This window comes from Euprymna scolopes, chromosome 17 (genome assembly GCF_053919585.1).
Source record: "Euprymna scolopes isolate OS-2025 chromosome 17, ASM5391958v1, whole genome shotgun sequence".
Lineage (NCBI taxonomy): Eukaryota > Metazoa > Mollusca > Cephalopoda > Sepiida > Sepiolidae > Euprymna > Euprymna scolopes.
The window spans coordinates 28052586-28124674 of NC_136498.1; positions in this window are offsets into that span (position 1 = coordinate 28052586).

A 72089-nucleotide genomic window follows, 5' to 3' on the forward strand; every position below is an offset into this window, starting at 1 on the left:
CAGCCAGTTTTTCCAGAAGCAGGGAAATTAATTTGGAATATAAAGGTCTTTGTTTATATATATATATAAACAACTGATGATCCCTTGAAAAATATAAAAATATAAAAATAAAAAAATTGTTATTATAGTAAATTCGAGAGAGTTGATGCAGTGATTGCAGGTGATTAAATGACTTACTGACTAAGTGTTTTTTTTGTTTTTTTTTAACGAATGATAAAAAGTAATTTTTTGTGTAGTTTCAAATGTTAAAAAACTTCAAAGACTATATATATATATATATATATATATATATATATATATATATATATATATATATATATATATATATATATATACTAGTAGGTCGCCCGGTGTTACCCAGTCGTAAAATTAAGATCGGTCAAAAAATGGCAGAAAAACCATTTTGTTGTTTTTTTTAAACGAATTAAAATCTATTAAAAATCTAAGATCTAAGTACTTTAGAATGATATATGAATGTATGGTCCATAAATAACAGAGATATCATCTTTTAAATTTGGTCACCGCTCCATAAAAATTCACATTTTTGTAAAAAGGTCAAGGTCATATCTCAGAAACCCCTTGACCTTGAGATGTGTAACAAGTGCCATTTAATTCTTTTCATGGAGATCTATAAGTGTAGCAAATTTGAAAAAAAATCCGTGTCGGGCATGGTTTGTGCCCCCCCCCCAAAAAAAAATTTGTCGATTTGACATGGAATGAGTCATTTGTATCGCTTAGAAGTTATATAGTCAGTTCGTTTGTGCCCCCCCAATAAATTTGTCGATTTGACATGGAATAAGCCATATATATACACTGCGTGTCAAATTATTAACGAGATAACATTTTTCTACCAGTTTCAGAAACTTACCGGTAGTTTCGTATTAAAAGCGTCGGAAACGTTAGCAATGCCGAGCTGCGCGTACTGTGAAATTTTCGTACTGTTCCACGCAATGTAAACAATTCGCCATGTATGAGGTGTGTCAAATTATTAACAAGGCAGTTTGTTTCGTCAACAAAATGGGTCGTAAAGGTGGTTTGAGTAGTTTTGAAAAGAGTACTATAACAGAACATCTAGCAAAAGGTAAAACTACCTTCGAAATGTACAAAATGATAGGAAGGTACCATCAAACTCTGAAGAACTTTGTCAAGGACCCTACAAAGGTACGTAAGAGGGTTGATAAAGGTAAATCTAGAGTTGTTTCCCGCCGTTCTCTATTCCAAATTAAACGTGAAGTTGTTAAGAACCTTGGGCAGACAAGTCGAGAAGTTTTGACCAAACCGGATTGAAGAATGTCTCAAAAAGTACTCGATTTCGCCTTCTGAAAGAAGTGGCAAAGTCTGTTAAGCCTGTGAAAAAGCCTCCATTAAAACAACATCACATACAAAAGCGATTGAAATGGGCAGAGGACAAGATGAATATGGATTTTTCCAAAGTTTTCTTTACGGGTGAAGTGCATGTCACTCTTGATAGCCCAGATGGCTGGAGCAAGGGATGGGTCCTAGATGGACGACATCGTCATTAGCGTTTAAGGCACCAAGAAGGTGGTGGTGGGATAATGATTTAGGCTGGGATTATCGGAGGTACCCATGTCCCATGGAGAGTACCAGAAGGCGTAAAAATGATGTCAAATGCTTACGTAGCTTTTCTGAAGGAGCACTTTGTAACCATGGCTGAAGAAGCAAAGGTTGACGTTCAGAAGAACTATTATTTTTATGCAGGATAATGCTCCCTCGCATGCAGCAAACACAAGCAAAGAGTATTTACAGCAACTGGGGTCTCTGGGCTACGGAAGATGGAGTTGCCTGCTAATTCAACAGATTTGGACCCAATTGAGAACCTTTGGAGTATCTTGAAGCGACGCCTCTATGCAACTGGACGCCAATTTAAGAGCAAAGATGAGTTGTTGGATGCTCTCCAAAAGGTATCGCAAGGAATGACTATTGACGAAATCACAAATTTGACGAATTCTGTGGACCAAGGTCTTTTACAAGTCATTCATAAAAAAGGATCGCATATCCTCTACTAATTATGTCAACGTAGAAATTGCCATGTAGTTGTTCTAAGGATTTTTTCCTAGTTCATTTAATGTTTGAAAATTATTTCAATAAACAAGTTATGGGTATATTGTATTTTTTCTCAACCTCGTTAATAACTTGACACACTAGAATCAACAGATATTCCTATCTTTTGCCATAGTTTCGCTAATACTGCTTTAAATACTTTTATTTTCGGACAGGAGAAGCTGAATAGTATTGTAAGCACTTTCTAAAAGTTTCATGGATTTTTATTCACTCGTTCCTTAAATATTAAAAAAAAAGTAAACTCGTTAATAATTTGATACGCAGTGTATATTTGTTGCCTACATAACCCCCGCAGTTAAGCAAAGATTGAGCTGGCCACTACCAAATGAATAACCATTTTGGGAATGCTAGGCACACTATGTGTTGGAGACGACTTCTACATCTAGTACCACGCTTGGCCGTCTTGACCCTGTCTTGCCATCACGACCAAGTGTTTCTGGACGACAAAGTAAGGTAGATACAAAAGTCCCCGCAAGTCAAGCGCAAGTCAAGCGCAAGTCACAGCAAAAAGGAAAAAGGGGAGATAACAACTGTTAATACAGACACCTGTGTTGAGGCCTTTATGGTCTGAGTTAATATCAAGTAACAACAAATTGCTGAAAGAAATTATCGTATTTTTAGCAAAATCCGTAGTTATTTAATGATTAAAAAAAATTTTCTTTTTAGTATCGAGTCTTCAAGGCATTTCCTATTTAATGGTATATTAGCAATATTGAGCTACATAAAAGAAAATTATTAATTTACTTTTCAAAGATTTAAAAGTAGTGTCTTTTGTAAAAATAATGAAAATATATAATTTTCTTGCTAATATGAAAGATAATAATTATTAATAGATTCAACGATTTCGACACTTGAAAATACAAAAGATGAAAAATTAAAGACATTGAAAGTTCATATTTTCAATCTTAAAATCCAATACGTGCACAAGTGTTTTCTTTTGTTTTATTTACAATCCTCACCCTCCACACAATACAATTTTTTTCCATTTCGGCTGATAATTTTAAGCTTATTTGTAACAAGAAATAAAGAAAGGGGTTTTGTAGGAATATATATATATATATATATATATATATATATATATATATATATATATATATATATGTATATATATATGTATATATATACATATGTATATATATGTATATATGTATATATACATGAATATATATATATATATAAATTTAAAGATTAGAACAATAGTCTAAAGAGCTGAGTGTATTTTAATGTAACAGTGAAATTACTAGTTTAATTAAAATACAGGAAATAGAAAGAGCTCGTTGTAATTTAGATATATAATAAGCTCGATAGTTAAATGTCCTAGAGCTAATTCAATATTAAGTAATGTGATTTATAATTTAAAATTTAAAAATCAAATTTTAATTAAATTAAAAATCAGTTTCATAAGAAGGAACAACAACAAAATCAATTATCTGTACGATCGTTTCGGAAAACAATGCTTTTTATTGTGGTATACATCAAGTTATGTAGAATAATTATATATAATTTAATACGCTAACGGAAACAATTTATTGCACGAGCGTCCCCCCTTTTAAAATTCATCATTCAATAAGATAAAAAGCTATAGCAAACATCTAAATGACTACTTTAACCACAGTTCCTGATTTCAAAAAAAGAAAAATTAAAAGGTAAATATCTCTATATATTTTTAAAGCAAATTTATTATGTAAATTCAAAAATATATATTTTTCTCTACTTATTTCTATCTCTAACCCATATTAATTTAAATTCAATAAAAACCCTCCTAAATTTGCTGATGAGGAGACCTTGCTTACCAAAAAACTATATATAATTATTCTACATAACTTGATGTATACCACAATAAAAAGCATTGTTTTCCGAAACGATTGTACAGATAATTGATTTTTTGTTGTTCCTTCTTATGAAACTGATTTTTAATTTAATTAAAATTTGATTTTTAAATTTTAATTATAAATCACATTACTTAATATATATATATATATATATATATATATATATATATATATATATTTATATATATATATATATATATTAGAGATTTGGCGATTCCAATATGATTTCGATACAAATTACGGATTCCGATTCTGATTGTTGCTTAATCTCTATATATTTAACCAAAAAGTTGGGGGGTTTTCACGATTACTGTAAAAACACATGTTAAATGTGCAGATATTTTCTAAAACGTAAGGATAAACTTGCGATGGATGATCGATTTGTTTTACTAATAGGTTAAAATCAAGAGATATTAACTATTATAATATTACTATCCGCGGAAGAATATATTTCTGTAAAGAAAATCAAGTAAAAAAGCCAATTAAAAGAATCATTGTCGGAAAATAGGCACCAATTCTTTTCTTCCTGATTTCGATTCCGATCAATCGTCCCAACATTAATATATAAATACATACAGGGTGACCCCAAAAAACGTGATATCTCCATTATTTATTCACCGATTGCCCTTATTTTACAGGACATGGTAGAATCAACGACCGTGAGTACACCAAGACCCCAGTGGGAGCTGGGACAAAGAATACACTGTGTTAAATTTCATTCAGACATAACACTAAGAAACGGGGCCTAATTTGAGTTGGGACCCGTTTTTTTTATTCCCCTAGTATATATATATATATATATATATATATATATATATATATATATATATATATATATCGATTATTAAAAAAAAAGAAGTATCATTATATACTCCATTCTTCCCTTAATTATCGGTGAATATTTCGTATTGATTTGATAATTACTTGATTTTAGGTAGATTTTTAAGGAGAGACTCCGTCCAAAAATTCTTACCCCTTCTTTCCGTTTTGGCCGTGGCTAATTTTAATTAATGCAGAATTCTTATTTAATATAAACAAATCTACCGTAGGCATGAAAATAATTTAAAAGTCCTTTAAAAAATAAAGTAAAAAATCGAAAACTTAGACATGTACATGCAAGTATAATTTTTTTAATCAGCAGTTCACTTTTTGTAATAATAAAAAAAAAGTTCGAGCTGAGATCGAAACCAAATCTTACAGAAAGTAAGTTAAGTACAGTGACCATTATGTCAGCTTAACATATATACATACATACTTTAAATTGTAAAATACATACTAATCTTATATATAAACGGATATATATTTTTTTGACTCTCTGTCTGTCTGTCTGTCTGTCTATCTGTCTGTCTATCTCCAGATTTTAAAACTCTATCTCCTTCCAAACTAAAAGTCGCAGAGCGGCGCTAGGGACCATAAATGATTGAATTTTGTACGGGCCATTCTTTTATGGGCCGGTTAAAACTGGTTTTACGAAGTGAAATTTTGGTAAAAATTAAAAAAAATCATTTAACATTTTGTACATTCATCTACATTTATTTTTAATTTTTAATTTTTGATCGGTTTGTATGCGTGTGTCACTTTGTTACAGTGTTAACGTAACCCGCTTTGAACGCTACAGTTTCGGTTTCGATTCTGGATGATGACACCTAAATACATATTTTTTTTTTTTTTTTAATTTTGAGATCACGACTCTTTAATATTATATACGAAATCTGGACAAATTGCATGCTTAAATAAGCTCAATGAAAACGCTTAAACACTTTCATGCATATATATATATATATATATATATATATATATATATATATATATATATATATATATATATACTAGTAGTTTACATTCCAAAGCCAAAAATATCCATACATATATGTGTGTATATATTTTTCCTCATAATATTTTTTTCTTACACTTGTTTCGTTGAATAACGTTTATCATATAAAAATTATTGGTTACATATGTGCATACATGTTTCAATGGAACCTCAATTCAGAGAGACCACTTCTTAAATTTAGATTTCACTGAAACATGTATGCACATGTGTAACCAATAATGTTTGTATAATAAACATGCTATATAGTTGCTCTTTCCTCCATCGAGCACTCTTTAATAAACACGATAGTTTCAGTGAATTTACAGCTAGGAAACCAACCAATACAACCATTATATATATGAATGAAGGTAAAAATAGCACTGGTAAAAAATGGCACGGTAAAAATGGTACCGGAAAAAATGGCAACAGTGAATTAATAGGTAAAAATGGCACTTGAACGACGGAAATTGGGATCATTGGAGAAGTACAGGTTAACAGGTAATTCCTCTAGTTTAAAATATAGCTAAGTTTACCCACCCCCAAATAAATAAATATTTTCATAGGTAGAGGTGGGGGCTAACCTTCCATTTTTTTTAAATACGGGCTAATCAAGATCAACAATGCTTGAGCGATTCTTTTAGCGAGCCGGCGTGAAAAGTTTTTTGTGAAAGTAGAGATAAGGATTATAACACTTAATTGCTATCCACTCTCTTTCTTTCATCATAATTTATAAACTTAGCCAATCCAAATTCAAAGTTTCAAACGGTGTTTGATCAGATTCTGTCCCTGATATTAAACTTCATCAGTAATATAACTTCCGGCGAGAGTTTCAATTTCCTAAGTTTATTTATTTATTAGATTGTTTGGTGAAAGTACAGAATAGTTAACGAAAAAATTCCCTTCTTCAGGTTCTGCCGATTATTTAGAAAACCATTCTTAACTTAGAGGCTCGATAATGGCTTAAATTAATATAAAACAAAATACTTGAAGAAACTAATCTAATGAGCGTTACCATAAAATGTATTGGGTAAATTTCTACCAGTAATTTGTTTCATTTTTATTTTAAAGTCATTATCGAGACTCCAAAGATATAACCCTATCGTGTTGGTCATTTTTTTTCTTGTTCTTACGTAACGCTCGACACTTTTAATTTGTAAATCAATATTGCCAATGTATCGTATCCAAAGATTTTAATTAACTCATTGTGAGATTTTCAGTCATATTTTTCATTTCTGCCAGCAATAAAAAAACAAAATTGTGTCAGATAACATAAATAAACGACGGCATTCCAATTATAGTGCTGGGAAACCTCATTATAGGTCATCTCACTCTCAGTGCAGGCCAATATGTCTCCTGTGCGTCATGAGTAACTTACTGGAATCTGTGTTAAATAGAGAAGTAGTCAACCACATCAGCAAAAATAACCTTTTCAGTGACAAGCAATATGGTTTCCGTTCTGCTATATCTACAGCAGAAGTGCTAAAAGTTATATCTCATAGGATGACAACGAATCTATTGACAAATGCTGCCTTTCTAGGGCTCTCGACACATCAAAGGCCTTTGATAGGTTATGGCATAACGCTCTACTTAAACTACGTTATAGCTGGAAATGCCTTCTCAATTATTAAATGATTTTCTCTGATAGGTTTATAAGAGTAGTGGTTGACAGGCAAAAATTAGAAACTCATAGTATGGAGTCCCTCAGGGATTCATCCTGAGTCCAACTCTTTTCCTGATCTACATCAATGATCTCTCAATACACATCCTAAGATCATTCGTAGACTTTACGCTGACGATACTACCATCTATGGCAACACTTCAAAAGCCGTAAATTCTCAAGTTCTCATCTAATCTTGATCACGTGGTACAATGTGGAAAGAGGTGGCTGGTTACTTTTAATACATCTAAAACCAAGCTTCTATCTTTCCATCACCAACGCCCTGATCCCTGTCTTGCATCAATTGAAATGAGTAGCTCTCATCTTGGGTCTGACTTTTACTTCTGATCTGAAATGGAACACGTAGATCAAATCCGTTGCCAAGGTCGCTGGAAAAATGGTGGGATCATTCTCGCGGTCTAGTAGCTATCTCACGGCTGATTCAATTCTCTACTTGTATAAGAGTCAAGTACTCCAGAAGCTGCTATATCTTATCTTTTCTTGACAGAGTTCAAAATAAACTTTGTAGCCCATTGGGGGTGCCATTTTCTCTTCCCTGCAACCTCTTTCCGACAGAAGAGACGTCTCTGCTTTATCGTTATTTTCATGGCAAGTGCTCGTTTGAGATCCAATCTATGGTCCCCCTTTAAAACTTTCACGAAAAACACTCGTCTAACTGAAACCACTATGAATAACTTCTCCCACTCTTTATCTGTGCCTAAATCCAAACGTAGATTCCTTGAACAAAGCTTCTTTCTTAGAACTGCACGCCTGTGAAAATCTCTTCCGTTTCTCTGCTTTTCAGCTGATTACAATAAGATCGTCTCCAAGTCCAACGTAAACAAGTTTTTTATTAGTCGTCTTCTTAATTAATCTAATTTACTAAGCTTTCACTACTAACGATTACTACGATATTGTCCTATTGAAAACTACACTCCTTAACTCTTATCTTCGAGTGGCTTCTGGCTTTTGTAATAATAATAATAATAATAATAATAATAATAATAATAATAATAATAATAATAATAATAATAACAACAACAACTAAAATAATCTTATTTCAAATCAGAAATTAGGTTAAAAACATTTCTGCTCCCGATAGTTCCAAAAGTTTCGATTTTTCCGATTCCCGATTCCGATTAATCATTTCAATCTTTTCATTGCAGACGTCTTTAGATATCAGAAAGCTTTCTACTATAATAATTTCTTCTTGCGAATTACTCGGCTTTGGAATTTCCCCCCTCTCTCCTAATTCTCTGAGCATAAATGTAACATAAACGTACATAAGTTTGAATGTAATTAACATCTTACTGCTCAACTCTCTAGATAATGCCCTTGTAGACATAGTCTCAAATAGTAACCCCATTATATTTAGGTGGCAATGTGCCTCGTTTGGGGTAAATTAGTTCAGTAATTTGATTTTCTTTCTAATTGTTATTAAATCGTCTTCATACTGTATCATTGTGTTTAATTGTAGGTGTTTTATGTATAACGTATTTGTTACATGTCCACAATCGGGACCCACACGTTGTATGCAGACAGTCGCAGGAGAAAAAAGACAAATAAAGAATTCGACTCAGTGAAACACCAGACATTTATTTACATGTAATTTCCAGAATAACGCCTTTTTCTTGTTCAGAAATCTTCTTATACTAAAAAAAAAAAAAAAAAATAAAGTTGTCAATCTAATCGGTCCCACTTTATCAACTAAGCTCCACCCCCCGCCCCATCGACGCAATGTTGCATCACTGCGCCTGTTTTACAAATATTCTAATGGAATGTGTTCTGATGAACTCGTTTCACTTGTACCCCCTCGACGTACATATCCCCGACAAACCCGCTTAGCAATAAGATCTCACCCCTTCACTGTTGTTGTCCTTAAATGCCAGAAAGCTTTTTATTCTAATAGTTTCTCCCCTCGAACAGCTAGACTTTGGAATTCCCTTCCTGTTGCCTGCTTCCCTGGTTGTACTGATTTGCAGAAATATAAATGTAACATAAACAGATATCTTGTTAATCTTTCCTAGACATGGCTCCAAATAGTAGCCTCTTACGTCCAAGTGGCGACATGCTTTGTAAGGATAAGAAAAGAAAAGATAAAAGAAAGAAGAATGTGCTTAACAAAACTCTGCCGTGTCGAATATGTGGTGCTCTCTCTTTGTCCGGCTATGTTTAGAACGCGTCTTTTTCTGTCGCTCTCAGGCCACTTCTGTAACACGCCTCTCTCTCTCTCTCTCTCTCTCTCTCTCTCTCTCTCTCTCTCTCTCTCTCTCTCTCTTTCCTTCTCGGTCAAGTTTTTTTTATTTTGTAATCTTTTTCTTTCCTTTTTGCTCGCTGTGACACATTGCGCACAGCTCGGTCATTTTTATATAGCTACTGTTGTCATACGAGCGTCCACGCTTCGTTACACATGTTTCTTTCTTTCTTTTTTTTTTTTTTGCTATTAATCGAATATAACAAAAAGTTTATCATTCGCGCACTAAAGTTACGAAATAAATAAAATAAAAAAAAAACAGACAGATATACAACAAATAACCTTTATCAAATGCTTAAAAAACTAACTTTATAACGATGTGTATGGATTTGAATTTCTAAAATTCTTTGCAATCTTCGTTATTTTAAAATTTGTTGGGTGACTTTCATTTAATCTTAATTTAATCCTTAACACGCTTTAGTCAACAGGGGAAAAGGTCATTTCTGTTGACTTTGGTGCAGAGGGAAAACATCTCCCGGCTGAGGGCTGTGTCTGGGCAATCTGATGGCGCTCTTTCGACATGAAATAGCGAAGGGGTCTATTTACGAAGCGCTGTGATACAATCGACACCCCCTTCCCCTAAGTGTTGGGAAGTCGGGAGGAAAAGAAAAAAGTATGACAAAAGAAAGGGAGAATGCGTTTATCAACAGAACAATGGATAGGAAGTTGTTCACCAGAGTGCACAAAAGAAAGCTAGTGTGGGATTTGTTAATCAAGGTGTGTCAGACAAAGGATTGGACCCAACGGGTTAGTTTTAGGATTGACAATGAGTTTTCCGACGGGTGGGAGCGATTTTCAGACAGTATTGAGTTTGCGACGGTTGACAACAGTTAGATTCGAGGACAGTTACGCAGTTAAACAACAGTAAAACACAAGTCGTGTCTTGGTGCAGATTGGAAAATGAATAGCTCAACCAACTGAGGAACACAACTTCGACAGACCATTTAGATGTGGTCTTTAGCGTTCAGTAGGTCGACGGCGTTACACACACACACACACACACACACACACACACACACACACACACACACACACACACACACACACACACACACAGAGTGCAACTGATATTTGCAGAAAGTGTATCGTTTATTTTTTTTATGTTTTACTTGTGGGCCCCTGCGCGTACCCTCTTGACAGCTGCCAAGATCAAAGACGACAACACGGCCAGAAGAAAAGACAACGGCATACAACGTTGGAGTTGGCGTTTGTTGGAGGGCGAGATAACACATGATTTTATCATACATTCGCTCAATCTAGCTATTCATCTCGAACAGCGTAAATCGCAAAATAGGTGGATAGCTCGCGACCATAAACATGCATATCGGGGTTATGCTTTTACTGCCTTTGTAATGTATTTTTATATGCTGATAAATTTCTATGAAATGTTGAATATCAACAATTATGAATTCTTTTTGTGCGTTGTATACAGAAAAACGTTTTACTGAGCAGAAATATTAGCTACTTTCGTCAAACATGAAATACTTTAAATACATTGAGTGCAATTATTATTATTATTATTATTATTATTATTATTATTATTATTATTATTATTGTTTTTGTCGTTATTATTATTATTGTTATTGTTATTTTTATTATTATTATTATTGTTATTTTTATTATTATTATTGTTGTTGTTATTATTATTTTTATTATTATTATTATTGTTATTTTTATTATTATTGTTGTTGTTTTTGTTGTTATTATTATTATTATTGTTATTATTATTGTTGTTCCTGTTTATTATTATTATTATTATTATTATTGTCATTTTTATTATTATTGTTGTTGTTTTTATTGTTATTATTATTATTTTATTATTATAATTATTATATTTATTATTGTTGTTGTTTTTGTTGTGGTTATTATTATTATAATTGTTGTTTTTGTTGTTGTTATTATTATTATTTTTATTATTATTATCGTTGTTGTTTTTGTTTTTGTTGTTATTATTATTGTTGTTGTTGTTTTTGTTGTTGTTGTTATTATTATTATTTTTATTATTATTATTGTTGTTTTTGTTGTTGTTATTATTATTATTATTATTGTTGTTATTATTATTGTTGTTGTTGTTTTTGTTGTTGTTATTATTATTTTATTATTATTATTGTTTTTGTTGTTGTTGTTATTATTATTTTCATTATTATTATTATTGTTGTTTTTGTTTATTATTATTATTATTATTATTATTATTATTATTATTATTATTATTATTATTATTATTATTATTCATATCTATATCTTCGACCGTTATCATCCTGAATATCTCTTAGAATGAAAATGTAATATTAAAAAAAAACAACAAAAAAAAACAAACAAAACAAACAAACACAAGTATTTAACATAGATAAGTTAGATATCTCCAACCATTACTTGGTCGGTGCATCCCACCAGCACTAGCACTTCTACCACCACCACCATCAGATCACAATACTAACAAGTTAGTTATCATCCGCGAGTACCTGGCCGGTGCAGACACAATAATTCCACAGAATTAGAAATATATTTAATTAACAAATGTTTTGATAAAGCTGATAATTTTCTGGATAGCGCACCCACCACCTCCAACCCAACAAAAACAGATCACAAATGTCTGGTCGGTGCAGATCCCAATACGAATACTAATTCAGTAAAAGGAAAAATATATTTATACATTGGGCACTGTTTTCATAGACATGTCAATAAACTCATATTTGCTGTGGATTATTGGTTTTTCAGTCGGAAAAATATTTTTTTTGCTATCCAGATAATTGACAGCTTTATGAAAACATAATTGTTGATTAAGTATATTTATTTATTTATTTATTATTATTATTATTATTATTATTATTAATGTTATTGTTATTATTATTATCAGTAGTAGTAGTAGTAGTAGTAGTAGTAGTAGCCGTTGTTCTCACACGCGGCATCAGAGATTGCTCACTGGAGTCTGGGTAACAACAAATATTCCCAGATTTCTAGTACCATCCACGTCTTTTGATAATTTTTGCCAATGAATTTGCATCATAGCAACAGCCGTTTGCTATTGACTTGTTGCTGGCAATGACTATTGGTAATCACTGTAATTTGGGTGGCAATATGCCTCCCCAAAATCCAGTCCTCTTCGCATTCATCCAGTGGAGGTCTGAGTAGTGATTTCTCTCCTCGGTCTTACTATCTTCGACCTGCCGAACTATTTGGTGTGGTCGCAGTCGATCTCGTCATTACAAGTTTTTTCTAGGGCGGGGATAATTAACTTGCCATTTCGTAGTGTTGGTTTTTTTGTTGTTGTTTCTTGTAGCGTTCATCTTTTTGTTTTACTTTTGTTGGAGTTTGTGTATCACCGTTTAGCGTTTGTAATTCATGTGCATTTGTATTCAACGGTGTTCTTTAAGATTTCGACCATTTCCATTATTACTATCCGTTTATCTTATCAGTCTTCCCTCTGATTCCAATTTCTCCTATTCTTTTTTTTTTGTGGTTTTCGGGATTGCTCTTATTGTTCCTACGATTATTAATGTTTTCTTGATCTTCTTTATGTTACATGTCACTTCCAACTTTTGGCTAGTTTCGTTTATTTCCGTCTCTTGCATGTTTACGCTGTGGACTTTTTTTTTTACACAGTGGTCACCACTTATCAAGGCCCGGAAGCCACTCAGGGATAAGGGTTATTGTAAGTACATTACGTTAGTGTGGATATTTGATAAAGTGTTTACTTAAGGGGGCGGTTCATTAGGAATTTGTTAACGTTGGACTTGAACACATCCAAGTTGTAGTCAGGTGGGAAACAGGCAAACCGAACAGAGTTACACAGGAGTGCAGTTCTAAGAAAGAAGCTTTGTTCATGGAATCCACATTTTGATTTAGGCACAGATAAAGAGTGGGGGAAATTTTTCACAGTGGATTCAGCTAGACGGGTGTTTTTCGTGAAAGATTGGCGAGGGGGGACCAGAGATTGGAGCTCAGACGAGCACATGCCATGGAAATAACGAACAAGGATAGGCTCGCAACGTCTCTTCTGTGGGAGAGAGGTTGCAGGGTAGAGAAAAGGGCATCCCCTACTAAGCCACGAAGTCTATTTTGTACTCTGTCAAGGCAGGATAGGCTGTTTTTAGCAGCTCCTGCCCAGATATGGCAACAGTATTCCATCCTTGGACGTACTTGGGTTTTGTACAGATAGAGAATTGCATCAGTAGTGAGATATCTTCTGGAGCAGTAGAAGGATCCCACCATCTTTCCAATGACCTTGGCAACAGACTTGATGTACGTGTTCCATTTCAGATCAAGAGTAAAGGTCAAACCCAGAAGCTTGTCAAAACACGGGACCTCTCCCAGACGAGAGCCATCCATCTCAATTGATGCCAGATGGGGATCAGAGCGTTGATGATGCAAGGATAGGAGTTTGGTTTTGGATGCATTAAATGTAACCAGCCACGTCTTCCCCCACTGAACCACGCGCTCGAGATCAGAGGAGAGAGAATCAGAGAGAACTTTGTCATTCACAGCCTTTGATGTGTTGCCGTAGATGGTCGTGTCATCAGCATAGATGTCAACGAATGATTTAAGTATGTGTTTAGGGAGCTCATTGATGTAGATCAGGAAGAGAGTTGGGCCCAGGATTGATACGATCTGGTAACACTTTTCCTTCTTGTGAACGATTATAGCATCTGGTCTTCTTGCTTGGAGAAGGTCATCTGTTTGTACGTCCGTGTCCCATAGGATTTTGTGATATTCCTTTTCAAGTACTTCTGGCAATTTGTGCATGTATCATTTGTCTGGATGTTCAAGATACAGTTGTCTGCATAATCCTCAGTGTACTGCCTTCCACACTTGATCGTGTCTGTTCTAGTATTCTTTGGGTGCCAGTTTGCTGCATCTACTTATTATGTCGTTTATCGTCCCATTTCTTTATCCACAGATTCGTCATTTGCTTGTTTTCTTGCGTGTAATCGATCTTTGCTTTGATGTAGTTAATTTTATCACGTTGTACGGCTGTTAGGGATTCTGTTCATCTGTTTAGGTTTCCTTTTTGAAGTCATGTCCAAGTGTTTTCGTTGGTCTCATCTTTTTTCATCCTTATGAATCGTCTATGTAGCTGTTTCTCTTCATATTCCGCTTTTTAAAAAAAAACTTTGGAAGGATGAGATGTAGGTAAAATATTTTTCCCATGTTTTTCCATATAAGGAAAATGGGCCCCACACTGTTCATTGTTAAAGTGTTTTTTATTCAATATGTCTGACGAAAGGCTGTTTTTGTGAAAATTCTCAAACGACATAATGTTTGAATTTCTCCGAATAGTCTTGAAACAATTGTAACTAACGATGAAATACACTATTTGGTGCTATCAATCTGTTCCTTGATGTATTGATTTTGTGAACACAATATATATATATATATATATATATATATATATATATATATATACAAGCAAAAGTACCCGTCGTTGACTGGGCTTAAAAACAGCCTACAGAAAATGGATTTTGATTTATGAAAGTATGATAGGTTATGAAAAGGAAGGGTTGCAAAGAGATAGCTTCGAATTTGGGGGTATCAAAACAAAAGCAAAATATGATGAAAGTAAAAAGAAAATAGAAAAACGCCATAATTTATTATATCATACCTGTTCACACTGAAACACTTATCACAATATTCTGTGGATCTATATTAAAAAAACCTTGTTAAACTTTGTGACATATTTCCATTCAGTGGAGGTCAGGCGCGAACGAACACCCCATAATTTTATTATATCATATTTTTTCAAACTGAAACATAATTATCAAAGTATACTTACGCAAATAGATATGAAAAGTATTTATTAAAGTTTGTGCCTATTTCCATTCTATGGAGGTCAGGCGCGAACGCAGCCCCCAGAATTTTAATCTACCATTCCTGTTTAAGTTAAAACATACTTATCAAAGTATTATAATGTATATCTATATCAAAAACACTTGTAAACGTTTTTTTTTTATTTTTAAATATTTTATTTCCATACTTTGTAGACCAGGCGCTTATGTAGACCCCACAATTTTAATGAATCATCATTATGCCAGATCAAACATACCCATTCCTGTGTCTCGATACCTCTTCTATCATTATATGTGATCAGTTTTCTATAATAGTCAACAATGTAGGAGCCTATCTGGGTACCAGACACACACAGACATTCAGCTTTATATATATATATATATATATATATATATATATATATATATATATTCACAAGAATTAAAGCATCAATATATAAAATGAGTACATCATATTGTGTATTATACGTTACAATCATTTTATAATTACTTGGAAAATTTTAAATATTTTATCATTAAAAAATATTCCAAATTAGCTACTCTTCAGACAGCAAGATACATTATATACATATGTTGTTTATTAAGAAGGGACTTCGATTAAAAGGTTAATTAAAATGTTATTAATTAAAAGTATGTTCATCCCATACAGTTTTATGTTCATCCTTTCAAATCTTATCAATATCTAAGTATTATATTTAATTTTTTTTTATCTTTCCTCTTTATTAGCATCCGTAAAATCTTTACGTTCTAAGGGAGATAACTCTAGTTTGTAAATTCTCATCAATTAATCAATTAATCGAAATTCCATACATTAATATTTTAATATTTTAACTTTAGTATTTATTAATCACCTTTGTTTAATTTTAAACTTATAATTTTTACATTATCTTTTTATAAAAATCTCAGATTAATTTTTCACTTAGTTTTCCTAAACTTTTTATTTTGATAAAATTTATTTTAATTCATCCCAATCTTTGTGTTATACTGCGGATAATATATTTTTCATACACTTAGGATGATTAGATGTATAATCTATATATATCATAGTATTTGTTTTTATTTGTGATACGTTTCATAAGTATTTTAAGTGAAATTTATAGTTATATCTAAAAATTCACTAGTTTACAATTGCAGTGTAGTGTAAAAATTGTTGAATTTTCTTTCTATTTTTTTCTATAATTCGATCGCTCGAATTAACTAAAAATAATGCGTCATCTCTATATAGCCGTCCATTTAGGCCCGCTATTTTTTATGCATTTCCTTTAGTATTTACAGACCTACCAGATCAGTTACCTACGCAGAGCCCGGAAATCAAAATGGTTTTCTCAGTACTTTGTTGTCCATAATTCATTATCATATTTAATTAAGGTTTTCCTCGCTAGTTTTATAATCTCTATTTCTAATTTAGTCACACTTTCCGCTAATTTTAGTGCTTTCTAAAATAATCCAGGAATTATAGGAGAACACACACATATATATATATATATATATATATATATATATATATATATATATATCCAAAGCCAAACCACATCACAGCCCACAAGAGCCATTACAGCCAACGAACCGGAAGTCCAAGACTCGAGATTCGACAGCATTTGGGCTCATCAGTTAGGCATATCTGAACCCTAGATTCGAAACCCGAGGCTCGTCCGTGCGAGGCAAGCACTCTGCCAACTGAGCAAACACCCCGCACACAAGAAATACTATTGACTAACACAGATCAAGCAAAGCGCGGCGAAATCTGACTGTAGAAATTGCCTAATTCACAGACAACAGACGCGGTCATCCAACCAAATAATAACCCCAAGCTCATGTCTCACAAGTAGGAAGTTTCAATTCGCAAGGACGATGCAATCAAGCAATGCAAACCTAGCGAGCAATTAGTAATAGAATTTTTCAGAATGTGAGAGATTATATAATTATTTCCACAGCCAAACAATGTCGCAGCTCAAAAGAGCCATGACAGCCAATATATATATATATATATATATATATATATTTATATATATATATATATATATATATATATATATTGGTGGGCGGAGTGTTTAATCATATACTATTAAAAATACGTGTACGTTATAATCAAATTGTCACACCGGTTTCCGTTCAATTAACGAACTTAAACAACGTTGAGCCTGTTCAGTACAAAAAGGGGTGACCATTGTCCTATTCCAGGTGCTTTATGTGCTCTCTGCTTATCTCGGCGTTGTTTCTAGTCATATTCATGGATTTATGGAAGCATAAACATATCCGTTTCAACTATGAAAATTAAATGGGAATTAACTCTCTCTCTCTCTCTCTCTCTCTCTCTCTCTCTCTCTCTCTCAGTTGAAATAATTAAACTTATTTCCGTTTTTAAAAGCAATTGCTTTCGGCTAATAATAAATGAAAATAAATTATATTAAATATGAAAATTAAATTAAAAATAAATTAAATTAATCAACTTTAATATTTCTAATTAAAATAATTAAAACTATTTTATTACAACAAACAAATTAATAACATGGAGCTAATTGTTTAGATTCTTTTACATGCAATAATCATGCTGGAATGAAAACGTGTGAACGTCCGTTCAATTAATTTGTGAAACATTAAAATTAATTTGTTAAACATTAAAATTAATTTGTGAAACATTAAAATTAATTTGTGAAACATTAAAATTAATTTGTGAAACATAAAAATTAATTTGTGAAACATTAAAATTAATTTGTGAAACATTAAAATTAATTTGTGAAACATTAAAATTAATTTGTGAAACATAAAAATTAATTTGTGAAACATTAAATTTAATTTGTGAAACATTAAAATTAATTTGTGAAACATTAAAATTAATTTGTGAAACATTAAAATTACTTGTGAAACATTAAAATTAATTTGTGAAACATTAAAATTAATTTGTGAAACATCAAAATTAATTTGTGAAACATTAAAATTAATTTGTGAAACATTAAAATTAATTTGTGAAACATTAAAATTAATTTGTGAAACATTAAAATTAATTTGTGAAACATTAAAATTAATTTGTGAAACATCAAAATTAATTTGTGAAACATTAAAATTAATTTGTGAAACATCAAAATTAATTTGTGAAACATCAAAATTAATTTGTGAAACATTAAAATTAATTTGTGAAACATCAAAATTAATTAAAGTGTGCCTTTTCATCTGTAATCAAACAGATAGTTCGACTTTATTATAATCTATAAATGTGAGAATATATGTGTGAGGACAACTCTCAATCTATATACTCAACAACTTTTGTATCTACAGACTTGAAATTTGGTACATGGGGTCTTTGGTACACGTGGAAATCTTTTTAATCGGTTTTCATCCTGAAAAAAAAAAACACCTGCTAAGGAGTCAAAACTGAAAAATTGGTATTTGGGGGGGGGGGTCTTCGGATTTTTGTGTGTTTGTCAATCAATTTGAATCGTTCACATAGCAGCTTCCTTATGCTAACAATAAGAAGGTTTGTTATATATAGGTCGTGGAATCTAGTTAACTCTACATATTCTTTTAAACATTCATTTTAATTAATTCCATATTAGTTTTTCGGTTTTCTTATGGGCTGATCAGCTTCCTTATGTTAACAATATGAAGGTCTAAAAATACGCTGACTTTCTTTAAATTTGGTTTTCGAAAAAACGTACAGTGCACATGTTTCAGTTTCTGTCCGTTTTTTTACTTCAGTTTTTTAAGGAATTTAATGTTATATTAAATCGCAGGAAACGCAAGGTATATCTGCTAGTGTGTGTGTGTATATATATATATATATATATATATATATATATATAAATAATATATATGTGTATGTGTGTGTATTCGTTATATATATATATATATATATATATATATATATATAACGAAAGAGAGAGAGAGAGAGAGAGAGAGAGAGAGAGAGAGAGAGAGAATTTGGGTTGTTTGGTGTATTAATATTCATATTAAAACCCTTTTTTTCTATTTATTTTAAAAGAAAATTTAAATTTGTTATATATGGGTAGTGGAATCTAGTTAATTCTACACATTCTTTTAATATATGTATGCGTATATATATATATATATATATTTTTAAATTTCGCCTACCAACCTACTCTGCCATTTTTTTTTCATTTATTAAACTTAATACATAGAGTATTCGAACCCATGCGGAAATAAGGGCAAAAATGTGAAAATTAAAAATGAAATATTCCCAGGTGAAGGTCGAACGACCGCATTACGATTATGCACGCGTAACGTAATAGCTATTAGTTCATGTTTTTTTTGTTTTTTTTTTTAGCCTTGCAGACCGCATACCTTCATAGGTCAGGCATTAACGTCAAAGGAAAAAGTAAATCGTAAGCTAAACGTTTTTGTTTCGATTCTCGGTGGTTGCGCATGAATCATTTCCTTTTTTTAAACTTGTTTTTTAATAATTACTATATATCAGGGCCAATATAATATAATAATAAATACGAAATCTGCTCTTATCAAAATATATAAAAACGTAGTTTACGCTTGGGCAATACCAGGCGGCCTTCTAGTATATATATATATATATATATATATATATATATATATATATATATATATATATATATATATATCAGTATCTTCTATCAAACTTTGCCTTCATTAAGGTAGAAATTAATAGATCCATATTTTCCTAGTCATCACGTGGCCTTGTTCGTAGATTGTTTTTATAGGGTGACAGAAATTGCATCAGTTCCGTCTTTAGACCGACGTGTTGTTTCGTGTTGGCGCAGAACGTAATTCTGCGCGACATGCACATGGTCTCGTTTCTGTTATCGTTGCTTTTGTTATTGCTGCTGTTGTTTCATAAGCGACCCCGTTTATGGCCCCGAAAGCGAACCACTTCCACTAACAAGTATGAACTAAAATAACGCCCCCTTCCTCGGCCCGATAAATACCTTATAGCTTATTCTTTAAATTTTATACCGCTCTATTGTTCTTTGCCCACGTCTCTCGCTTACTCTTAAACGCTCCCTCTTTCTCTCTACATCTCTCTCTCACACACACACACACACACACACACACACACACACACACACACACACACACACACACACACACACACACACACACATGCGCGTGTGTTCTCTACTGGCGTCAAAAGAATCGTACACAAGCGTGCACGTATGATTATGTGTACATATGTAGGTATTTGTGTATGCTTATATATTTGTATATCGTCACCCAAGTTAAGCAACGTTAGACCTGGCTAGTATCAGATGAGTGACCATGTGGGAATTCTAGACATCGTATGTGCTCTCCGCTTATTTCGGCATTGTTTCGAGTCGCCCTGAACATACACTTGCCACTCGTATTTAACAACGCCGAGTCAAGAGAGATAATGTTGGTTATTGCGCAACCCTTGCCATAAAAATTCCACGCGCAGGCACCCTTACAGTAGGTATCCATAGTCTGTCAAAATTAAAGAAAGGTACCATATATGTATATAATTGAATCTTTAAATAATTAATCGATCATTATCAATCTAGGAATGCAGTGGGCTATATTTTGTTTTATTTAGATTTATAGAGAGTATCCTTAATGGGGAGTTATGCAGCAAGGTGTTTACTCACATTTTATTTAGACTTCTATATTTAGAGAAAAAGAGACAGAATTCAAAAGGTAAGCAACTCGGAGAAAGAAGTTTTTAGAATGGAAAGATTTTTTGGTATCTAATGATCTTTATAACTATAGGGCGAGATTTTACTAGTAGTGCTGGTTAGAAGAAATTATTTACGTTGAAGAGTGCAGAAACTCAGTATATTAGAGAATATTCCGTAAAAAAAAAAAAATTAAAAAAACAGGGATACCACATTGTGGCGATGAGACAGATCTGGAGCTTAGTAGACAGTGTAGTACGTATCATACGAGGTACTTTCAATAAGTTTCCAGACTTTTTTTGTACAGGCATTTAAAATTGTCGTAGACTCTTGAAAATTCAGTATGTTATTGCTATGCATCTTATGAGATGACTGGCCAAGTTTTATAATTTCAGGTTCAAATAAACATCTACACCAGGAATTGGAATACACACTACTAAAGCCCGATTGTAAGAGCTGATGAATTTCAACAATGCAATTTGAACGTAAGGACACTTTAGAAGAACGATATGCAATAAAATTCTGTTTTAAACTTGGAAAAAATGCCACAGAGACGTATGAAATGCTTTTGGATCATCTTGCGTGAATCGAGCATCAGTTTTTATTTTGTGTGACATAAGAGATTCAGGGAAGAAAGGAGGACATTTTAATGTTAATGTGAGCATTGTATACACAATTACTCGCGAGGAACTGAAGATGCGGAAGATTCACGTGAAGTTTGTTTGAAGGGCACACCGTACTTGTAACAGACTATTTGATAAATATGGGCATCAAGACAATTCCTCATCCTCCCTATAGTTCAGACCTTGCTCCCTGTGACTTTTGGTTATTAGCTAAACTCAAGGAAAACATTAGAGGCTTTCGTTATGAGACAAGTGAGGAAATGAAAGAGGCTGCGACGAGGGTCATTGACACGCTCACACAAGAGGACTTCCATGAAGATTTCCAGAAGTTCTTGGAAAGGTACACCACGTGCATTGCAGCTGAAGGAGATTACTTCGAAGAGGGGTAGATTATCAGTAAAAGTGTCCATACGAAAAAACAAAACAGCCGGAAACTTATTGAAGGCACCTTGAAGTTTTAAGACAGTTCTGATTCTTAAGATGCACTTCCATTGTCATTCTCGGTAAATTTTCCATGAGAATATGCTTCAAGATATTATGATATAATCAAACGTTCGTATTATTTGGATTAATCGGACTACTGTTCTCATCTTGAGTGTAATTTTCACAAAGTAACCTCCGATCTTCTTCAGATGTATCTTGTCGAACTCGGGAATGTTTCGGTCGAACTCAGGAATTTGGACGGAATTTCGAGCGGAATCCTTTATTTACTTCACAGGGGTAACATGTTCTTGTTTCGTCAGCCATGACTGGGTAGAAGTCTTAAGTAATTCGTAATTGTATTTTTCGGTCGCCCACATTGAGGTTGAACCTTCAACCTTCAAGAGAATATCACTTTTTACAATAGATTTTTTCAAGTACTCTAACCACTGCGCCACGGATCATTACGGACCGAAACGTTGTAAAAATCATATTAAAGATGAGAACAGTAGTCCGATTAATCAAAATAATACGAATAACGAATCCTCATCTCAAAAAATTCAGAAACGTAATTTAACGCTGTTTTCTATAGGGAACACACAAATACCACACAAACACATATACAAAACGGCATCGAGTTTTATATATTAATCATAATTAGGGCTATGAAAACAGCATATTATTTTTATTGTTTTGACTCTCGAGTATATATCCGACATAGTTAGACACAGTTAATTAACCGGGAACCACATCACTGTCTATAAAAGCATATAAGATATCAACGGATACACACTCGAGAGTCAAAACAATGAAAAGAATATGCTGTTGTCCTAGCCCTAATAATGATAAATTTAGTAATACATTAGTGTTAATATCTATTATTAGTTTATTATTCATTTGCTATCTAAAACATTTTTCTATACACTTTAATCAGCCGGGTTACCTGGCATTGCTCGAAGCAAAATTTTAACATATTTCTATCAAAACTTCCATGTCTACCTCTCTTTAATCATCCCTCTATCTTTCTTTCTTGCAACCTCCCCGTTTTCCTCTTTCCTTCATCCCCGTTTCTCCTCCACACATGCCTGTCTCTGGACAGATAATTCACCTTCATATAGATTTCTCGAGAAATAAGCTAGCACAAGAGAAGTAACTCCTTAAATTAAACATATCAACGTTACATCCCTTTAATAAATAAACTGGCCGAAAAACTGACACGAAATAATTTGTGTTAATTTAGCATCAAAGAATTAATATTTATTTTCGAAATTTTAGATATTATTTATCCAGAGGAATACTGATTAACAATATATTAACTTTGTGTGTGCTTGTCTTGTAGTTTTTGATATTTAGCTAGACATCCAAATAAACTTGCAGACATTGTTTTTTTTATATAATAGATGACATAAAATACATATGACAATGGTCATTACATCTTCAATTTTAATTCATCTATTACATAGCTGACGACATGTTTGGCTTTACTTATGTAACTGAACAAAGCTCAGAAATATATATCGCATAATGAGTGACACCTTAAAAAACGAGCAATGAGCTAAATGCAGAAGTTGATGAAATCGCGTCGCTTACGTTTTTTTCCCATTTATGAAAACTTTCATAATCGTTTTATATCATATATAAAGTTTACATAAAAACATTCTTTACTTTTCAATAATTTTTTTAATATCTTTTAATTAATTTTTTTTTTTAAATTGAAAAGTTTTATGACAATATATTAATTTATTTTATAAACGGCTCCGTTCAGTCTCGAAAGGCAATTTACCTCCTGTAAGTCTGGCGTCGCATGTAATTGTGAGGCAATGGTTGCACAATCTACATCCATACCTCTCCTAAATCGGCACTGCTTGAGTCCAATTGAGACGACTGCAAACAATGGTGAGATAAGCAGAGAGCACATAAAGCCTCTGGAATCACCAATTGGTCCTCCATCTTAGTACGGATCAGCGTCAACGTTGCTTAACTTTGGTGATCTAACGGGAACCGGTGTGGCAATGTGATTATGCGGTGTACATTAAATATATATAAGAAAAAGTTAACACAATTTTTTAAGTAAACTTTTAAGATATATATATTTTATATAAAACATTTCTACAAAAATAAAAACAAATTTATATATATATATATATATATATATATATATATATATATATTGCTTATACCATATTTCATTTCAAATAATACCTTTCCGAAATAAAGAAAGCTATTTCCAAGTAAAAACTAGTTTTTTTTTTAGGTAGAGTTTTAAAATTAAACTGGAATTTATGTAAATATTAATCAGAAGGGATTTTTTCTCGGTATACACGGGCAAGACTTGTTAGGATTTCCGCGAAACAAAACGCAGAAGTCAACAAGAAAGGAGTACGCTTTCACATAACCAACATTCTTATAAAACTAGCCCTGGTGTGTGTTGACAAAAAAAAAAGAGTGGTAGTAGGCAAGTAGGCAAACAGGCTCGAACCCGTAGGCGAAGGAGGAAAAGAACGTGAAAAAAACAAACGTGACGTCTTTGTGGTTGCGCCTATCGCCAAACCGGAAGTGACGTAGGTTTAAATTAAGGCTAGTCAATCGAAAAGAGGGGATGATTTTCGAAAATATCGGCGAAAAAAGCCCCCCCCTCTGTATAAAAGTGCTCTGTTCAGGGTGAAGTAATTTATGTTTTTAGATAATTTTTCGATATTTGTTGTCCGAAGTATCGGCTTTAAAACATTATCAATCTCGTGAACATCCGTTGCCTCTGTCAAAAGTTTTTAGCATACATACATACATACATACATACATACATACATACATTTAAACAGACAGGTAAGATTTATATTATAGATGATAGCATTAGCGTTTTATCTACAGACGATCAAGTACCTGAATTACGAAGATGATTAGGACACTGGTTATAATGGTTTAAACATTACTCGGTAAGATAACAAACTGACCATTATGATGTATTTGGATTGTTCGGATTACTTTTATCAATTTTGATGTTATTGTGACGACGGTTTATTATCCGCAAGGACCGTGGCGAAGTGGATAATATACTTGGTAAAATCCAGTTGTAAAAGATACACTATTCTGGAGGTTGAAGGTTCAATTCTCAATACAATTTCGAATTACTTAGGGCTACCCAGTCGTGTCTGATGGAGCGACAGCATGTTATCCGTGTGGATTAAATTAAAAGTTCCGTTCGAAATTCCGTGCAGACTCCGAGTTCGACAAAAAAATTCCCGAGTTCAACGAGATGCATCTGAGGAAGGTCGAACTTTTAGCGACCTAAACGTCGTGAAAATAACACTCAAGATGAGAACGGTAGTACGAAAAATGCAAATTATACGAATTAATCCTCATCTCAAAAATTCAGAACCGTTCATTATGAATTTTGAAACGCTAGGCGTACGTACGCGTTGGAATGCGGATTATATTTAGTTTGATTTAGTAGTATTGTAATCAATTTAAGACATTAATTAATAACCCTAGAACAGAACGTGTCATGGTTGTATGCATTTGTTATGACTAGGGCTAGGACAACAGCATATTCTTTTAATTGTTTTTACTCTTAAGTGTGTATCCGTTGATATCTTATATCCTTTTATACAGATTGATGTGGTTCTCTGTTGATTAACTGTGTCTAACTGTGTCGGATATATACTCGAGAGTCAAAACAATTAAAAGAATATGCTGTTGTCATAGCTCTAGTTATGACACTACTTACTAAATAAGTTAACATCATCAATGAAATAGAAACCTGTTTCCTAGTCTAAATACATGCTGTATTCGTTCGTATTAGATTGCCGAAGCTAAGCAATGTTGAACCCGGTCAGTACCAAATGGGTAACCATTAGGGAATACTAGGCGCTGTATGTTAAAAACGGCGAAACTTTCCTGCAACAAAAAAAAATTAAATCAAAAAAAAAATGCAAAAACTAACATCGTTATCTCTCACTACTGGGATATATATGCTACTAATGTACGTTAATTTTCCATAGAAACTGACACTTTTGGAGGAAGACGGCTCGACCGACCTTGAATAAATGGCACATTATTCGATGTCAGCAAGTGAAAATACACGAAGAGCGGATAAAGAGGGGTTTATTTCATCATCAAACCCATTACCGAGGTCGCTGAAAAAATCATTCTATCGCTCCAGAAGATATCTCACTTCCGACACAATACGCTACCTATATAAGAAACAAAAGCATCTTAAGATGAAGTACTGTTACCTGATCTGAGGAGGACCTGCTTAGAGTAACTTTCCCTGCCTTAATAAGGTTTAAGTCTGGCTTCGAAACTAGTGGGCGATTTCTTTTTCACATAGCTACTACTTCTTTTGCACATACTCACCTAGCTCCGGTCCTTCAGGCCTGGGCAACAAGTGTCAAGCAAAGACCATATGTGGGGGCAACCCCACATATAAGACCTTGGTTAATGTAGGGGCAACCCTTCATACCAATTGTCACTATCCAGCCCCCCTACTCCCCGGGGAGTTGGTCCCCATTTCCCATTCACTCCTCACTTTAAAAATCGGCCTTGTGCCTAATTTGCTCGGTGGGGGAGCAAATAAATAGCCTTACCCGGCATCAGGTAATGCCCGGACCTTTTTGGCCTGGGATCAAAGATAAAAAATGTAGTATCTGTTCCGTCAGATGCTGCACTAAAGACCATATGAGGGGGCAACCCCACATATCGGGCCATTGCTCTTGTAGCAATCAGTTTTGGTCAATGTAGGGAAAATCCTTCATACCAATTGTCACTATCCAGTTCCCTCTACTCTCGACGTTAAAAAACGGCCTTGTGCCTAATTTGCTCAGTGGGGAAGCAAATAACTAACCACTACTTCTTTTTCACAGAAAAGACGTCGCGAGTCTATCTCTGTTCTAGCGTTATTTTTATTGCAGGAGTTCGACTAAGCCTCAATCTATAGACTTCCCTGTAAAACATTCACCACAAACACTCGTCTAGTTACCACCATTGCTAACACTCTCTATCTGTGCCTGAAATAGGGTAAAAAAAACTTCCATGAGCAAAGTTAAGTTTCTTTTCTAGAACTACTCGTCTGTGGAACACAATATGGCAGAGCTGCTTTCCAACTCAGTATAACATCGTTTTCAAGTCTTATGTAAACACGTTCTTGTTGAGACGCCCTTTTAAATAATCAAATGATATACATCTTCCACCATTACTGATCATTACGATATAGTCTTGCCGGCCACCTGATAATTATTAATCCTTTTCCTCGAGTGACCTTCTGGCCATAAGAAGTATTCACCTACTAATAAAAAAGTAGCTACTAAGAGTACATTACAAAGGTCATTTATTTTTCTCTTACTCCAAAGAACTAGAAAACTTCTTGCCCCTACCAATATCTCTATAATGTTATAATGTCAGAATTGAATTTCAAATCTAGTGGAGAGAGGGTGCTATCTCTCTCTCTCCCTCTCTTTCTCTCTTTGTATTCTATCTTTATTTCCATGGAATGGGATCACTACTAAGAGCGAAGCAAATAGGAGAGATAATGGAGTGTAACAGCGCGGATGTGTGGATGTAAATGCATGAGAAGTCATGTCAACGGCGTGGAAAAAAATGTCTATAAAAAAGAGAAAGAGAAAGATCTCGAGAGACGAGATAACGTTCGAGATCTCGTGAGAAACGTGGAAAACATTCTACATTACATGACGTCACGGCTGTGCCAATGAGAAAACAAATGTTGTTGCTACAAAGAACAAGCGAGTTCGAGTTATTTCCTATTCTTGATCTTTCTGTCTGAAACTTAACACACCGTGTGTTGGTCCGCGGACAACGCAACAGGAGGTCGAGGAAATCATTATAAATGTGCTTACTAGACTGAAATGAAGGCATTAAAATCTTTTGATTTAGTTTTCAGCCCATATCAACATCTTGGGATGATTAAAATATGCACACCACTCTTTGTCTATATATCTCCGTATATAATGTATATAAATATATTAGTCTGTATATATATATATATATATATATATATATATATATATATATATGTATGTATATATATATGTATGTATATATATACACACATACAAAAAGGGGAATACACACACACACACATATATGTGCGTGTGTATATATATATATATATATATATATATATATATATATATATATATATATATATATAAAAACGTGTGTGTGGGAGTAATGTAATAGTTACCAGAATTCAGTATTGACTGTGAGTCTGGCGTATCAGGTTCAATTCCCGCCGGAGCTATTGACTCACTTTACTAAATCCACTTTTCTTTTTCCCTTCCGAGGAGTTCACAACCAAGGTTGGGGAGGGGTTTTGTTCAAACAAAAAGAAAATGCTAATTCAATTATGCAATATGAGTTTCTCTTCTACCTACCCAGATAAGTTTTGTGCGTCTCTCTCTTTCTCTCTTTCTCTCTCTCTCTCTCTCTCAATCTCTCCCTCTCTCTCATACTCTATTTTCATTTCCATGTAAGGTGATCACTATTAGTTGGGTAACGTAATTAGAGGGATGAATGAGTGTAACAAAAATTGGGTAGATTCCTATCAGTATGATTTGTCGAATTTTAAACTATTTTTGATGCTCTGAAGACAGCGTTTCATCAGCTCTCACATTTGGATATATAAAATTAAAAGAGAGATTTTCTGATTAAGTGAATATAGCAAAGTAAAGCCTCTTTTAAGTTCAATTATAAGTAAAATTAAAGTGATTCTTTACGCATGCACAAAAAAATATTTTACGGTAAAGTCGGCTAAATTTTAGCGTTTTCTTAGCGATGATAGCTCAAACGGTAACGACTAAGGCTGCGGCTCGGTATGTTTGGGTTTCGATTCTAGCTGATGGAATCCAAGTCTTAATAATAATAAATACGAAATGTTCATGCAATTAAATATCATTTTAGTACTGGGCAATGCTGGCGGTCTGTAAGTATATATATATATATATATATATATATATATATATATATATATATATATATATATACGAAAGTATAAATTTATGCGTAAACTTTAAGTATTTACTTCAACAGTGCTCAATACGTAGGAAGAGCTAGTTAGTATATTCTGTGTAGCTTAATCGCCATATATATTTTATTCCTGAAGAATCCTAGAGTGGATGAAACAGGGAATATTCTCTGTAGCTTAATCACCATATATATTTTATAACTTACTACACACATACACACACACACACACACACACACACACACACACATATATATATATATATATATATATATATATATATATATATATATATATATATATATATGACAAAAGTCTATATTCAAAATTTTGTGTAGCTTAATCGCCATATATATTTTATTCCTGAAGAATCCTAGAGTGGATGAAACAGGGAATATTCTCTGTAGCTTAATCACCATATATATTTTATAACTTACTACACACACACACACACACACACACACACATATATATATATATATATATGACAAAAGTCTATATTCAAAATTTTAAGATGTTATCCATAATATTAACATTTATTGGAAAATTTTATCCAGATGAAGAAGCTCAAGATTCGGGGCAGATCATAGGTACAATGTGCCTTCAATAAGTTCCCATACGTTTTTCGTATACGTACTTTTATTGATAGTACATACCTGAAACTCTAGTCACCTTCGAAGTGATCTCCTCCGGTTGCAATATACTTGTTGTACCATTTCAACAACTTTTAAAAGGCCCTATAAAAGTTCTCTTGTGTAAGCGTAACAATGACCATCGTCACAACCTCTTTCACCTCCTCAATTAGTTCATGACAGCCTCCAAGGTTTTCCTTGAGCTTAGGAAATAACCAAAACTCACTGATAGCAAGCTCTGGACTATAAAAAGGGTGATGTACTGTCGATGTCCATATTGGTCAAATAGTCAAGGATGGGGTTGTGGACTGGTGCATTTGCAAAAATCTTCCGCATCTTCAATTCCTTGCCAATAATTGTGTACAGTTCCCACACTGACATCAAACTGTGCACTTATTGTCTCTATAGACACATGACGGTCCTTGTCCATGATATTCTTTATTTGGTCAATTAACTCCTCCCACACCTCTCATCATCCCTCACAGGCTTCTTACCTTCCTTGAATCTCTTATGTCACTTAAAAACTGATGCTCGATTCATGCAAGATGGACCAAAACCAGTCTGTAGCATTCCATACATTTCCAAGTTTAAAAAATAATTTTATTTCATATCGTTATAATAAAGTGTCCTCATTGCATTTTTGAAATTCATCAGTTGTGACAATCATGCTTTAGTAGAGTGTATTCAAATTCCTGCTGTAGCTGTTCATTTGAACCTGAAATTATAAAACTTGTTGTAGCTGTTCATTTGAACCTGAAATGATAAAACTTGGTCAGTCATACACTAAGCCGTATAGTAATAAGATGCTGAATTTTCAAGAGTCTACGATAATTTTAAATGCCTGTACAAAACATGTCTAGAAACTTATTGAAGGCACTTCGTATATGAAAAGTTAAAATTTTGCAAGATATAATTTATAACATTTACTTTTGGAACAAAGGATACAAAATGAATTAAAATAGAATAGTGATGGAATGGATTCTTTCAGATAGATGTTAAGTATGAAATGTATTTTAACGAATGACGGGTAAAATGAAACACGTTGATTTAGATAAATCAACAACACTATTGACCGATCTCTCTGCTCACCTATATTCTGGCAGGTAAGCGCAGCCATTTCTATATACTTTCCAAATATATATTTCGTTTTCAGAGAGCAGAGAGGAAGTGGTAGTACCAAGAATTAGTTAATTATTTTCAGCGTTAGTGAAACAGGAATTTTAGGTTGCTTTTATGGCCGTTTTTTTTTTTTTTTTTACATCAGTAACAATATTGGAATGGTTCTGAATCTTTGTGGATGGATTCTCCATTATTTGTAAAGTGATACATAGTGTATTTTTATTATTCAAACATTATTGGCTACATAGGTGCAGAGTCTTCAGGCCATTTTTTTTTTCTTATGAAACCAAAAGTTAAATAGTCATTCTCCTATATATTTTTAAAAAGCACAATAAGGAAAAAAGAAAGAAAGAACAAAGCAGATACGATAGAAAAGGGGGCGGAGGGGTAAGAGGAGGTGGGATCAGTGCTTAAAATCTACGAGGCCAAATATCTTGTACTAAATACCATTTATAATTATTCCTTTTACCATTTTATCCCAAGCTGTAGATTTTAGGGGTGGTTATTGTCAAATTTCGCCATTTATTGGAATCTTTAACCCCTCTCCCTTACATCATGAACTCACCAATTTATTACTATAAACGTACGTGTGAACGTACTTCTGCTTTATCCGTATAATCTCCATGTGTACCCCTCATAATGTACACAAATAAAATCTATGTATAAAAGAAACACTATTTAAATTTTGGTTTCATAAGAAAAGAAATATGACCTGAAGACGCTACGTATTCACATATGTAACCAATATTTTCTTTTATGAATAAAGACGCTATAATTATGATATGCTTGACATTGAGTCTTTTATGATAAATTCAGGCGTTTCAGTGGATTTACATCTAGGAAACAACGATACAATCAGAGCCCATATTCTTGGCAATGCTCTCAATGTATCTATTCCAGTTCATGTTTCCTGTAAATGTTAGGCCGAGGAGTTTAAAGGGAGTACTTTCTGGTAATGTGTTCTTTACCATTCCTATTTGTGGTAGAGAGGGTTTCTTGTAATTATTGAAGGAAACAAGCTTAGTATTGGCAGCATTGAATGTTACCATCCATTTTTCCCCATTCCACAACAGATTGGAAGTCACCCTCTAGTGTTTCTGCCATTCCCTTAGATATGTGTTCATTTGTTTTCCCTTCATGCCTGATTTGCGGACTGTTATTCTCATTTTCACAGTTGTTGCTTCACGACTTTTCGGCTAAGTATTCCTCTGGCCTTCAGAAATCCAGAGGAATAATTGGCCGAACGTAGTGAAAATACAACTATAAAGATGAGGATAACAGTCTGAAATAAATAAATAAATATACAAATTACTTATTTCAAAAGGATTCCAATAAAAAGAAATAATATATAAGATAATCAATAGTCTTAATTTTACTACGTAAGCATTAATTCCGTTCTTCGACACAATTAAAGACGGACAATTATCTCTCCTCTCCGTGATGACAGGTGGCGAAACAATCTGTCTTATAAAAAGAGACACGCATTCTCTTTGTTCCTCTTTTTGATCCAGGACCTGCTGAAGATAACATCAATCAAACTGTCTCTTTTCTAGTCTAGACATGACGGTGGTTTAACGAACACATTACATGCAATACGCGCTCTCACACATAAACATAATAAGCTGATACATAAGACACTTCTATATTCTTTCTCTCTCTCTCTCTCACACACGCATACGTATACATTTTTTGTCCTTCCACAGATATGAATAGGAAATTATGTTTAATATTCCCCTGCTTCTATAATCAAATCAAAAATTCTTCACCATCCCAAGGAATCATCTACCAAAGATCCACGACAGTTCCTAGACTTTCAGAGTGCGCTAAAGTTTCCATCTCCGTTAATATAAGCTTCTCGTTATAGGTACGCTACTCTTTCCCACCACGGAAGTTGCGACAAAATGTCCGAAGAATGTCTGAGTAGACCCTCGGTATTCCTTGGCCGGGACACCGCATCAAATAGCCAATAAACTAAGCCTTTCTTAAAGAGAGCAAATAAAGCTTGGAAGGGTGAACCTCCTACAACTGCACAAAATGATACCTTGACATAAGAAAAGTACGGTCTCCAGGTCTAAAATGATCCTGACTCTGTCCAGCTAATTGTTCAGGACTGGTCTTTAACTTGTTTATTTTATATATAGCTTGCCGTGGATAGTCTAGCTACAATTCTCACGCCTTTCTAAATTGAATTTCTAACACTTGTCGGTATATGACCACCTACTGTGTCGACGTCGTCGGTCTTTCGTAGTGTAGACTGAGGCATTGAAACGCACCAAGTACACCAGTCCGGGTGTACCCAACAGTTGCTGGTCAGAAATGTAATACTTTTTGTGTATGCATAGATCTTCAAAGTCGTTCAGCGCAAGGTGAAATAACACTAACAAGAACAATAACCATCAACAAAGTAAGACAAAAGAAATAAAATAAAGAAAGAAACAGTGAAAAACTAGAGAATGTATAGAACGAAGTAAACGAAAGTAGAACGAGAATAAATAGTGAAAAGAGGGGAAAAAGAAACACGAAGAAGAAAAGGTTGTTTTGTTTTATAGCATATCAACTACTTCCGGTTTTGTAAACCTGTGATTTTGGAGAAATAATGTTTTATGCTTCAAGTTCTTTATATTTTCAAATATTTATTCATGCTTCTTATTTTAGTGTCTTTACGGCATATTTACCCCATCGGATAGAATCATTTTGGCAAAAAAGTTTTTTTTTTATGATTCATTTACTTATATCTTCAATTATTTATACATGGTGCTTGGTTTGGTTGTTTTGTTTTAAGGCATATCAACTCGTTTCGGGTTATGTAAGTCCAAATGCAGCAATGTTAGAAAAATCTTTTTATATTCAAGTTGTTTACATCTTCAAATATTTATTTATGATTTTATTGTTTTGTTGTTTTGTTGAGGAAATTTGTCGTTTTCGTTTATTTTGCATAAAGATGATTGAGGGAAAAGAAAGAAAAGCACAATATCAATGTTTAGTGCTTTTAAGTCACGAAGCCGATACCTTCAGACTGTCTGATCTAGTAGCGCTAGGGTCGAAAGATACTTTTTATGACAGACTTATTATTGTAATTAGTAAAGTTGGTACGGGCGAAGTACTTTCAATAAATTTGAAAAACTTATTATTGTAATTAGTAAAGTTGGTACGGGCGAAGTACTTTCAATAAATTTGAAAAACTTATTATTGTAATTAGTAAAGTTGGTACGGGCGAAGTACTTTCAATAAATTTGAAAAACTTGTTATGCTTCAAATTGTTTTTATTCATGGAGACTAGTTTGGTTGTTTTGTAGGGAAATTTTGTTTTCTTTCATTTGTGACTTTGCAGAGCATGTTTGAGTTTTACAAAAGGAAAAGAAAAACACAATAAAATCAATTTATGGTGCATTTTTAGGTCAGGTAGATGATATCTTCTGACAGCTGTTTGAATAGCACTAGAAAATAGTAGTTAGCTTGGTTTCTATACTAATTGCTCTTGTCGTATCAAAGGCTTTTGATAGGGTATGATATAAAGGTTTACTTCACAAGATTTCCGAGATAGTTGGAAATATCCTCTCAACTATTCAGTCCTTTCGCTCTGATAGCTTTATAAGAGTAATCGTCGATTGGCAGAAATCAGAAGCTCATAGTATCAACGCTGGCGTCCCTCAAGGTTACATCCTGGGTCAAACTCTCTTCCTGATCTTCAATGATCTCCCCAAATCACATTCTTAGATCATTCGTAGACATTTAATGTAAGCAGACGACAATACCATCTACGAAAATGGAAACGGCACTAACCCTGTGCGGATTTAACCGATTTCCTCCAAAGGAGGAAGTTCCGTGGGAGTATGAAATCCACAAGCGGTACCCAGTCGCATGTATATCCTCGTTAGAGAGATGACGACGTTTAGGTTTTTGCAACTCTTACAGGAAGGTGTCGACGTCCTCCTACATACAGCGACTGGAATTACCAAATTGGTTAACCATATGGTACTGACCAGGCTCGGCGTTGCTTAACTTCGATGAGCTTACGAAAACAGGTGTGTCAACTTCATTGTGCTGTATATAAGTTTTATATACTGCCATCTGTGGCAGCACCTGTATGTACTGGCTGAGTTCCTTAAAGATAAACTCAAATTCTGCTGATCAAGTGAGGGGGGACTTTCTCCAAATCAGCGACCGGTGTGTCTTCAACTGGTTGATTATCAATCGTTGACTACAGCTTCGAACAACCATATCCACGGTGAAGCATATTTAATGAAATTTACCTCGATATATATATATATATATATATATATATATATATATATATATATATATATATATATATATATAATTTAAAGGAGATTAGAACAATAGTCTAAAGAGCTGAGTGTATTTTAATGTAACAGTGAAATTACTAGTTTAATTAAAATACAGGAAATAGAAAGAGCTCGTTGTAATTTAGATATATAATAAGCTCGATAGTTAAATGTCCTAGAGCTAATTCAATATTAAGTAATGTGATTGATAATTTAAAATTTAAAAATCAAATTATAATTAAATTAAAAATCCGTTTCATAAGAAGGAACAACAACAAAATCAATTATCTGTACGATCGTTTCGGAAAACAATGCTTTTTATTGTGGTATACATCAAGTTACGTACAATAATTACATATAGTTTTTTAATAAGCAAGGTCTCCTCGTCAGCAAATTTTGAAGGGTTTTTATTGAATTTATATATATATACAAGTAACTTTGTGTGTGTGAGTGCCTTCCTCATAGGTGCCGAAAAAGCTCAATCTATCTCTTACAAATTTCACACAAAGGTAATTTATATTTCTGACAGTGTTCTTAGATATGTTTTGTATACAAATTTATTCGATAAATATCGAAAATCCGATCTTAAAAATAGATAAAAAGAATTTTTACAGGGATATATTTTACGTTACACCGGTGTAACCTTGGCCGTAAAATATTCCTCTGTATATCTTTTTTGTTTTTATCTATAAGAGAAGAAAGACTATTTTTAAGATCGTCAAGCGCAAATATCAGCTGACCTGATATTGTAAACCAACACAGACGGAATTTGATGAACGATATTATTATTTATTTATTTATGCGAATAAGTCCACCGGGCAAATTATTCCCCGTAAGAAATAATAATCAATAGAGGATTGATTCTATAATTATACAGAGGCAATCTGCATAAATTAAAATATCATGTTTAAGCGTATTGTACGACTGGATGTTGCCTGGGCGTACAATACGCTTTAAACATGATATATATATATATATGTGTGTGTGTGTGTGTGTGTGTGTGTGTGTGTGTGTGTGTGTGTGTGTGTGTTACCAAGATCTATGACTTACTTGTAGTTTCATTAAATACTTTGGCAAACAAAATCCGATCCCGCATTTTGCTAAATCCTACCCTCTGATGAGAAGGAAAGTATTTCTTCCAAACTCCGCGGATTAAGGACTATCCACTTATTTTGCGCTTCCTTTTTTACAATTGAATATGTTTTTAACTCTTTTTCAAAGAGTTTTTTTTAACATGTTTTATTAACTACTTGTTCTTATATATATATATATATATATATATATATATATATATATATATATATATATATATATATATATATACCATTCTAAAAAGCAAACAATGTTTAGTCGAATAGCGGAACACCACTAATCAACTCCTCAGAGATGAATGGATGTTTCAATAAAAAAAAACTGCTAGAAGGTTTTTATATGTCTAGCGCAAACGGAAATCTCACAATTGGTATGAATGAATTAAACGTAAAACGCATTTTCTTGTTATAAATGCCAATTACTTACATAGATCTAACAAAATATATATGGATTCTTTTTTTATAAATGTTAACCGCGAACAAAGACCTCATAATATTCTTGATATGAATACTTTAAAAATAAGACGTCAAGCAGTTATTTATATGAATATACTTTGCAATAGTATTTATATGAATTAATTAAAAGTGAAACGGCAAGCAGGAACGTAGACCTAACTGCATTATAGGTATGAATGAATAAGTATTATTGATATGATTAAATTGTGAGTAAAACTATTTTCCTTTTTTCTTTCTTGGTCTTAGGGCCAGGATCGGGGTGTAGTATCTGTTCTGATGCTAAACTTGAGTTGGATTAATTGGTCGTTGGTCAATGGAGAGAAGTTCCTTTATACTGAGACAATTACTATTTTTGGATACTGCCAGAGTGCCCCCTTTTTGCCCGTTTTAGGGAAGCTGGTTTTTCCCCTACATGGAAACGACCTTGTGTCACATTTGTTTTCGTGGGGAAGAAAATCTATTCCCATATTTTATAAATATTAAGCGTGAACGCAGATCCCACAATATTATTGGTGTAAATTAATTAAAAGTAAAAATATTTATTGAAAAAAATACACAGTGAATACTATTCTTTTTCATTAATTTAAATATGTATTGTCACAAAATAATTTATAGTTCCTTAACCTTTTGCTTACGATAAAGGTATGCGATATTTATATTCATAGACAATAAAAGTTTTAATAATTTGAGGAAATCATGAGTAAGACGTCCCTAGAGTAAAGGTGGCATTATGGTGAGTGATGCTTCTAGACATTTTTCAGTAGTTTTGATCACGGATGACCACCGACACCTATTTTTCTGCCCTTTTGAATAATAGCATTATGCCTAATTTGTTCCAATTAAATATGTTCTATTTGGTGCAAATACATATTTCAAAGGTAGTATTTGTTTTCCAACACTTCAGCGTCATTCAGCGCCGGAAGTTTTCATATAATTATCTCCCTTGGAAAAATTTAAAACACGGACAGACATAAAAACAAACAAAGAAACAAACTGGGGAACTTTCGCTTATATTATAAATAGATTAGACCCACTGGGCATGGTTGGACGCAGACCTCATATTATTATTAACATGAATAAATTAAAATATTATTGCTATAAAAAAAGTAAATGTAAAACGCATTTCATATTTGTAACTACCAAGTGTAAACACATAACTTGCAATATTATTGGTATCAGTAAATTAAAATATGATTGACAAAAATTGATTAAAAGTAAAATGTGTTTCTCATGGCAAGCTCGACGTAGACCCAATGATAATTATTTAGTTTAAAAAGTGTATACGTTGAAGCATTGTATATATTTACATATTTTTCTTTCTTTATTTAAAAAATGTATATCCACACACACACACACACATACACACACGCACACACACACATACACACACGCACACACACACTGACACACACACATACACACGCGCACGCACGCACACACATACACGCGCGCTCGCGCACACACACACAAAAACATTATTTTTTATGGCTCCTTTGCCTTTTGATTAGGATCAAAGTATAATATATGTCTTTGCACAACATCAGATCCATTTGACGCTGGCAGATGTGATTATATTTCTTTAAAAAATATTGAAAATATGGCAGACATACGATCAAACAAATAGAACGGAATACCGCTTGTATTATAAGAGTTGTGGAACAAACAGTTGATACCTATAATACTGTTATGTGTTGGTTTACATCGGTGATCTTTGAACCCAACTGATTCCTGACGTGAAACATTATTAGTACTTATTACGTTCCCAGATATCATATTTAACGATGACAGACCCTTAATTTAAGTCAATTTAAGTCACGGGTCATCTCCCTTGTTTGCCATACTGAATTAGTCGCAAAACTCTTCTACGTTAAAACATACGACAACAATTGATGATTAGATAAATTTTATTTTTACTCGTAATTATTTTTCTATTAGACTATTTTTCGTATATTTTTTTAAATTTATACTAATTTTGCCATGACACATAAGTACATAACGTTTTCACCTGAAATGCGCTTGTTTAAGAGATGACCAATGAAAGCAAACACCTACTGTTGTTTACCTAAGATGTAAATAACATCGGTGACACGTCGATTTAGTATGGAGCGCAAAATTTGATATCATCACAATATCGAAAACTTTCGGGGCATTCAGCGCATCATCTTTATGATTTTTGTGTCGATCGGTCCAACAAAGGATTGAATAACGATTAATAAATATTCATATATATATATATATATATATATATATATATATATATATATATATATATATATATATATATATATATATATATATACATTAAATAATATTGAAGAACAAATTGAAAAAACAATAGAAATATTTTATACTGAAGCTCGAAAATGAAACCCGATCGTAGACTATATACCTGATATATATATATATATATATATATATATATATATATATATATATATATATATATACCGAGAGAGAGAGAGAGAGAGAGAGAGAGAGAGAGAGAGAGAGAGAGAAAGGGAGAGAGAGAGCGAGTGATGAACAAAATTCAATAACATTTTTAAGAAAGAATGAGAGGAGGAATTTGCTTGCATAATTAACAACATATTCTTTCGCTCAACCTCTCTCGGTTGCTCAGTAGAAACCTCCTCTCTCTCTCTCTCTCTCTCTCTCTCTTCTGTCTCTCTCCTTCTTTCACACACACATGCTCTTTTTATATATATCTCTTATTTGCGTACCCATCCTTTCGCTCTCTCGCGTACTTTTCCTCTGTCTAGAGAACTGTCTGTCTGTCTCTCTCTCTTTCTCTTTTTCTCACTCGCAATGATCTGTTTCTGTCTCTCTTTCATTCGACCTCTATATCTCTCGAGCACATTTTCTTGCTCTCTATTTGTCTCTCCTTCACGCATATTCTCTCTCTCTTCATGTATGTATATCTATACATAGATATATGTGTGTATATATATATATATATATATATATATGTGTGTGTGTGTGTGTGTGTGTGTGTGTGTGTGTGTGAATTTAGTTTACAAACAAATGGCTACACATAAGCATACATGTTTCAGCGAAAACCCAGTAAGGGAATCACTTCGTCAGGCCAAGGACAACTCTGGCTGTTTCAACTCAAACATTGCCTATTTATAACTAGGACTACATCATATTAAGTGTAAAGGGGGAGACAGGACCTAAAGAGAAAGTATATACATTAAAATGTGATCATCCATTATGTTAATTATATTAATTTATTTATTTTCTTTATTATTTTCTTTAATTTATAGTGCGTCAAGAGTTTCAAGTAGAGTTTCAATATTATCAGTAAATTCCTAGTTCAGTATGTAAGTTGTGTAGAATAGGAACCCAAGTTTAAAAAAAGGGAACGGCTGTATTCAATTGTAATATGTACATCATAAGTATAATTATTTATTAACATTAATATTAATCAGTTAAAATATATAGTTATGTGAATAATTCATTAGGCCACTAACGTTTAAAATAAAATAAATAGTTTACATTTTTTGAAAAAGTTTACGATGTAATGGATAATTAACGAAATAATGTCAGTTATATTATTCATTGTAAATGCTAACGTTTAAAAAAAAAACTTACGTATAAAATAAATGGTTAACGTGTAAATAAATTAGTGTCCGTATAATATTACTTTTGTAAATTCTAACGTTTCAAAAACTACGTATAAAAATAGGTGATTAAAGTATAAAAATAAAATAAATTAGGCTCGATGAGGTGACCATTAAAACCTACGTTAAACGATTATGAAAAGTATAATTATGGTAAGATAACTACATTACGATTAAAGATAAATAAAATAAAAAATAAAAATAAAAAATATCTTTAGTTAAAAATTTAACTTATTAGGTATAGGGTATGATTATTTGATGTATCAATGTAACAGTGAAATTACTAGTTTAATTAAAATACAGTAATATATATCTATATATATATATATATATATATATATATATATAATATTAACACGGTAGTGTTTGAATGTGTTGCAGTTTTAGTCATTTATAACTGTTTTAAAGCTTTACAGATCACTCATTTTATTTTATCAAATTTCAAACAATTATTACAGTTAAAGATCACCTCAGCTATATTGTGAAAAAAAAAATTTAATTTTCGTTCAGTAAAACAAAAGTTATGTTGAATCAACTGGTGTTAAAAATCGTCAAAATTCGTAAGGAGGTGAACGACGTTTTTTATGTCTGATTTCTATAGCAATTACGTCGATTCAGCGACTAGTGTTGCTACTAATTCACCACTCTCGCGAAAAGAGAAGTAACAAGTGAAACAGAGAATGAAAGCAGACGTGTGCCGTACATTGTTTTACATATGTGTATCATGTATCATATGTTTATGGGGGGGCATAAAACTAAGACAGAAATTAAACAAAAAAAAGTGAAATTACTAGAAGCCTGGAAAAATCATGGATTACAATAGAAAAATGGTTAAGCTTAAACATGGAAATGAAAAGGACAAGAGTAAAAAATATATATAATACGCTATTATTTTCGGGATTTTTTTTTTTTTCATTATAATTAATAGAGCACTGTGCTGGAATCCTTTTTTCCAAAAAATATAACTCTGTTTATATATATATATATATATATATATATATATATATATATATATATATATATATATATATAAACAGAGTTATATTTTATATATATATATATATATATATATATATACCATATGTATTTATAAAGAAATCAGATAAACTTTTATCAGGAGATATGGGACACATTCATCATGTCTGTTGCCAAGATCGCTGGAAAAATGATTAGATCATTCTATCGCTCCAGTATGTATTTCACTGTTGATGCCATTCTCTAATTGTATACGTCTTTAAATAAATGGAGCACTGTTTCCATATCTGGGAAAAAAGCTGCTAGGTGCCCCCTATCTTTCCTTGATAGAGTTTAAAACTGGCTTCCATATCTAGTAGCTGATGCTCTTTCCTCTTTCCTGCCACCTCTTTCCCATAGAAGAGACGTTGCGAGCTTTTCTCTGCTCTATCGTTATTTCATGTTAGGTGTTTGCCTGAGCTCCAATATATGGTTCTCCTTTGCGAAACTTAAAAAAAAAACCCTCGACTAGCTACAGCTAGTATCAACAATTTCATACATTCTCTATCTGTACCTAAATCTAAACGCAGCTTCTATGAAGAAAGCTTCTTTCCTAGAACTGCCTGCTGTGGAACACTTTTTCTCGAGTTCACAAGATATACTTTAAGAAGGTCGGAAGTTATGTCGACCGGATCGCTGTGAAAATAACTCTCAAGATGAGAGTATTTTTCCAATGCATTTTGGTCTTCCTCTCCTTTTTCAATCAGGGTCTCCATCAGTAATTTTGAGTGTATATCCAAGCCATCCTAGGCGTCGTTTACAGATTATTAACGATATTACCTGTGTAAGGGAGTCTGTAGTAATCGCTCAGTCCGGTTGTTCAAAATGCCTTTATCAAGTCTATATAATGTTTACATGTACTTCTGCTGCTGGAATAAAGTATATACACACACTGACAGTGAAGTAAAAATAACAACACAGTTGATCTACAAAAATATATGATTGCTTTTTTATTTCACTCCAACAATCAGCTTTTCTGTGACAAATTGGTATTCTTGTTAACAAAATATTAAATTGCCAAATATGGTTAACACCGTCCCACACTATGTTTATTCACTACTTTTAATTTCTGCTATACTTTCCATTAAGATACTTCGTTCGAAATTGCCATCACTACTATTTCATCTATAACTAGCCGGAGTGCCCGGCGTTGCCCGGGTGTTTATCGATGTAAAAGAAAAAAGTCTTCGTAGGGAGGTAGACTCAAATCCGAAGCCTTGAGGCAAATAGCCTGATAACTTACCACGACGCTACGAGGGCAGAGAAGTGACAATGGTTGAAATTAAACGTTTAAAAAAACAGGTGCTTAAACGAACGTGAACGTGTGGTAGGTAAAACATCACGCCATAGTAGTCGAGAAATGAAATCACAGCACGAATTTTGTAACATAAAAGTCACTAAAATAAAAGATAGAGAAGACCTCCTTTCGTAAATCGGAGATATTATAATCTAGGGAGTATATAAAAAGTTCTAAGAAATCGTGTTCATTGTTCAAATTCTCTTGGCAATGTTCATACTATTTACGAACAATTGCGTCGTTATCCTCATCCTCCATTTTTGTATCCCAGTATTATAAATATCCTAAATGCTTAATGGACATTTATCTTTCTACCACGTTGGCAATGCTTCCACTGAGTCTTATGTTCATAAAGAGCTTCAGTTGAAGAATGATGTTCAGTTTACGTCAAGTGTCTTACTTGATCATCAACTAATTTTGCTTGCCATTAATTTAAAAAATGAAAGATAACTCTAAGACTTTCTTTAAATAACTTTCTTACATTTATTAGATCCAGGTAACAAAATCCCGAAAATATAAGCACCAGAAACGGTCTAAAAATTTACAGAAAATATTTAGAAGTCACTCAGCACATCCCATATTTTGACATATCATTTTATTTTAAAATTTTTGTTGCAACATTGTTGATTTATAATGGGATATGCTCCTTAAAGTTGGGAGATTCTATTTATAAACACTGTCCATAGGAATTGACGAAGCAATGTAATTAACGTTCTGTTATCAACTAATCAGAAACCAGAATTGCTCCATAAAAATTGAATCTTGTAGCATTCCAGCACTTAATTCTTATTGTACTAGCCTGAGTGCCCGGCGTTGCCCGGGTGTGTGGAGTTGTGTGTAAGGGTTCAGAAACAAAAACAAAATGGTAGTAGGCAGGTAGGTTCGAAACCCATAATGCGAAAGAGAAAAAAAGAGTCTAAAAACGTAACGTCTAAACCGATGCCTCTTTGGCAAAACCGGAAGTCGCAAATTAAGACTGGTCAATCGAAAGGAGGCGATGATTTGCGAAAATGTGTGCGAAAAAGAAAACGACTCCTCCTTGTAGAAAACTGCTTAGTTGAGGGTGAAGTAATTAATGTTTTGGGCCAATTTTTGGATATTTGTGGTCCGCATGATCAATGTTTAAAACGCTACTGGTTTTGTCACGTTCCGACACACCTGTGAAAAGTTTTTAGCAGACATACAAACACACACACAAACAAACACACATACTTTTGCCCTTTATATTATAGACTAGCCTGGGTGCCAGGGGTTGCCCGGGTTTTTGAAGATGTGTATTGAGAAAAAAAGTGGTAGTAGACAGGCCGGCTCGAACCTATAGGAAGGAGGAAAACAACGTTTAAAAAACGTGGCGTCTTTGCCATTGCATTCATCGCCAAATCGAAAGTAATGAAGGTTTAAATTAAGGCTAGCCAATCGAACAAAGGCCTAACTTTCGAAAATATCGGCGAAAAAAGCGACGCCTCCTTGTAGAAAAGTGCTCAGTTCTGGGTGGAGGAATTCATATTTTTAGCCAATTTTTTTCATATTTGCCGTCCAAAGAGTCGTGCTTCCAAATGATAACCAATATCATGAAAATCCGTCGCCTCTGTCGAAAGTTTTAGGCAGGCATACATACATAAATACATACATACATACATAAACACATCCCTACATACATACATACATACATACATACATACATACATACATACATGCATACATTTAAATAGACAAGTGAGATTTATTTTATAGACTAGTCTGGGTGCCCGACGTTTCACGGGGGTTTGGAGGTGTGTGTTAAGCAAAAAAAATATGGTAGTAGGCAGGCAGGCTCACACCTGTACCGGAAGTAACAAATGGTTAAATTAAGGTTAATCAATCGAAAAGACGCGATGACTTTCGAAAATAACAGCGAAACTTTTAAGCATGTGTCAAAACGGCAGAGTCTTTTTTAGCCACGAAAAAAGCGACCCCTTCCTGTAAAAAAGCGCCCAGTTGAATATGAAGAAATTATTGCTTTTAGCCAATTTTTCGATATTTGTCGTCCGGAAGTTGTAATGTTAAAAACGATACCAGTTTTGCCAGCTTCCTACGCGTCTGTCAAAAGTTGTAAACAGACATACAAACAAATAAAGAAACAAACACACGGATGTTTCGGATTTATATTCTAGAAAACAACCGATTAGTAATACTATAACTTTTGCCTCCTGTGAAAACCAAGCTTTTGATCACCTTTTGCTTCGCTCGCTGTCTCTTACTCTCCAGTGATAACCTTTCTTTTTTCATTTTGAACCCGTTTTTTGAAGAAAAAAGGCCTTAGCTGCACCAGCACCAAATAATCTTTTGTAATGTGGTAGTTATATTTTAACACAAGCCCGGAGTTGTGTATGAAAGTTTTGCAAAAAAAAAAAAAAAGAAAAAAAAAGAGAATTAAATCTGACACAATTTTTTTTTCCTAGTGAAAGAAAAGGCATTTATTAGCTGTCATTTCCACACCAAGCCGCCTGACACGTATTTCCAAGCCGGTAACAATTTCTGCTTTTTCCCCTAGGAGTCAATTAACAGTTTCTTAGTCTGAATTTTTAAGCAGCTGCTATGTTTTAATTCTTTCTACTGTATCTGAGCACTGAAAAACTTGTTAAAAGTTCGAAGGACAAATATCCTGTTTATAAATTCCTGTCGTGCCGCCACGTGGTTAAAAATGACTCTGCCGTGTTGACACATGCTTCAATGTTTCTTTACCAGGCGCTTATTTTTCTCTCCTTTCTTTCGTTCTCTTCTGCCGCTGTGACGTCATGCTCGTGCCACTGCTTGGTTATTTGCATACGTGTCAATGGCTTCGTTACACGTGTTGTTATTGCGATTTTTGATTTCTCGGTTGCTAATTCGATCGCTCCATTTGATATCTAAAGGCTTTCTAAGGCATTTAGAATCAAACGCATCTTATTCCCCCTCCCTTATCTGATTTTGAGATGCCAAGTTTCAGATCCATATAAGCACTGTGGACAAGACTGTTATAAAATCTTAATTCAGATCTAAGGGTGAAGTTTTCATTTCCCGTGGCCTTGCAGGGTTGGTTAAATGCTACTGAAATATTACCTATCATGCATTGCGACTCATAGTCCACGCTGCCTCCCTTGCTTATGGATCATCCGAAGTAAAGTAATTCCAAAAATAAATTAGTTAAGTGGGTTAAGGGTGGTGTACTTCCGTCGAGCATAGCTAATCAGATCAGACCCTCAGGATCGATCCGTCCTAGATTATATGGTTTACCGAAAACTCACAAAGTAGGTATTCTTTTAAGCCCCATTTCATATATGGTAGGGTCATCACAGCATAAAATTGCAAAATGGATCTGAAATATTTTACAACCTGTATTAAACCATTCCATTAAATATTGCCTGAAAGATTCATTTTATTATGCAGACTTTGTCCAAAGGTCTAAGATTGTTAATAAATTTATGTGTTCTTATGACATTAGCAACCTGTTTACTTGCGTCCCGATTTTAGAGAATATAGATATCTGAACAGAATTTTTATATCCTAGCCAGATATTGTCTTCTCCCATTTCTGAAAGCATATTTGTTGAGTTGATGAAATTTACGACTACATCTGTTGAATTCAGTTTTAACGATGTAATGTATCGGCAAATAGAAAGTGTGTTGATGGGCTCAAGATGAGAACAGTAGCCCGATTAATAATATAATTATATATATATATATATATATATATATATATATATATATATATAACTACTTAATTTACTCACATAAAATTAATATACGAAAGTATAGATTTATTCGTAAACTTTAAGTATTTACTTCAAAAGTGCTCAATACGTAGGTAGAGCTAGTTAGTAATTTATAAAATATATATGGTGATTAAGCCATATATATTTTATAAATTACTATATATATGTATATATATATATATATATATATATATATATATATATATATTTGTGTGTGTGTGCGTGTGTGTTAGTTTTGGGGCAATCAATCCAGATCGCTAATCGAAAAAAATCATATATATATATATATATATATATATATATATATATATATATATATATATACACTTGTGCCCGATATTATTCATACCCCTCGGATCTTTGAGATTTCTATAAGAATATTGCTCAAACCAGAAGGTAGACAATATTAAAGGGATTTCAAACAATAAATCAAGCATAAGCATTTAATTTAAACTCAACAAATAAATAAATTATGCAAGTTTGAAACATTATACAAAGAAAAACAATAATGGCACTAGTTCAAAATTATTCATACCTCTCTTACTAATAGTCAATAGCATGCCCTTTATTCTTAATAACTGCCTGTAACCGTTTGGGATATTTATCAACAAGGTTTTTACAAGCATCAACACTGATTTTTGACCATTCTTCAATGCAGTAGTTCTCCAAATCCCTCAAATTTCTAGGTTTCCGCTTTTTAACCTCAGTTTTCAATATGTGCCAGAGGTTTTCGATAGGGTTCAGGTCGGGACTCTGGCTAGGCCATTTCAAAACATTAATTTGATTATCCTCAAACCATTTCTTGACTATTTTGGCAGTATGTTTTGGATCATTATCCTGTTGAAGGACCCAGTTTGGTCCTAAATCGAGCTTCTCCGCATCCTGTCTAATGTTTTTCTTGAGTATCTCCAAATATTGCTCCTTCTTCATGGTTCCATCTATCTTGACCAAACTACCTGGACCACTAGCCGAAAAGGAGTCCCAAAACATTAGGCTACCACCACCATGTTTCACCGTGGGTATGGTGTTCTTTGGGTTGTAAGCTTCTCCTTTCTTCCTTCAAACGTAAGAAGCATCCATATGGCCAAACAATTCAATTTTTGTTTCGTCAGTCCACAAAATACTTGAGAAAACGGACTCTGGAGAATTCACATGGGTCCTAGCAAACTTTAGACGTGCTGCAAGGTGTTTTCCGGTGTGCAATGGAGTCCTTCTTGGTCTTCTTCCTTTCAGACCATTTTCATGCAGAGTCCTTTGCAATGTTTGCCTTGATATTTTTATGCCAGAAGACTCCAGATTTTCTAAAATGTCCTTATTAGTGGTGGTTGGATTTGCATTAACACTTCTTACAATATTCCTGGTGGCTCTAGCAGACAGTTTCCTTTTTCTTCCTCTACCAATCAAGTTGTTTGTTGTGTGGTGGCTCTGGAATTTTTTGATGATGCTCTGTACTGTTGCTGTAGGGACCTCAAATTTCTTGAAAATTGACTTGTAACCTAAACCATCATTATGTGAATTCACAATTTTAGTCCTAAGATCATTACTAAGCTCTTTTTTCTTCCCCATTCTAATAATTTTTATTCTTTTATTGGTTTTCAGTTGATATCATTTTAATTTCTGAAAAATGCAAAAAACGAAATGAAATTAATCAAAGGTTGTATAAAAGCATTCAAAATAAGAATCAAACAGAAAACAAACAGTCAGAAACTCGATTAATACTGAAAAAATAAGGGGGTATGATTATTTTTGAACATTGCAGATTTTATAAATAGCTGTATATTTCTTTTATTACAAGTATCCCGAGATTTTAAAATGACGAAAATGATCAGAAGAGGTTTATTAAGAATATGTATCAATATGGACGTAAACAATAAATTCTTACAAAAGTTACACCTAATAAACTCAATTTTCAAGGGGGGTATGAATAATATCGGGCACAACTGTATATATATATAGAACGTTATAAAATATATATGGCGATTAAGCTACACTGAATATTCCGCATTTCATCCACACTAGGACTCTTCAGACTTATGCGCGAATTCTGTGGTTGTTTATCGTTTTTATATGCTCTCTTCTATTGAGATTTTATAATATATAAAAACGATAAACAGCCACAGAATTCGCGCATAAGCCTGAAGAGTCGTAGAGTGGATGAAACGTGGAATATTCAGTGTAGCTTAATCGCCATATATATTTTAATATTATAAATTACTATATATATATATATATATATATATATATATATATATATATATATATATATATATAGCAGTATCAGAATTTTTGTAGGAATTTTTGACACCCCTAACACGAAACTGCGAATACAATATAAAAATCTCGTAATTTCTCTGTTAAAAGTGGGTTATTTATTTTCTTTATGGATTATACTTCCAAAATAAACTATTACAGTTGTTTTAAAAGTAATAAAAATTTTTTTTTTTTTAAACAGTAATGAATTTTCCGAACTCAATATTTTTCAATTTTTAAACTCAATATTTTAAAATTTTTAAATTTTAAAAATCTATCAAAATTTTTCTATTGATTCTATTTTTACGATATTTTCAGGGTCAATGTGAAATTTTATGTTCTTTCCAATAAACCGAATATAATATTTTAGACAAACGTTTTTTTTTAAATTCACGCCCCCCCAAGTGTCACCCATTTTCAACTTTCTCTTAAAAAGTAAATAATTAATTTATGTCGTGGAGTTTTATATATCACAAATTGAAGAGAAAATGTCAATAAATAATATATTCAAATTTAAAACAAAAAAAAATCGCTTTTTTAGAAATTTACCTGTAAAGTCCGAAGTTTAAAACCTTATTTTATAAGAACACATTGTTTCTTTTTGTCTATTTTTTTTTAATGAAACCTTGGTCCTTGCTCCTTTAATTGAAAAAAAAATTAGGGCTTGAATTACATTTTTCGAGGAGTTATAAGCTTAGAAAGATAGGGGGTCGAATAATTCACGCCTCTCATTTTGAAATGTCTATTAAAAAGTAAATAATTAATTTATGTCGTGGAGTTTTATATATCACAAATTGAAGAGAAAAGGTCAATAAATAATATATTCAAATTTAAAACAAAAAAACAAATCGCTTTTTTAGAAATTTACCTGTAAAGTCCGAAGTTTTAAACCTTTTTAAAAAAAAAAAAACACATTGTTTTGTTTTTTTTTTTTTTTTAATAAAACCTTGGTCCTTGCTCCTTTAATTGAAAAAAATATTAGGGCTTGAATTACATTTTTCGAGGAGTTATAAGCTTGGAAAGATGGGGTGGAATTATTCGCTATTTTCACGAAATTTCTGACACTGCTATATATATATATATATATATATATATATATATATATATATATATATATATATATATATATATATAGGGAGAGAAATTACTATATATATATATATATATATATATAGGGAGAGAAAGAGAACGAAGGAAAGAGAGATGAGGAATATACGTCATATAGAATGGGGGGAATATATATATATATATATATATATATATATATAGGGAGATAAATTACTATATATATATATATATATATATATATATATAAGGAGAGAAAGAGAACGAAGGAAAGAGAGATGAGGATTATACGTCATATAGAATAGGGGGGAAGTAGACAAAATAGGAAAAAACACTTCTTTGGGTCATAGCATTTCGAAGCTAAATATTTATCATCAGCAGAGAAGAGCCAGCCTTATCTAAATACAAAGACATAAAAGTAAAAACTGACTTAAGTATATTTAGATTAGAAAATATATAAGTAAATATGAATAGAAAAATAAAATAAAATTATTAAAAGGTATAAATAAGTATATATCACTAGGAGATAAAATAATTAGGATAAAAAAAAATAAGTTGTAAAAAATACAGAGGTAGGGGAACGGGTATAATAAGGAGATGGAAATACATATAATGGTGGGTCAAAAACAGGGTAGATAAAGAAAAAAAACATACAGAAAGATTCAAACTTTATAAATAGTCCATATAAAGTGTTTACAAAGGCAATCCAGAAAAAACGGTAATTGTCCAAAATAATATGGGCGGATAGTAAAATCCATGTAAGATTGGGTAGGAAGATTCACAAGGGAAATTTATACGTTAGTGATGCATCCGTTATGTGAGATTACATAGGTATGTCTGGATGGTTAGTTTGTGTAAAAGGCGCAGTATTTTATAAAAAAAAAAAACACACTGAAAGACTGAAAATATTGTATTCAGCAGAAAAAGTAAGACTCCATATAAGCCTTTAAATCATTTTTAAAGAAAACTGGAATATTAAAATTTATATTAAACCCACAATGAATTGAAAAATTGAGTTTATATTAAAATACAAAACCTCAACAATACTCAGAGACCAAAGGCAGGGGGGAAAATATGATATACGAGCAAAAAATTGAAAGAGAGAGAACGAAAGAGAGAGAGAGAGAGAGAGAGAGAGGGAATAGAGAGAGGAGGTTCCTTACATTGTGTGCCCGCTCCCATTCGCGTTCTACGGACGATGACTTTTGATGAGTTCACTTTTGAAGAGGCCGAATTCTCTTTCTCCGAACTTCCCGTAGTACTTTCAACTTCCGCTTACACGCTCGGATCATTCTTCTGACCGGTAACCCGTCAATCACTCTCTCCACTCGAACCTCGGACTAATAATTCCCTCTTTCTAACATGCATTCTGCGTATTAACTTAATTAATTCAAAAGTGTCTCATCACTAATTCTATGACATAGTTCAGATTCCCTGACCAACCAGTGTTATTTTTTCCTAATCCCCCAAGCCATTACGCTATATGATCTAATCAGATAACGTATTACTTACCAACGTGGCAAACCAGAACCATAGGGAAATAAAGAGGCCTGGTCAATAAAAATTAACGTGATCTGCTAACGTCACAGAGTACTATTACGAAGTATGGTGATTAATAAATGAATTTTAGTCTTTAAAATCCATGAAACAACAAAATGTTTAACGGAATTTTGAATTAATTGTTTTTTTTTCTTTTTATCAATTAATCTATACATCTATAAAAGTGAACGTGTGTGTGTGTGTGTGTGTGTGTGTGTGAGTGTGTGTGTGTCTGTGTACATTTCCCTACGCAATAACTCAATTTTGTCAATTTTAAGTCTACAGACTCGAAATTTGATATACAGGGTAGTGAGATTTGGGAAAATCTTTGTGATCGATTTTCGGCTGTTAAGGGGTTAAAGTTAAACGAGTTGACCTTTGAGAACTCTACCAAACTCCTCCGACAATTGTGGATTCAAGCACTTTAATGGATCTAACTTAATAACTTGATTTGAGCCCAAAACAATAAATGTTAAGAGATAAAAAAAAATTGACCACTTTTTTTTTCTCTACATACACCTCCAAACACCCGGGCAACGCCGAGCTGAAATTCTAGTATTAAATAAGTTTAGATTCAGTATGATTTGTGTTCCTTATTTTTTTCTATTTCAATGCATATTTTTTTAATTTTCTACTTTCTTTTAGAACTGTGTGCCTATTGAACTCAATACCGTGTGTCTGCTCCCGGCTGACTATAACATAGTCATCTTTAAACCTAATGTGACAAGTCCTATTCTTAAATATTTTAGCCCTATTCAAGTTCTACCATAACCGATTATGTTGTCTCATCATCTACCTAACACGTGACTCTTATCCTAGCGTGGGCTCCACGCTTTGATAGGTGGTGATGTCCAAGTAAAAAAATATTTACATTTTTGTAAAAAGCTCTTTCACTGTCGAAAGTTTATTCGACAGATCTAGCTTGCTTGTACCTCAAGCATGACGTCATTTTACAGTTGCTATGTCTCTATTTACGACGGTAACGGGCAAGCCCAGTTCCAATCCTATCAAATATATTACGTTCATTCACACACTAATCCCGTCTTCGTTTTAGTCGCTCATTGAACAAGATCTCAGATTTCACTGTCTCGCCCGATTTTTTTTTTTCATTCATGAAAACTTGTCGTTCTTGGCTGAATCCAACCATGTAATATTATTTCCTTTTTTTTATTTGTTATTTATTTGTTTTCTTTTGACTTTTATTTGCATCTTTTGAATTCCACTACTTACTCAAACACTTAATTAGGAAAACTATATGCATTTTGGGATTACACTGAGGTTTAGAAAGGCGGCGGCGACTGGCTAGAGTTTTGGGTCGTGATTTACGACATTCGTACAAGAAATTGTACATAAATCTAGAATCTAAGAATTTTACGATTACAACAACAACAACAACAACAACAGCAATAATAATAATAATAATAATAATAATAATAATAATAATAATAATAATAATGATAATAATAATAATAATAATAATAATAATAATAATGCCCCTGACTCTATAAGAGTGATGCCAAACATCGAAGGGCAGAGGGGGATGAATAGATCGATGCGAGACTGCTGATCAGACCTCCGCTGGACAAGTGCGAAGAGAACTGGACCTTGGGGAGGCTTATTGCTACTCAAATTCCAGTGGAGACCAATGGCCAGTGCCAGCAAGAAATCAACGGTAAGCCGCTCTTACGATAACGCAAATTTATTTGTTTATGTTATCGGAAGAGGTGAAGAGTGTTGGAAATCTGGGGAGACTTGTTGTCACTCAACTTCTAGGGAACACCACGGGTTGTTTTCAAGGAGAGATCTTTGATGACCTGTGTGAATGCTCCTTGTGAGCAAATAATAACAAAAGTTAATAAACCCTGATAGGAAGTAGCATAGCCATAGACTTACATTACACCAAATAGTTCGGAAGAACTAAGGAGGAGGCAAAGACCGAAAAGAGAAATAACTAACCAGACCTACACTGGACGAGGATGAAGAGAACTGGAATCTTGCAGAAACTTATTGCCACTCAAATTCCAGTGAACACCGAGGGCCATTGCCAGTGAAAAGTTAATGGCAAACAGTTGTTGCTATAACAGCAATTCATTTGCAAATGTTATTGAAAAAGAAGGAAGTTAATAAAAATCTGTAGAAATTTGTAACCATGACTCCAGGTAAGAGGGCCGGTTATTTTCAGTAAGTTGGAATAATAATAATAATAATAATAATAATAATAATAATAATAATAATAATAATAATAATATGGATGCGAAAAGGACATGTAAACCGAGAAACGGAATCCCCAATAACTGCACCACAAGATAACTTGATAAGAACCAACCATATCAAAGCAAATATCGACGAAACAAAAGAAAACAGCAAATGCATACTTTGTGGATAAAGAGACGAAACGATAACAAACAGAAGTATATAGAAGCTAGAAGTAACGTTAAGAAAGAAATAGCGACAGCTAAGAGAGAATTTACTGAAACCGATAAAAAATGCATCGAAGCACAAAAATTAAGAAATAGTTACTTCTGGAAAATCTACAACAGTGTAGTAAATAATGGGCAATCAACAATTCCCCCACTAACCAACAATCACGAGGTTGTTTGCTCAGCAACCGACAAGGCTAATATGCTTGCCAGCCGGTTTGCCTCGAACTCCACACTGAACCCTTCCAACCACCCCCTGCCTGACTTTCCTTTGCGGACAGACGCCACGCTAGACGATCTAAAAATCACCCCTGCTCAGGTACATGCTATCATAAAAAACCTTGACACTTCAAAAGCATGTGGACCTGATCTCATCCCAGCTGTGCTATTAAAAAAGTGCTCAGCTGAAGTAGCTCCAGTTCTCTCCAAACTCTACAACAAATGCCTTAATGAATCATGCTTTCTGGGCTGTTGGAAAAGTGCTTCTGTGGTACCAGTATTCAAGAATTCTGGCGAAAGAACTGACCCATCAAATTATCGCCCCATTCGCCTCCTCCCACTTTTCACCAAAATATTTGAGACCATAATTAACCATGCTCTAGTCCGCCACCTTACAGATGCTAAACTTCTGACTGACAAACAATATGGATTTAGACAAGCCCGTTCCACAGCTGACATCTTCACTGTAATCTCTGAACATATATACCATTCACTGGACAAAGCGGGGGAGGGCAGAGCGGTAGCTCTAGATATATCGAAGGCTTTTAACAGGGTATGGCAGAAGGGTGTCCTCAGGAAAATTAAATCATACGGTATCACTGGTAGAATACTTAATATAATTAAATCCTTCTTAGATAAGAGAAAAATCCAGGTTGTCCTCGACAGTCGTACATCTAAACAGTGTGATATAAATGCGGGAGTGCCTCAGGGGTCGATCCTTTGACCTCTATTGTTCCTAATATTTATTAATGACCTCCCTGAAAAAACTGCCTCTGAGATGGGTATATATGCTGATGACACCACACTCTATAACCGACACGAGAGGAAAACAAATGAACACATATCTAAAGAAATGGCAAAAACACTAGAGGATGACCTCCAATCTGTAGTGGAATGGGGACATAAATGGATGGTCACATTCAATGCTGCCAAGACTAAACTGGTTTCCTTCAATAATTACAAGAACCCTTCTCTGCCACCAATAGCAATGGCCAGTGACTCCCTGTCTGAGAGTACATCTTTCAAACTGTTTGGCCTAACGTTCACAGTAAACATGAGTTGGAATAATTATATTGAAAACATTGCCAGGGCCGCTGCGAAAAAGGTAGGCTCTCTCTACCGTACTAGAAAACTACTGACACCTGAAAGTATCCTGTACCTCTATAAGGCCACCATTCGCCTATGTATGGAGTAATGTTGTCACATTTGGGCTGGTGCATTTGCTGCTAGTCTCTCGCTCCTAGACAATGTTCAAAAGAGAGTCGCCAATCTGATAGGCCCTGAACTGGTATCTAAGCTTCAGCCTCTGTCCCATCGACGAAACGTTGCATCCCTCTGCCGGTTCTACAAGTATTTTAATGGTGAATGCCCTGACGAACTGCAGACACTTTTGCCCCCACACGTTGTTTGGGGTGAAAATTAAAAAAAAAAAACATATACTAAGTGAATGCAGCAAACTGGCCCAAAAGGAATATAAAAACATGCACGACCAAGTGGGGAGGGCAGTATACTGGGAATTATGCAAACAACTGCATCTTGAGCGCACAGACAAATGGTAAAGCATAAGCCAGCAACAGTACTCGAAAACGAGAATAACAAAATCCTATGGGACACAGACATACAGACGGATAAACTCATTTAAGCAAGAAGACCAGATGTAATAATTAACAAGAAGAAAAGTCATGTCAAATTGTAGATTGTGCTGTCCTAACTAACCACAACAAAGAAAAGGAGAAACGGAGCAAGTGCACAGAGCTAGCCAGAGAGGTAAAAGAGATTTTGATGATGAAGAAAATGAAAATAATACCTATGATAGTAGGACACTAGGAACCATACCAAGAAACTTATAAAAAAAGGGAGAAATTGGAATCAGAGGAATGGCTGTAAAGATACAACGAATATCGGTAATGAAAACAGCTGAAATATTAAGGAAACCCCTTGAATGCAGAGATTAATACATATGAATCACATGCGTGAGCCAGATCAAGGTGGGTGGAAAGACCAAGGAGAGAGTGCTGGCTAGACCTCCGCTGAACAAGCACGAAGAGAACTGGGATCTTACTGCCACTTAATTCCCAGTGGAGATCAATGACCGCTGCCAGCGAGAAATCAATGGTAAGCAGCTGTTGCGAAAACGCAAATTTATTTGTGTATGTTATCGAAAGAGGTGGAGAGTGCTGGAAATCTTAAGAGACTTGTCACTCAGCTTCCAGGAAACACCGCAGGTTGTTTTCAAGGAGAGATCTTTGGTGACCTGTGTGAAAGCTCCTTGTGAGCCAATAATAATAATAATAATAATAATAATAATAATAATAATAATAATAATAATAATAACAACAACAACAACAACAATAATAATAGAAAGGCCCATTAGGATATATGCAAGAAAAAGGGTTGGAATACAGCGAAAAATGGCACGAGCTTGTTCCAGAAGGGGTGATGGAGCGCAATAATGTGAAATTATTGTGGGATAGGAATATCCAATGTGATAATATGATTGCAGCAAGGAGACCAGATTTAGTCTTGTTGAAAAAAAATGAACACATGGCAATAATCATTGATATAGCAGTGAATGTACAGGAAAAAATAAAAGGAGAACGCGGAAAAATAACAAAAAAACTTGAAAAAGCAGATAAAAATATTGTGGAAGTTGAAGAAGGTAGAAGATGTAGCTATTGTGATGGGAGTCCTAGGGAGTGTAGCAAAAACAAGTGGATTGAGAGAATTGGCAGAATCTTGCAGAAAGTGCTTAAAGACTGAGCAAACAAGATACTGTCAATGTTCATTTGTTATGATCCGCCTATCAATATAAAATGGCAATGCGTTCCTCCCCCGTCTTTTGTGTGTGTGTATGTCACCATAAACTGGCACTACACCAAATAAGCGAGAATAGTCAAGGAGTCGAAAAGCGAAAGTACTTGTCAGACCTCCGTTGGATGAATGCAAAGAGGACTGGGACGTTGGGGAGGCTTATTGCAACCCAAATTCCAGTGAAGACCAATGGTCGCTGTCAACAAGAAACCAATGGTAATCGGTTCTTACGATGACGCAAATTCATCTGCAAAGGTTATCGAAAGTGGTGGTGAGTATTGGATTTCTTGTAACTCAGACTCAGAATAACACCACGAGTTGTTCTCAAAGAGAAATCTTTGAAGATGGCTTGTGTGAATACTCCTAGTAAATAATAATAATAATAATAATAATAATAATAATAATAATAATAACTAGCGGGATCTGTGGAAATTCCCCAGGAGCATCTTTTATATGAAATATATTGCTGTAGGCATTCTGTGGGCGTTCAGCATGATATTATTCTAGCCCTTTTGTTTAAACTGTATCGCCCCGTCTTACTAAAATAATAACTTTGATCTGGGCTGATTATTTCCTTACAAACACACCAATCAATTAACTTACATTTCATCATTTTTCATAATTCTTGGATGTGTTACTAGTTTTGGCAATCATTTTTCATGATAAAAACCCACATTACTAAAATAATAACTTTGATATATTGTCTGGGCTGATTATTACATTACAAACACACCAATCAATTAACTCGCATTTCATCCTTTTTCATAATTCTTGGATATATTACTAATTTCGACAATCCTTTTTTCATAATTTAAACCCAGAATATCGCCCTCATTACTAAAAATAATAACTTTGATATATTATATGGGGTTATTATTTCATTACAGATACACGAATCCATTAACTTACATTTCTTTATTTTTAATAATTCTTGGATATGTTGCTAATTTCGACAATCATTTTTCATAATTTTGACCTACATTATCACCGCCTTACTAAAATAATAACTTTGATATATTGCCTGAGCAAATTATTTCATAACAAACACACTAATCAATCACATTTCATCATTTTTTTTATTATTCTTGGATATTTTACTAATTCCGACAATCATTTTTCTTGATAAACATCCACATTATCGACCCCACTTACTAAAATAATAACTTTGATATATTGTCTGGGTTGATTATTAAATTACAAGCATATCAATCAAATAACTCACATTTCATCCTTTGTCATAATTCTTGGACAGGTTACTAATTTCGACAACCATTTTTCATAATTTAAACCAAGAATATCGCTCTCATTACTTAAAATTATAACTTTGAAATATTATCTGGGCTTATTATTTCATTACAAACACACAAATCCATTAACTTACATTTCATCATTTTTCATAATTATTGAATTTGCTACTAATTTTGACAATCATTTTTCATAACTCTGTCCCACACTATCGCACCCCATTACTACAATAATAACTTTGATATATTATCTGAGCTTATTATGTCATAACAAACACACCAATCTATAAACTCACATTTCATCATTTTTCATAATTCTTGGATATGTAACTAATTTCAACATTTTTCATAATTTTGACCCACATTATCGCCCCCTTACTAAAATAAGAACTTTGATATATTATCTGGGCTGATTATTTCATTGCAAACATATCAATCAATTTCGAGTATTCTCATACTATATATGTTCCACCTACTTTATCCAATCCGGATGACGCTGCATATTCTGCTAGTATATATTTTCCACCTATCTCATTCGATCCCGGGTGACACTGGGTATTTTGCTACTACATGCTTTCCACCTATTTAATTGAATCCTGGGCGACACTGCATATACTGCTTGTAAATATTTGCACTTACCTCATCCAATCCCTGGACTGACTTCATGTCCGCCACCCCACTGGTTAAAATATACATGAAATAAAGTAATGTTTAAATCGTAAACAGTTTCAGCCATTTCCGGGACTGACTTCTTATTCCTCACACCTTTGTTAAATATATACATTAAATAAAGTAATGTCTAAAATGTTAACGGTTGCAGCAATTTTCGGAACTGACTTCATATCCCTCACCCCCACTGTTAAAGATTTACATGAAATGAAGTAATATTTAATGCGTATACGGTTTCAGCCATTTCCGGGATTGATTTCATATCCCTCACGCAACTGTTGAAAGTTAAAAATATACATGAAATAAAGTAATGTCTAAATCGTAAACTGTTTCAGCCATTTCCGGGACTGACTTCATATCCCCCACACCACTGTTAAAAATATACTTGAAATAAAGTCATTTTAAATCATTAATTGTTTCAGCAGCTTTTCGAAATTAATACATAAAAACATTAACACGGATAGGGATTAGGCAAACCTTCAAAATGAATTTCTTAGTGTAGTATTAATCTCAGCATTCCAATTTCTGTAATCTATCCCTCCTTAGGAAGAGTTTTTGCAATTACTGTCATGAGGACATTAAGGACGAAAATAAGGTTACTTGATATATTTATATGATTTTTGGAATATTATGTAAGAAAAAAAATGTAAGGAAAAATTAAAGATGGCGCCCGACTCTCTCTTTAACACGGTAAGATATCCTCAACACGGCACAAGAAGCAACAGCCACACGATTCCCCAGCCAACTCAATCGTCACTCGCCCACGTCTTTCCCCTCACCCGCTTTTATCGTCGTTCTAGGCCGGCTAAATTTGCATATTCCGAGAATTCGTGTGACTTTGCGAGACATCATACTTTACAAAAGACGGCGGTCGCCATCTTGGTCCCTCTTTTCTATTTTTGGTCGGTAACGCTGAGCTGGTCTCGAGGTAAGTCTTTTTCCCCTCATCCGTCTCTCCCACGTACCCACACAACACGCAAACACGCGGGCGCTTATCTCCTGGATGCACGTTACACTCCCCCCTGATCTGATGATCACATAGAGAGCACTGGGGGGGGGGCCTTTTAGTGCGTGTGCTTCTGCGAAGAGGTACATTCACTGTTTCAGATTCGGGCTCTGGATCTGGTTCCGCCTCATCAGATGAAGTATCGCTATCAGTCTCTGGAAGGGGCTCACTGAATCCGTGCATCGGCAGCTCATCGCTAGACGCTTCACTGCTTTCTTCTGTAGTTGTATGACGCACCTCGGTAGCTGGGCGAAGATCTCGCACATGTCGTGGGGTTCCATCGACCAAAACAGACTGCTGGCTAATCACTCCAGATATGTGTCCTCGCTTAAACTTGTCGGTGCACCGATTTCCTGGAGGCCGCACCCACACTGGATCTCCCACTTCATATCTGTTATATGTTCCCTTGTCGGTTGGCTGCGTAGTGTTGATTCCCTTCACTCCGACTCGGTACGTGTAAATAGCATTCGCAGGTGCGGTTGAAGGGGACGTCCCGTCCTTTGGCGTAATGTTGTACCAATATGTTGCTTCCGCAATAGTACATCGCTTCCTGGCAGCAATTCTCTTGATGCTGCGATGGCTTCTTTCAGCAATGCCATTTCCTGATGGCACATGCGCACATCGCAACCGTAGACGGACGCCCCACTCATCTAACAACTGCCGGACTTGCTGGCTACAAAACGCTGCATCATTGTCAGTCAGGAGCTCTTCCGGCGCACCTCGCTCAAAAAAAATGGATGATAGGTGGCGAACAACATTTGCTGAATCCTGTCTGGTCATCTGCCGCCACACCGCAAATCTCGTAGGCCCGCAATCAATGAGAGTTAGAAAGGGCTTGCCACTGTAATGGGTAATATCCATGGCCAGCCGCTGCCACACACTCTCAACTTCCAAGCGACCCTTCTGCCATCGCTCTGGTGCAGGATCAATAGACTGGCAAGCCTCACAATTTCTGACGATCTGTCTGACATCCATCTTGGTCACTGCTGGGTATGCACGCCTCACAAAATAAAGGGTCCTCTTGATACCCGGATGTCCGCTCTGTGCATGAATTTTTTGTATTTGACATGGGTCGATTGCAACTGCACAAGATCGAGCAGTAATCTCCATTCCCATCTTCGCGGCTTCATACCATTTGTGAGGTACACGGGTCAGTTGGTCAGCACGATTACAATGTGATGGCACCAGAGTGACGCTCAGTGATAGCCCATACTCAGATACCAGGTTTTTTAGCGTGTCTAGCCTTCTCCGTATTAACATTTCGCTTGCTGCCTTGGTACGGATTCGTGTCCGTCCTGAAAGTGTGTCAGACACCCAGTGGTAGACACAGAGAGAATCTGTGTACAAGGTCAACTTCTTAGACTGCCACTGCAGGGCCAGATTTACCCCCTTTACAACAGCGTCCAGCTCTGCCAGGTTGATATGCTGAGAATCTGTTACGGGCCGCAGCCAACACGCATCCTCGAACACGTTTCCTCCTTGCTCCAACGATACTCCCAACGCCAAAGAACTGGCATCAACCCACACACCTACGTTGTCTCCGTTAACACACCACCGCCCACAGGCAGGGTCCTTCTTGTTCACTCTCTCCAGTGTCTCTTTAATCATCAGAGTTAGTAGGACATCATCGGATATGTCATCCCAACCCGTGGTTGTTAAATTTGCTCTGCGTTTAATCACACCAACAGCTGCGCGGAGCCAGCCACAGACCGGTAAGTGACCAACAAGTTTTCCACACCAAGAAAAAACGGTCCGCCTTGTAACGAGGTTGGGGATGCTTGGAATTTCACTGCCACGCCCCCATTGTAGGGTGCCATCCTCTTCATAAACATCCAATCCCAATACACGTGCTCCTTCCCTTAAACGTTCGGGATTCTTGCATTCCAGACCAAACTGAGCCAACTTTTCTTTGACACACGACGCAGACTGTACATCTTCATTGACGTATACGTCATCAATGTAAGCTGACGTTGAGTCCCTCATGGGCTTTTCCTGGGACAATACTGTGTTGACAATAGTCTTCATGATCTGTGGTGCCACATTTAGGCCGAAGCCAAGGCGTGTAAGGCAGTACCTCTGCCCCTGGAACCAAACTGTCTGGAACGGCCACAACGTCTCATCAACTCGCACCTGTAAATAGGCTTTTCGTAAATCCAATATTGAGACAGTGCCTTTCTGACGCCATTCCCTCAACTTACTGGCGCATACGTCAGCATCGGCAGTGTAGGCTTCAATATGCTTGTTAAGCTCCCTATAGTCCAGCACGGGCCGTACTTTCGACTTGTTATGCTGGACTACTGCCATCAAGGGTATTAGACCCTTCGGAGGCCCAAGCTTGTCCTCAGGGTAGGGGATTAACCAGCCATCTTGGATCCACGCCTTTAGTTCCCTTTCGTATTCTGCTCGGGCCTCACTGGGTATAGGGTACTCTGCAACCGCATTCTTGAGTTTAGTCGGTGCCATTCCCTCGGTCCACTTCCAAGATGCAATCCAGGCCCTCTTGCGCGAGTCGTAGTCCACTGTAAAATCCGGCCGATCGATATGGAGCGCTGCACACACTGGGGCCTCTAAGAATCGCACCTTTCCATCTCGATGAATTGCGACTCCCCCCAGCGCCTTGATGGCATCGTATCCGAGCAACAGGTCAAACCCCAGGAGATTTCCTTGGGTCACGAGCACATTGATCTTAGTGGCTGCACCGATGTCCGTGTAGATCTTGACAGTTCCAGCTCCACAGCATGTCTGGGTCTCGCCTCCTATCGTGGTGACTTTGATCTTCCTCTTAGTCCAACTTGGACACAGCCTGGTGCTCACTATAGTATGCGAACAGCCTGAGTCGAGAAGTGCTGAGCAGGGTATCCTGTTTACGTAGACGGTTATTACTGGTTGCGCCTTGCTCAAATTTTGCTCGGGGAGCAGGGCGGCGCTGACGTCCTCTCCCCTGATACGTTTCCCGCACAGTTTTGGGCTAGATGCCCCAAACCGCCACACTTAAAACAGCGCACACGCCCTCTGTTGGTGCAATTCCTTGCAAAATGTCCGCGTCGGCCGCAGCGAAAACATTTCCCATTGCTTGCAGGGTTCTGATTCGGAATCTCCCGAGCGCCAATCTGGCCTGTCTGTGTCGCCATCACAACTGGTTCCCCCAGGTCCTCCTCATCTTTGATGATGGCTCGAGCACGTTCCATCAAGTGTTCCATGGTCGTTGTTGAAACGCTGGTTGAGGCTCTCAGTAGCTGCTTCACCCGAGTGGGAAGGCCCGCCACAAACGCGTACGCGAGCGTCCGCTCCGACACCCCTCCACCGAACAGAACTGCGAGTTTCTTTAACTCAGCGAAGAAAACGTCCACGCTTTCCTCTGGTAGAAGTTTTCGGGAAGCAAATTTTTCATAGGCCGTACAAGGATCCATGGCAAATGCCTTGTACAGCGCAGCTTTAATTGCGGTGACATCTCCCTTTTCGGCAGCACTGAGTTGCTGATATACACTCAAGGCACCCCCAGCCAATCTCAGGGGAATTACAGTGTGTACCCTTTTCACCTCACAAAGGTCGCACGTCAGCTCGACCCTTTCAACCCAGTCGACGATGGACGTGGACCCGTCAAACTCGGGTATGAGCTTTAAGTCAAATTTCGACTCGGTCATAGTCCAAGAGACCAAATGGCCGAGATAGCTTGTAAGAAAAAAAATGTAAGGAAAAATTAAAGATGGCGCCCGACTCTCTCTTTAACACGGTAAGATATCCTCAACACGGCACAAGAAGCAACAGCCACACGATTCCCCAGCCAACTCAATCGTCACTCGCCCACGTCTTTCCCCTCACCCGCTTTTATCGTCGTTCTAGGCCGGCTAAATTTGCATATTCCGAGAATTCGTGTGACTTTGCGAGACATCATACTTTACAAAAGACGGCGGTCGCCATCTTGGTCCCTCTTTTCTATTTTTGGTCGGTAACGCTGAGCTGGTCTCGAGGTAAGTCTTTTTCCCCTCATCCGTCTCTCCCACGTACCCACACAACACGCAAACACGCGGGCGCTTATCTCCTGGATGCACGTTACATATTAAAAATAAGCCCCTAGCGTGCACTGATCCATTTACCTGATTTTTTGGAATCAGCAGTACATTCATGCGATTTTTTGAATACGACATCTTATGTCAATGTAGTACATCATAAATATATCATATGCATCTTTTTTAACAGAAGATAATGATTTCATCACTGGAAGTAAACACGTCAGACAATCATCCCCCATAATTGAAGAAAAGAAGAGGGAGATTATGCCTGGGATCTCATTAAACAGTCACAAAATCTATTAACTCACATTTAATATAATTTATATATTAATACGATAGCGTGTGTGTTCTTAAATCTCAACGAATGAAATTTGCCGGAAAGCATAACATACAAAAGAACACATACGCTATCGTATTAATATATAGATAATAATTTTGATTTTGATTTCGTTTATCAACGTCTCCTTGAAAATAGATGGAATTCGGTTGCAAAGGATTTCCCTCAATCCCGGCACCGAACTAGGAGCGTCAAAGATCAAGGGTTTTCCTAAGAATGTTGGTGGTACCTACAATAGCAGAGGTTTAAAGGCCACCTAAAACATCGGCGATTCGTAGTATTTTCAATTGTCCTTCCAGACGACTTGATACTACTCCTAGCGTACCAACTACGACCAGGATTATTTGGGTTTTAACCCCGTGCATACGCCTTATCTCCAAGGCCAATGCTTCACTTCTCATTCTCATTCTCTCTCACATTCCTGTCCCAGGGTACTGAGAAGTCCACAAGTTTTTTGAGACCTTGTCAATGACAACCAAATCCGGACGATTATGTTCCAATTGCTTGGTCGTTATGACACTTCTGTCCCACCATACCTCTACCTTGCTATCCTCACTTGTTCTCACTTCATCAGCCATCTCCTCAAACCATTTTCTAGTACACTTCACCCCAATCTAATAATAATAATAATAATAATAATAATAATAATAATAATAATAATAATAATTTAAATGATATTTTGAGATTTGTAAACCGTACAAATTTACATTTGCATCAGAATTCTCCAAAACATTAAAAATAATTAGTTAATTCAGTGTGTAAGTCAACGATCCTCCTCCTATTTCTATCTTCTAGTGATAACTTAATGTTGTGCTTTTGTTCTGTTTGTTTCGTTTATGTATTCTTATCTCCCATCTATATAAGAAGTTAATATGACAGAACCACAACAGGTAAAACAATTATTGGACTGTAAAATGTCTAAAATTAATATCATAAATCGTAGGGACACGGAAGAAAGATCTGGGTGTCATGAACGACATGTGCTCGGTCGTTGGCCAGCATGGAGTGTCCGGCCTTCATCCTGTGCATGTTGGTTCTTTGAATTTTAGGGACAAGAACAAAACAGGTACCAAACAGGTACGTAACACCTCTAATTTCAGGTACAACAATAATACAGACCCAACACAGGACAGCAAGAATAACCAACATCGCGCCAAAAACCTGGAGTAAAAAATAGGCAACAAAAGAGAATAGACTGATAATAGTGAGCCATTATAGAGACTAATCTAAAGAAATAGGCTATCTGAAACGAGTGAATGAGATATGGAACGTGTCTACCGACTACGATTCAACAGAAAAAAGAATTGTAGACCAAGCGAAACTTATTATCAAAAAAGGTTGTTTTTTAAAGCTAGAAATAATGGAATTCCAACAAAAGATAAATAATAAAACAGACCAAGAAGCACCACTTGGACAGAAACCCTATATGTAGAAGACCTGCAAAATAAAACCGCTCTAAATGACTTGGCAGAATCACTCAGTGGTCGACTTTGTTTCATGACTAGGGCAATGAACGCCGTTTCCTCCCCTCCTGCCACATCCCATCCCCTAAACTGGACACTGTGGGAGTGCTATAGTACCATATATGCCGGTACAGTTGGACTGGGCTGACTTTTGTCTGATGGGTTGAGGGTAACGGATTGACAGTTCCGGCTGCTGTTTCCAACTGATAATACAGGAGTGCCATCTCTTTGGTAGCGCTTAGAGTGGCTACTCCATCAACAGTTGTATAATATCGGGATGTTTGTAGTATCATGTCGTGCATGGAAAGGGACCCTGCACTCATCCCTGGTGAGCTTTCCTGAGGCCACAATCCTGTAGGTGATGAGACAGCTGATGGGCTACTTGTATTGCATGTCTTATATTCTGCACAATCATTGTCCAGGACCCCCACTCACCCTAACTAAAACCTTAAAATTAAATAAAATGAAATGACAGTTCAATCTAAAATACATCTAAACCAGGACCAAACTCAAAGAAAACAAACCTTCCTCCTCTCTTGAGGCTTGCATTTACGAATAGTAGGACTAACTAAGATGATGTTGAAGCATTTCTCCTAGTAAACACCCCGGATATCTTAGCATTAAGTGAAACTAATCTACACTCCTCCATTCCCTCTAACCATTTCAACATGCCTGATTATCTCCCACTCTGCCCTAAGGACTCAGACAGACATATGCATGGGCTTGGAGTCTATATTCGTAACGCCCTCCCCCTGACTAGAGAAACAAAACTAGAATAAGGCGACCAGGCCTTTATGTGCTTCAGACTAAACATGCAATATAATATTAGCTACTTGTATTTTCTCTACCGCTCCCCCTCAGCCCAGGACTGTACTCTAATAAAAAAAATCTCTGGTAGCATAGATACAGAACTCTCCATCGATACTAGCGCACAAGTACATGTATTTAGTGACTTCAATGTCCACCACAGTAACTGGCTTGGATTCTCTACTTACACAGACGTAGCTGGTAGCACAACACATAACTTCTCTATATCTCCTTCCCTATCACAGACGATTACATTTCCGACACGTTTCCCAGACCAGCAAGATCAGCATGCCTTTATTCTAAATCTATTTCTGACTACAGTTCCCGATGATTGTATAATGAATACACACAGCCCACTCGGGAATGCTGATCACGCTGTGATAATGGTAGAAATCGCCCTTAATTCTCGACCCAAAACTGAAGACCCACTGCTCAAACAACAAGGTATTACAAAAAGGCTGAATGGAAAGCCATCAGGAATCTCATCAGAGATGCGCCATGGGGAAACATCTTTTCTCTTCCCGCTGAACAGTGTGCAAATGATACCACTGAATGGTTCAAAACTGCAATGGAAGCACATGTTCCCACACGGAAATTCTATAGCAAGCCCCACTCTCCCCAATGGTTTACTTCTACTTGTGCAGTTGCCATTGCTTAAAGGGAGCATGCGTACCGCAGATTAAACCGACACAAGTTCAGTTCAAAAAGACAGAAGTATATAAAAGCTAGAAGAAATTGTAAGAGAGAAATAGCGACAGCTAAGACAGTATACACAGAACCCACCATCGAAGCACAGATATTAGGAACTCGTGATTGCTGGAAAATCTACAACAGTGTAGTAAATAATGGACAGTCAACGATTCCCCCACTATCAAATGATCATGAGGTTATTTGTATGGTAATTGAGAAGGCTAATCTGCTTGCCAGTCGGTTTGCCTCAAACTCCACATTGGACCCGACACACCACTCCCTCCCTGACTTTCCTTTGTGGACAGACGCCACACTAGATGATTTAAAAACCACCTCCCTCTCGGGTACACGGTATCATAAAAACCCTAGACACCTAAAAACATGTGGACCCGATCTCATTCCGGCTGTGCTATTAAAAATATGCTCCACTGAGTTTGCTCCAGTTCTCTCCACACTTTACAACAAATGCTTTAACGAATATTGCTTTCCTGCCTGCTGGAAAACCGCTTCTGTGGTACCAGTTTTCAAGAATTCTGGCGAAAGAACTGACCCATTAAATTATCGCCCCATTAGCCTTCTCACGCTTTTTGCCAAAATATTTGAGTCCTTAATTAATCAAGCTCTAGTCCATCACCTTACGACTTCTATACTCTTGGCCGACAATGAATAATTTAGGCAAGCCCGTTCCACTGCAGATATCCTAACTTTAATCTCTGAACGCATATACCGTTCACTGGATAAAACAGGGGAGGTTAGAGCGGTAGCCCTAGATATTTCTAAGGCTTTTGACAGGGTATGGCACGATTGCCTTCTAAGGAAAATTAGATCATATGGTATCACTGGAAGAATACATAATGTAATTAAATCCTTCTTAAGTAAGAGAAAAAACCAGATGTCCTTGACGATCGTACATCTAAACAATAGGAGTCTAACCTTAGACCTATATCATTCCTGATATTCATAAATGACCACCCTGATAAAATTGCTTCTGAGATAGGTATATTTTCTGATTACACCACTCTCTATAACAGGCATGAAGGGAAAACAAATGTACACATATCTAAGGAAATGGCAGAAACACTAGAGGAAGACCTCCAATCTGGATGGTCACATTCAATGCTGCCAAGACTAAGCATATTTCCTTCAATAATTAAAAGAAACCTTCATTGCCACCAATAGTAATGTCCAAGAACACATTACTCGAAAGTACTTCCTTTAAACTCCTCTGCCTAACGTTTGCCGGGAACATAAACTGGAATAAATACAATGAGAGCATTGGAAGAAGGCGGGCTCTCTCTACCGTGCTAGAAAGCTACTTACGCCTGAAAGTATCCTGGCCACCATTAGCCCATGTATGGAGTACTGTTGTCACATTTGGACTGGTGCATCTGCTACTTGTCTCTCACTCTTTGAGAGGGTTCAAAAGAGAGTTGCCAACCTGATAGGTTCTGAACTGTCATCTAAGATTCAGCCTCTGTCCACTCGGCGAAATGTCTGTTCTACAAGTACTTTAATGGTGAATGCTCTGATGAACTACAAACACTTGTAACCCCTCGACGTGAATGCCTCCGACAAACCCGACAAGCAACTAAATCCCACCCCTTCACAGTAGAGATCCCTAGGTGTAAGAAAGCATTCTACTCTAATAGTTTCTTCTCCAGAACTGCTAGACTTTAGAACTCCCTTCCGGGATTCTGATTTCCCAACTGTACTGACATGCTGAAGTTCAAGTGTAATGTGAACATACATCTTGCTGCTCATCTCCCTTCATAATACCCCTGAAACTTATGTCCACGATAGTAGCTCCCTACTTCAAAGTGGCACTGTGCCTTGTTTGGAGTGAAAATTGAATTTAAAGAAATGAGAAAACAGCAGAACTAACTGAGAATAAAAAAAGCTGAAGAAGAAAAATCTGGCATATGATGAATGAAAGAAAAACAAAACTGCCATTCCTAAGAAGCAAAGAGTGCTAGAAGTTAAAAGTAGAAACAGAAAAGGTAAATAAACTGCCATGCATCCAAACAAAAACCATTGCAGACTTGAACGATCTAATTTAAGCAATGCCAAAACGGTAAGCATGAAATTTAAAGGGGGAAACAAAGCCGGAAAAAGAAAACGGATCAACAAGGCTTGGATGGAAATTCAGGCTGGAAACCCAGATCAACAAACTTAGAACAGAAGCCAAAGCGACAGACAGGATGTAATAGAACTAAAAGAATGAGGGAAAAGTTGGAATGTTTCTCACGGAAAGAGGCGAAACAAGAAACATAAAAAATAAATAGCAGCAAAAAAAAAAAAAAAAGAAGGATTAAGACGATACAGATGCAAATCTGAACAGTGCAAGCAAAACGAGACTCTTGAAAACGACGAAAGCCAATTTTATAAAAATGTAAACGGAGGAAAAAACAAAAACAGAACAACGGGACCTGGCAAAAACAAAACTATACTAGAAAAGCTATAAGACCCCAGCAAAAAAATCCCGAAAGACATGAAAGAAGAGTTGAAGCAAATTGAGGAACAGACAGAAAACGAAACCGGTAAGGAAATACGAATGAAAACCCTACACGCATATTCCCAAAATTTACGGCACTACATGAAAGAATAATTCAAAACCTGAAAATATGTATCCACAAAATATACGTGCCAGAATAGATGACCATACACACACACACACACACACACACACATACACACACACACACACACACACATATATATATATATATATATATATATATATATATATATATATATATATATATACACGGCATAATCGCGTTGACACACCGGTTCTTGTCAGATTACGGAAGTTAAACAACGTTGAGCCTCGTTAGTACCAGATGGGTGACCATTTGGGAAATCTAGGCGCTGTATGTGCTCTCCGCTTATCTCGGCATTTGTTTCCAGTCGTCCTGTACTTCACTTGCCGCTGGTATTTAACAATGTCGTCTCAGGAGCGGTGTGGTTGGAGATTGTGCACCTCCTGCCACAAAAAATTCCACGCGCGGGCACCCCTTCGTAGGTATCCATAGTCTGTCCAAGACTGAAGGAGCCTGCTTATATATATATATATATATATATATATATATATATATATATATATATATATATGTGTGTGTGTGTGTGTGTGTGTGTGTGTGTGTGTGTGTGTGTGTGTGTGTGATTACTTCATTTAATCACATAAATTAATATACGATGATATAATTCTATGTGTAAATCTTTCAGTATTTACTTTAACAGTGTCCGATACATAGGCAGACCTAGATAGTAAGTTATGAAAATCGGCATAAACCTGAAGAATTCTCGCGAGAATGAAACGTAGAATATTCTGTGTAGCTTAATTGCCATATATATTTTCATAACTTACTATATGTATATGTATTGTGTATTTAAGCAGCATTTTTTCATTCGGACAAATATTGAATATTACGGTGTGTTCTTGCTTGATGAATTTTTGTTGTTGTAATTTTTCAGTTTTTCGAATTGTTCTTATTTCGCGGTTGAATATGTGCAAAAAAGCTTTATAGTCGTCTTGGTCAATCTGCTTTTTCTTTTGATTGTCTTTGCAAGTACTTTCAACTGAGTTTCAACAGTCGTCTTCGGGCAGTTTTGATTATTGTTCGTTTAAAACCTGGATGGTTTTATATAATTCAGTTATACATATATATATATATATATATATATATATATATATATATATATATATATAGTGGAGATGGTAATTAATAAAAATGAAGAAAGTGCTCAATACTGTCGTAGAGCGTTTTATTTTTTATTACCGTATCTTTCTGTTAAGTTGCATTATTGTTTCGGCTACACGGCCGTTTTTTTGACCGTCTGTAGCGTCCTCAGACTTTTACAGAAATGTTCGCTATTTTGGGATGAAAGAGTGGAAGAGTGAATGAGGTCGGGGGGGGGGTGCGAGGAGGGCGGAAGAGGAAGAGAGAAAAGGAACAAGGAGGAAAGGTGGGGGGTATGTCGATAATGTTTTAGTTTTGGGGTTTAAGGAACTTGTGGAGGAGGGTCTGGGAAGTTCATTTCTGGTGTGGCTGAGGGCATAGGGATACATGAGGGGAAGGGGAATATGTGGGGGTGGGAAGGGGGGGTTACTTTAAAATTCGAGTCTTGGTGTTAAAGTTTTTTAGTTTTTAGCGTCTCGTTGGTGAGGTGATTTCTTGGTAAGTATGTCTTGAGCTGTTGGGTGTTCGCGTATGTTTGGAGGCGGAGGGAGGCGCTATGATTCGGTTTATTTATTTTTAGTTTTTATTTTGTTGTTAATTGTTTGGAGAGGGTCACCTAGCGGTCGCAGCCACGGGTACACACATGCGCACGTACACATTATCGACATACCAAACGCCCTCCACCTTCCCTCCTTGTTCCCTTCCTCTCTTCCTCTTCCGCCTTCCTCGCAAACCCCCTGACCTCATTCACTCTTCCACTCTTTCATCCCAAAATAGCGAACATTTCTGTAAAAGTCTGAGGACGCTACAGACGGCCAAAAAACGGCCGTGTAGCTGAAACAATAATGTAACCTAACAGAAAGATACGGTAATGAAAAATAAAACGCATATTTGCTCTACAACAGTGTTGAGCACTTTCTTCAGTTTTTATTAATTACCATCTCCACTAAATATTTGCTCCTACCCGGTTGATTACTATACCATAAAAACTTGGACTATTACCCTACGCTATGGAAAAAGTGAACATCAACTTGTCTCTCAAAAACATACCAACGACAAGCAAAACAAACCACCTGTTAAACCTCACTCTAAGAATTGAAGAACTAATCAGAAGGATGCGATGGAAAGCATATTTCTTTCTAAAAGGAAAAGACGAAGGGAACAACCACAAGGACTACCACGGATTCACCAATAAAGATACAGCCCCAATCATCGACCTACTCCACAACTTTGAAACATATCTCACGGAACTTACCAACAAAGTATCCTTTCACCACAGAAAAAAACCCATTCCAACACCACCTAGACAAACTAGTCAAAAATATTAACTCCTCCAAATTACTGTAGGTCAAAGCTGACAAGACACATAACTTCAACAAAATCCAAAAACAAAAATACCTAAAACTGTTTAAAGTAAACATCATCACCAACTATAAAAAATCGGATATAGATCTAATCAAAGACATCAATTTAGATAGCAAAACATAACTGACACACTCAACATCAGCAACTGAGTCGGAAAACTAGCGAACAAAGAAGCCTACATAATGCTTAAGGACCACAAACCCAACTTCGA